Source organism: Miscanthus floridulus, chromosome 13 (genome assembly GCF_019320115.1).
Source record: "Miscanthus floridulus cultivar M001 chromosome 13, ASM1932011v1, whole genome shotgun sequence".
Classification (NCBI taxonomy): domain Eukaryota; kingdom Viridiplantae; phylum Streptophyta; class Magnoliopsida; order Poales; family Poaceae; genus Miscanthus; species Miscanthus floridulus.
In genome coordinates, this window is record NC_089592.1 from 10,983,049 (window position 1) to 11,054,681 (window position 71,633).

Below are 71,633 nucleotides of genomic sequence, written 5' to 3' on the forward strand. Positions count from 1 at the left end.
CGTTGTGACCTCGGCGGAGCGTCGCAACCCTATGGCAATGTCCGCTTGTTGATGAGCAGGAGGCCATGCGGCGCGCGGTGGTTCCCGCGCCGAGGAAGCATGCGGCGAGCGTGGACACCATCAGTGGACGAGAGGCAAAGCGTGCACGGTCACCGTGCCCCTTGGTGGCGTTATTGATCCCGTCCCCGCCTGCTAGTGGATGTGGCCTGAGCAAACCGGGCGGTCCAAGGAGCGGACTGGCACCAGTGCATCGCCAGGGTGTGGTGCCAGTGTGCGACTCATGGCCGGAGGACGCCTCGCCTGCTGTGGACATGGCCAAGCATGTCAGGTAGTCCGAGGAGTGGACTGGCACCAGTGGGTCACTTGACTCATAGCCAGGAGGGTGCTTTGCACCTGCTGCTCCGGTCGGGGAGTCCTGAGCTGAGGGTTCGCGGTGACCGGCAGGCCAGGCAGGAGCCGGTTAGGAGGACTCCACCCCTAGTTGAAGTGAGGGGGCACGAGTTGTAGCCTTGGAGCAGTCCTAGCCCTGCAGGGCCATTAATGCTGGGTCCTGCCTTCAGAGTCATGCCTGCTCACCTCCCGATACGTTTTCCTTTATCCCTTTTCGATCTTTGCTGTTGAGTCTTTTTGGAGCATGACTTATCTACACGCTCTGTCAGTGGCCGGGCGATGATAGGGTTGAGCATTGCCCCAACTCCTATGCAGGAGGCATGGAGGCCCACCCTACAACATGTCACAGGCGAGCGGCTGGGGGAACAGGGTGGCGGTGGTGAGCCCTTTCCTTCCAGGGGTGGTTGCTGCTATAGTGATAGCGGCGGCGTTCGGCATTGGCGGCGATTCTGGTGCCTATGGTGGAGGTCACATCGGAGGTAACCCTTACGGCCCCTCCTCCGTCGGCTATGGCAGAAGAGGAGAGGTAGATCGAGCTCCCTACCTCACCGGGTGGAGGGCTGCATAGCTCACCTTCGTGGTTGGAGTGGATGGCGCTGGGGGGAGACATGGCCAGGGTAGAGTCGGAATGCTCAGCGGTGGCCGACACAACTGAGGTGGTGGACATCTCATCCGATGATGAGGCTGATGACATGGATGAGCCACCGGTGTCATTGTGGGAGCAGGCTACCGGAGGGTGACTTGGAGTGGCCCAGCCCTGAGGACCCGACAAAGGTGTGGTTCATCCTTTGGGATTCACAGGAGCATCAGCTCTGGGATATCATTGGGGAGGAAGGACATGCCGTGGTGTCTGAACTCGCCAACCTATCCGTGAAGCTCAGAGACTGCCCAAGAGCAGGCTAAGTCCACCCAGCAGTTGGTCGAGGTCGACATGTAGCTTGCTACGGAGGTGAGTTTCTCATATTTGTTCTTGACCTCTGCATCTTTGTTTGGTTGCCTTAGCATGCTTGTTTTTCATAGAGTCTGAAGGGGATGTCATCCCATAAGTCCCGCTTCCTCCGAACAGAGCACACCTGGGTGGCTAAGCTTGAGCGTTAGCTAGAGTCCGCTCGCTGTGAGTCTCAGGACCAGGCTGCTAAGGCAACTGTGGCGTAGGCGGAGGGGCAGCACATAGCAAAGCGGGTGACCATCACCGAGTGAGGTCTCGAGGCAGCGAAGGCCCATTAGGCGGAGACTGAGGTGGGGTTGCAAACATCCCTGGTAGACACTAAGGCGGCGCTCCAAGAGTCCTTGGCGGCCCTTGAGTTAGAGCAAAGTGCTTTGGTGTCAGAGTGGAGCGCCCTGGAGTTGATGTGGAAGGCCTTGGAGTAGGAGCGGAAGGCTTGGACGGAGGTAGACCGGAAGGTGCTCGCGCTTCGGGGCCGGGTGATGGGGATGGAGGAGGCGAGCGCTCGACTGTGCGAGCAGGTGGCCCGGTAGGCGGAGGAATTCTTCACCCTTGAGAACTTTCATGTTGGTACGTACCTTTTCTATTTTTCATCATGTTGGTTTTTCCTTCAGCCTGATTCTGTGCTTGTCGTCCTTCTTTCAGAGCTAGGGTGGAAGGGTGAAGATGCTAGAGTGAGACCTGGGGACGATCAAGGTGACCTTTAGCCAGAATGCGGAGGAGTTGGCCAAGTCCCATGACGAGCAACGTGCTCTCGAGGGGGACCTTGACCAGATCTACAATGTTGCCTAGCTCATTCGTCTCAAAAGTCTTCAGGTCGGCGCCAAGCACTAGCACACTCGCCGTCCAGCTGGCAGAGGTCCCAAATGTGGTCTAGGACCTTATTAGGAGCGGGCTGTTCTATGAAGCGTTAGGGGTGCTGACTTCGGTGGTGATGCACCACCCGAACCTGGACTTCGCTACTATCTACAGTGGGTATGCTGAAGGCTTGAGCATGGAGGACATCCAATCGATCGAGGAGGGCTTGCTGCCGTACGCAAGGTCAGTGGCAGAGCAAGTCTCTGCCTAGTGGGTCATGGACATCCACCGTGAAGACATGGCTAGAAGCATGCATGGGGAGGACGTTGCCCAGCCTACGGGTGGCACAGAGCCTAGGTCGGAAGGTGGACATCGCCCAAGTTTCGACCGAGCCAAATGTCGTGCTGCTAGGAAGTGAGCAGCCCGCGCCTTCATCGGTCGCACCGACAGCAGATGCCACCGAGCCAGGTCCAATAGCTTGTAGAATATAAATAGTTTAGTGAACATAAAAAGTTTTAAGTTCATGGGGGAGCCCCCGTGTAAATGTTCCTATGTGCTTAATGACTACGGTTGGTTTCATTTTCTATGATGGAGTCATTCCATTCGGGGAAGTTTGTTCCCCTTTTGTTCCTTTTAATTTTCCTTAGCATAATTTTGTTTTTTATTCTCTCCTTCCCGTACCTACCCATTTGTCCCGTAGGATGTGACCTTGGGAGCCCGAGCTGTGGCCTATGAGGCTCGGCTGCTCATAATCATAAGGAAAGGCGGGGTGCAGTCGGTCGGAATGTTTTAAAGCAAAGTTACGTAAGGCAAATTAAAGGAACAAACTACCCTTTTGGTTGGGTAGAAAGGAATTTCACCATATGATAGTAAACAAAACAGAGAGGCAGTAGTGTACCCTAGTGAAGCCCCCGAGCACCTCGGGCCTGAAAAGTGTTTGGGTCAGGGTGCTTTTATAGGGGCATACATGAAGTAAATAATGGTAAGACTGAAACTTAGGGGAAGAAAAATGACATAGCTATTCCAAGCGTTCGGAGAGAATGTCATCATCGTTGTCCTTCAGCCAGTAGGCGTTCGGTCGGATCACTTCATCCTTCAGTCATCTGATCCTTGCCCGCTACACCCCCTTTCTCGGTTGCTGCTTCTTCACCTTTCTCTTCCTTTGGCCTACCGGCCTACCGCAGAAGGCACTTGAGGAGCTGGCAATCCTTGTAGAGGTGTTTGACGGGGTAGTCATAGTTGGTGCACAGGCTCTCCATGAGTTCATGGAAGTGGCCTAGAGTGTAACACCTTAGGTGTTTGGCTTCTACAAAATTGCATTTCATTTCATAAACATGTGCATCATCTATCACATCATGCCATTGTCACTGAAACATGCATATGCAACATTCACAATTATGTTTGTTTCATACTTGATTGCTTGTGAATGGTAGTAGTGAAACATGTGAATGCAACATGAGTTTCTCATACCTTGAAACATGGCAACATGGTAGGAATGTGGCAAGTTAAAATTGCAACAAAGGCATGAAACATGTGAAACATGGAATTGCAACATTTGAGTAAAATGGAAGTGTTTTGTTGCTTCATCACATGTGATCATTAGAAGTTGGTGTAGCACTTGTGTAGAGTGGTTAATTATGGTCTAATACACCTTAACTACACTTAGGGTAATTGATGGGACATTGTTCATGTGGAACAAATGACTAAAATGCCCTCTAGTGGAGGTTTGACTTAAAATGACCTATAAAGTACCACATGTTTGACTGATTCAGAAGACCAAACTAGAGACCTTGCATGGCTATGCACCCTTTACCAAAGTTATAGGCAATTTATCAAGGAACAAAAGTCTCAATATGACCACCTAATGAAAATGTCTAGAACATGTTCAAACAAGGCCCACAAGTCATATTTCGCTGCTGATTTCATACTTAAGAATTTTTCTAAGTCATAGATGCCATTCAGTTGGATCGAGCCAACTTTGGCTTGATGTAACTTCTGATCCATGGTGAATTAGATGATGATCCTTGAATAGAAGTTGGAGATGGAAGGTAGGCCTACAATTTTCATGTACATGGTTTTTGTGATGGATCAACGGCTTTAGCTGTTTTAACGCGTTGAAGTTGCACTGTCAGGCGGTTCAAGTTATCTGAATGCGAGCTACAGTACCTGACAGCCATCAAACAATGAGCGCTGCATGGGTGACACTCATCGCTGGTCTCCTACTCACGCTGCCACGTGCCGCGGATGCCCTAGCACTAGCCGGCCACGACTTGAGCGACACCCCACTGCGCCTGCCCGACCGGGTCATCAGCTCCATTTGCATCTCCTTCGCCTCCACCGCGCGTAGCGATAGAGCCATAGCAGCTCCTCCATTGCCGATCGAGCTTCGCCATCGCCTTGCATGCTCACCACTACAAAAACGCATTAGCCAGTTCGTCCTTAGCTGCGCTATGTTCCTCTCCACCTCCTCCACCTCTCAGCCGTGTCGATTGGGGCTTGGTAAGGGCGTATTCGCCGTTTCCTCCACCGCCGCCATGACAGGGACCTCACCAGGAGTTGGCGCTCCACTGCGGTCAACTGCCACCGAGGCCTTCCCATCCCCTCTTCTTTGCTTGGTTAGCTTGGTAGCGAACTCCGGAAGCTCGTACCGAGCTTAGCCGTGCCCTACGGGGTCGGACCTCGTCGGAGCCGGCCAACCCGTGGCCGTGCACCGCCATGGCCATCGCCACTTCTTTTATCTATGGAAATAGCTACAATTGAGGGTGTCCCTAGGTGCGCATGGGTGAGGCGAACACGTTGGCACCGATGGCCTCGCCGGAGCTGCCACCGATGATGAGTTACGTCGTCGTCCCTTCTTCCTCCCCTGTCTATCTCACTGACTCGCGGGACCCGCTCGTCAGTCATCGAGCTAAGGCGAGAGCCTGACCTAGGCCACATTGTGTCTGGGCTGCGCTTGCGCATGCGTCGTAGGCCGCCGAGTCTATTCGGGCCGGCCCAGTAGATCATTAGGGTTTCCATTTTTGTTTTGTTTATTCTTTTTCCCAAATTTGTGTATATTTTCAAAAATGTGTATCTCCTAGTTGGTAGATCCAAATGATGTGGTTCCAATTTTGTTGAGTTCATGATAATGTCTAGTTTATATTAAAAATATAATTTGTGCCATGTTCTGTTATGAAAAATGGAGTTGCTAATTATCTCTTTTAATCATGAAGGAAATAGGGGTAATTATATCTTTTTCTATGTAGCTCCAAATGGCATGAAATTTTTATGGTGTACTACTCATATCATGAATAGCATGTAGTTAAATTTTCATACATTTTGGACACTATATGTAGGAGTTAGGAAATTCTCTTGTTTGCATGGATGGATCTTGTGTGAATTTTCATAATTTTTCTATAGATCTAGTAAAGGTAAAATTTGGTGAGTGCTATTCTTATGCTAGAATGATGCTAGGAAAAATGTGAAATCTATTGCTTGACACTTTTCATTAGGGTTTCCTAATTATGCTAGAAATAGCCCTGCCATCTGTTATTTTTGATACAACAAGTTCTGCTTGACCAATTGCTTTGAAATTTTTATGGTAGTCTATGTGAAGCATGAGATAGCTACTGTAATTTTTGTAGTTTTTTCTGAATAGTTTTACTATATGTTGCTTTAATCACCTAATTAACTAAATAAATTAGAAAAAGGACATTAAATAATTAATTTAGAGGTTGGCACTATACTTTCTGATGTTCCTCTGGTATGTGCAACAAGTTGGTAAACTTGGTTTGGTCCAATTATGCTTTTGCATCATCACTAAATAATTAATTTAGTAAACCTAGTCATTTCTAGACAGATTTTAGGTTTACTTGAATTCAATTTGGTTAACGTAAGAATCATGCTTTGATGTTTACAAATGACTTGTAAAGAATTTCATAAGCTTTCTAGAATGTCCTCTTGCAAGTCATTTGAATGTATAGAACTCTGGTTGTGATTGAATTAAGGAACTACTCGTTTGCATGTAAAACCTTAACTTTGATTTAAGTATGCCTTTACTATTTCCTAAGCCTATGGTAATGTTCCTAGGTGTTAGGCCTTTAACTGAAGATGAGCATCTTTATCTTAGGTTATGCAAGTTAGGTAAGTAGATCTCGTTCTTCAAGTTAAGTTAGATACATGTTTTAAAGTGATTTGAATAGAGCTATTCTTAATCGGTAAACGAGTGTCCAGTGATGTTACATTAAACACTTACTGTGATCCATTCATCATGAGCATCATGTCATTCCTTATGCATCCATGATATTTATCTTGTGCATCGGCATGCAATAGGTGTACCAGAAGGTGTGACACTGCTGGAATTCGAGGAACCGAAGCGAGCAGCAGCAGCCAACACCGGAGGTTCGAGAGGTGTAGCCCTCGGGAGAGGTGCCAGACGAGGTCGCTGTTGAGTGCCCAGATCACCGTCCATGCTACTTTGTAAAAGGCAAGCCCCGGGGCATATTAAGTGTAACACCTCGGGTGTTTAAATATTAAAATCTGACATGTCATCATATGCATTGCAAAGCATTTGGACATTTGGTGAAAACTTTGATGTGCATTTACTAAAACAAGTTTACATTTGTGTAATGAGTGTTGAATTGTATTGTTTGACTCAAGTTCAAAGTTTGTCTGGGTTTTGAATTTTTCGAGAAAACCCCGCTTTTCAACATTTAAATCCTACCCTGAAAATCCATTTCAAAATCTAAGCATATTTTGGGGTTGGGCCCAAAAGCAAAAGTGTAGAGCTTGGCAAGTTAAGCAAAGTTTATCTTTGGAGTTTTTCAAGTTGTTTTAGAAAAATTTCAGAGTAATTCAAAAAGGCGTAATTCGTTAAATTTCCCGATTCAAATTCAAAAGTTCATTTCAAAATCTAGACCGAATTAGGAGATGGTTATAAAAGCAAAGTTGTAGAACTTTTGATTTTGAACAACTTTTATTTTTGGAGATTTTTGAGTTGTTATGAAAATTTGGGAGTAATTTATGAATTTTGGCGAATGGCAAACTTGTAAATACTGTGAACAGTGTTCACCGCCGTAGCTACACCGCCAGGCGACCTTCGGTTCGCTTCTAGGCACACGCGTGGACGTCCTTGGCTTCGCGCTGGCGCAGAAATGTCTCCTGCGTCGCTTCCTTGAGCTTCCTGGCCATCCTTTATAACCAGAGCCGTCGCCGTTTGCCCCCGCCCCTTTCCTCTGTTTTCCAGTCACCGCCGTCGCAGCTCCGTCGAGCTTTTGCCGTCGAACCAGCGCCCATGCCATCGTAGCAAAGCATGTTCCAACTCCGCTAGTTCCTTGCGCGTCCAGCAAACCAATCCTTGTGGCTTGTCTTCACCGGAAACTCGCGGTGCACGCCCTTCTTCCTCGCGGCCGGCAATTCCTCCGCCGAGCACGATTCGCCGCGGCCAGAGCTCCATGGTGCATCTCTGTCCCTGGTTTTGGCTGATTCTGTTTTGTCTCGATGCTGTAGTACTTAATCCATAGCTGGTTGCTCATTTTGACCACTACAGTCGCCGGTACACCATCACCGACGACGTTTTGCTCCGCCGTGATCACCGTGATCGTCGTCACGCCTCTCCGTTGCTTCTCCGACATCGCTCCTTGCTTCAACGTGTTCGGGGTGAGCCACTGGTGCTTCCTGGATCCCTTGTTTGAGCTCTACCGGCCTGTAGCCGCCGGCGTAACACTGCCGTGCCACCGCGTCCGCCATGGTCGGCGTAGTACTCGGTTCGAGCCGTAATTGGTCGCGTTAGTGCCATAGATCGATGCGCTGTGACGTAGTGATCATGTTAGTACTCTTGTAGTCACAGTTGTACTCACCGTCGGTGAGAAATCGCTGGTCAGCGCCGTCGCTGTCGTGGTCAGCGCGCGAGGTTAGGGATGACAGGTGGGGTCGGGTTGTCAGTGACTCAGCGTTCAAATGGATTTTTCTATTTTCAGATTTGAATGAATAGTGTCTGTTTTTGTTATTTTTGTGTAGATTTATTTAAAGCTCCAAAAATTATGAAAAGTTTTGTGTGACTTCTCTGTGATGTATAGTATTTAAGAAAAATATGAAATAATGTTTTTCAGTACTTTTTGAATGTGATAAAAATTGCTTAATTTATTAATAAATGATTTTCCATAATTTTTCTAGGCTTATTTAATTGTCCAAAAATTATGAAATTTGTTTTGCCACTTACTTATCATGTAATGAACATGTACTAAAATTTTGAGCTCAATTAGAATAAGTTGATTTATTTCATAATTTTGAATTAAATAATTAATTCATAAAAGTGAATAGTAACCTTTAATGATTTAGGTTTTTTTTGAAATTTTGGATTGAGTGATGACCTTGGGTCATTAGTTGATGATGATCCTTGGCAATTGATGTATATGTTATGAAAGAGATTTAGTTGTTTGACTTGCAACTATACCGCGAAGGAAAGTTGTACTCAAATTGTTAATTTTGCATCCATCATCGAGCATCATGTTTCGTATTCCACATCATGTTAAAGAAGGCATTGTTATTACGTGTAGTGAACAAAGGTGAAAATGTGGTAGTTAATCAAGCTATTGAGGAGGTTAATTCGTCTGTTGAGGTCGGATCGAATCCTTGTGTAACGTCGCAGGAATCGGACTTTTCCGTCAACGAAGGCAAGCCCCGGATGCATACAACTCTACCTTGTGTTTTATAAATTAATTTCGCTTTTGCTTTCCATTACTGCATTAAGTGATTAGGAGTTAAGTAAAAGCCTAATTGGTGTATTACCACCCTTGTTATTCCATATTTACTATATTACCAGTTTTAAACTCGTATATGCCTAGTTTTGCTTAGCTATGCGTAGAACGATGAAAGTCGGATGACTACCTATTACCTACAAGTTTTAAATAGAACATTGGTTAACTATGTTAGCATGTGATATGGGAATGTGGAGTAATAAATTTAGACCGGGCAGACTCGGTGTGTGTGAGCCACAAGACATGGAGGTCTTGTGAGCGGGTTCTTTCCGCCTGTGTCGATTAAGGCACGTCCGTTGTTGAATTGCATGAGGTGAGAATTTGTAGTACTAACCATATACTTCAGTAAGCCTGAACTTGGCAATTCTATTACGAGAATGGCTACTCGCGCACTAGGAGTGGAGAGATGGTGGGAATAGCGTGTACCCACGTGGCCATGGGCTGGAATGGTGGAGTACTATGTTCTCGAGTGGCACGGACCCATTCTTGTTTTAGAGGATCCAAGGGTAGGTTGGTATATGTAGGTCGGGGACCTGCATATGTCGTGTGGTCTGGAATCCCTAGCTAGGTTTAATCGGTTTCGAATCAGTCGTTGCTTCCTCGGTTATGGAGACTCAACTCACTGTTCATCATCGTAGTATTAATAACTGGAACTTGAATAAGGCTTGTGAAAGTGTTGGATATGAAGTTTCATGATCTCAGTGCGGATCATGTCAGTTTTGTATATAATTCTTAAAGAAGTCTTCTATATAAAGAATTTTATTAAAAGAGCTTTTACACAAAAGAACTTTGATCATTGTTATATCTATACCTTGAATCCCTGAGCCTACATTACTGAGTTTATCAGTTAATATTTCGGATAAGTCTTGTTGAGTACTTTTGTACTCAGGGTTCGTTGACCCTTGTTGCAGGTGAGCCTCATGAGCAGATCTGTTTTGGATTGTGCTGCATGACTATCGTTCGATCTGACGATGAGAAGTAAATGTGTGATCCTTGGGCAGGATGTTTATTTTACGTGTTAAGTATATGTTAATTATGCCACTCCACTACTACTATGGTTTGTAATAATTATTGAACTTAGTTTGTAAGGTTTGAAACAACTAGTTTGTAAACTATGTTACCGTAAGACTTCCGCTGTTTTTACTCTGGTTTTGATATTTGAATAAATGTTGTAATACTGCAATGACTCTGTAACGTGATCCTGCTCGGAAATCAGTGGATGATTCGGAGTTCCCCGAGGACACCCGATAGTCTTTTTAAGTTCATGGAAACATATGCATAGATGTCAAAGGTCATCGAACAGTGATAGGTGCATGTGGGCCCTATAACTTAGGAGGTTCTGCCACATAATGGTATTAGAGCCATTCGTTACAAGGTTTTTGTTGTATTGTTTTACAAAAACTTCAAAATGATTTGGGATGACTAAATCTAACTTGATAATTTGGTCTAAATTACTTCTGACTTATCTTATTTCTTTCTCACCATTCCATATTTGATTAAAAAGGTTTTGTGTGGTGGAGTAGTAATCTTACTATGCCCTATATAAAAATAAATGTTGTTTATGTGCATTATAAACCTTGATGTTTTTGTTCATAAGAACGATTCATGCATCATGAATAATTCACTCGTTACTTCCTTCACCTCTTAGTCTAGAGTTGAGTAGTGAGTCTAGTTTGAGTAATGTAATCCATCATAGCTGCTCTTTAGACTTTGATCAAATGGTCTTACTTGGATTAAATTGGTTTCCTACAGTATGGCTCGTGCCAAGATGACGCCCCATAAGTCCACCGGACCCAAAGGAGTTCCTCGTCACCAACTTGCCCCTAGAAATGATGGTGCTAGCAGTAGCAGTACTAGGCCTGATCCCCAGGCAGAGATACTGAGGGTTTCTATGGAGTTAGCACAATCTACTAGAGATAGGGCTTTGGATATTGTACAAATAGGAGAATTACAGGGTCAATTGAGGCAGCTCACCACCGCGCATAGGAACTACAAAAGTATGTTAGTTCGTACAGTGGAAGGAAGAAATGAAGCTTGGCATAGGGAAAATGTAGCTAGAGCTAGAGCTCATGAGCTAGAATTCTATGTAGAAGATTTAGAAGAACATAATACGTATCTACATGAGGAAGTTCATAGGCTTAGCAATCTACTAAATCCGAATCATGAGCCTCAAGCTGATGCCATGGACCCCGGTGTCATCCTTACCGATGATGATGAATCGGGAGAGGAAGAAGAAGAAGATCCTGAAGAATTGGTAATGATCGATGAAAGTGATGATGAAGGCGGTAATAATTCCGGAATGGATACCGAGCCTGAAGATTGAAGGAAATTGAGGAAAAGAGTAGAGTTATATAATAATAGCTCTAGTTAAGTTATGTAGTTCTGTTTTCGTACTCGTGGGTTTGTTTGTACATTAGTAAACTCTATGTAATGTGTCTAGAGTAAGCTTTGGTACAATTCAATAAAGACATGTGAATAAAGTTTGGTTTGTTATGAGCAGATGCGTCGTACGCGGGGTTCGTTTATTCCGGGAACTTCACAAGATGAGGACGGTATTCTAGATCCGCCACTAGTTCCAACAAATTTAGCTGATGCTATAACCGCACTTGTCAATGTGACGGCTGAGAATTCTCGTTTGCTTCATGAGATGGCTCAGAGTAATCAGAATCAGATGTACGGAAATTGTGGACGCCACCATAATCGACAGGAGGCTACATATGTTGATTTCACAGACATAAGACCCCCGGTGTTCACCAAGGCAGATGAACCATTGGAGGCTAATGACTGGCTTCGAACCATGGAGCAGAAATTTGACCTTATTCCATGCATAGAGTATCAGAAACCTACGTTTGCCGCCCAGCAACTTAGAGGAGCAGCAAGTGCTTGGTGGGCAAACTTAGTGGCTATGCAACCAGCTGGCATTCCAATAACTTGGGCTGAGTTCCGTACAGCCTTCAGAGCCCATTATATCCCTGAAGGAGTGATGGCTATGAAGCTAGATGAATTCCTTGCTTTGAAACAAGGAGATCAAACCGTGATGCAGTATGTGGGAAGATTTAATCATCTGTCCCAATATGCATCCGAACATGTCAATACTGATGCCAAGAAGAAGAGGTGGTTTATGAGAGGCCTGAATACCAAGTTGCAGACTATGATGACCACTTGCACCAATGTTACTTACCATGAGGCCGTAAATATTGCAATTGCTTCAGAGTCAAAGTATCGGTAGCATAAGGAGCTCAAAAAGAAAAAGAGTGTGCCGTCTAGATCTTTTGGGGGAAATCAGAAGAGGCAGAGGGTGATTTATCATCCTAGTACATCATAATCGTCCTCCTTATCGTCCGCCGCAGGTTCCAAGCTGGGAAACAGTCAAATGTCCATCCTGCTATAACATATCCGAGTTCACAGTCAACCAATGCTCCTGGTGGCAATGCTCCAACATCCTAGGGTCACAACTATCCGTGCTACTAATTGTGGAAGGACTAGGTCATTTCTCTAGGGAATGTCCATATCCTAGGTAGATTAATCAAAATTATCAGAAGGCCCCTGCTAATCAACCACAGGGTCAGGCACCAAACAAGAACCCCAATTAGAATGCTCAGAAGGGCAAAGATGAGAGGAAGACAGGACGGGTGTTCTATATTCAAGCTGGAGAAATTCCGGAAGGGGAGCCAGTGATGATGGGTATGTTTCCTATTGCCAATCACCCTGTAGTTATACTTTTTGATTCTGGCGCATCGCATTCATTCATCAATAGAACATTTATCGTGAAGCATGAAATTTCAATTGGGGCAACAAAGGAAAGTTTCTTTATACAGTCGCCCGGGGGACGTCTGTGTACTAAGGAAATGGTATACCAGGTACCCATAAACCTGGGTGGGCATATTTTTCCCACTACCATGATTATCCTTAAGGATCAGGATATAGATGTAATCTTGGGAATGAATTGGATGTATCAGCATAAGGCTGTTATAGATGCTTTGAATAGGACATTAAGAGTGAGTTTGCCTGATAGTAATTCTCAACTTCTCATCCAACTTCCAATCCTAAGAAGATCAGTGGGCAAGATTTGTGCAACTGCTGTCAAAGAGATTAGAGATATTCCGGTAGTGTGTGAATTTCCGGATGTGTTTCCTGAAGATTTACCCGGTTTACCACCCGATAGGGAGGTACAGTTCAATATAGAGTTACAACCTAGAACAGCTCTGATTTCTCAGAGAGCTTATAGGATGCCACCTAAGGAATTGGCCGAGTTGAAGACTCAGTTACAAGAATTGATTGAGAAAGGGTTTATCCAACCTAGTTCCTCACCTTAGGGATGTCCGTCAATTTTTGTGAAAAAGAAAGATGAGACCCTAAGGTTATGTGTCGACTTCATCCATTGAATGAAGTGACCATCAAGAATAAGTATCCATTACCTCAGATAGATCTGCTTTTTGATCAATTGGCCGGAGCCAAAATTTTCTCCAAGATAGATTTGAGATCAGGATATCATCAAATCAAGATAAAGCCTAAAGATATTCCCAAAACGTCATTTACCACAAGATATGGATTATATGAATACTTGGTAATGTCTTTTGGTTTGACAAATGCTCCAGCTCATTTCATGTATCTAATGAACTCAGTATTCATGCCTGAGCTAGACAAGTTTATAGTGGTGTTTATTGATGACATTTTAGTATATTCCAAGAATAAGAAAGAACATGCGGAACATCTCAGAATTGTTCTGACCCGCTTAAGAGAACATCAACTATATGCCAAGTTCAGCAAGTGTGATTTTTGGCTTAAGGAAGTGCAATTTCTTAGACATGTCTTGTCAGCCGAAGGAGTTGCAGTTGATCCTAGCAAAGTGAAAGATGTGCTTGATTGGAAATCGCCAGCCACAGTTCATCAAGTTCAGAGTTTTCTGGGATTGGCGGGGTATTACCGTCGGTTTATTCCAGATTTCTCAAAAATATCAAAGTCCATAACTGAATTGTGGAAGAACCAAGTTAAGTTTGTCTGGTCATCAGATTATGAGGAGGCTTTTCAGACTTTGAAGAGACTGTTGACTACTGCACCAGTGTTAGCCCAACCTGACATCGAGAAGCCGTTTGATGTTTATTGTGATGCTTCAGGTATTGGTATTGGGTGTGTGTTGATGCAAGAAGGCCGAGTCATTGCCTATGCATCTAGATAACTTAAGCAACATGAAGAACACTATCCGACTCATGATTTGGAGTTAGCAGCTGTAGTTCATGCTCTGAAGATTTGGCGGCATTACCTGCTTGGTAATACGTGTCATATGTATACAGACCACAAAAGCTTAAAGTATATCTTCACTCAGTCAGAGTTAAACATGCGACAAAGAAGATGGTTAGAACTAATTAAGGATTATGATTTGGAAGTACATTATCACCCTGGTAAAGCAAATGTAGTTGCAGATGCCCTCAGTCGCAAAAGTTATTGCAATTGTCTAACAGTGAGAACAATGAGTTTGAATTTATGTCAAGAAATAGAAAAGTTGAATGTAGAAGTAATTCAACAAGGAAGTTTGACCAACATAATTGTTGAAGCCACTATTTGAGATCAAGTTATTGCTGCTCAGAAGGAAAACAAGGGTATAGCCCAGATTAAGGAAAGAGTCAAGAATGGAAAGGCGGAATGCTTTAGCATAGATGATGAAGATGTGTTATGGTTCAAGGATCGCCTGGTGGTACCAAAAGTTCCTGAGTTGCGGCAATCAATTCTAGATGAGGCACATACTACTAGGTTATCAATCCATCCAGGAAGTAACAAGATGTACCATGACTTGAAGCAAAGATTCTGGTGGACTAAAATGAAAATAGAGATTGCTAGATACATAGCAAAGTGTGATACTTGTCAAAAGGTGAAAGCTATACATTTGAGGTCTGCTGGTGAGTTACAACCATTACCTATTCCATCTTGGAAGTGGGAGGACATAAGTATGGACTTTATTGTTGGTCTACCCAAGACATCAAAGGGATTTGACTCAGTATGGGTTATTGTAGATCGACTCACTAAGTCAGCACATTTTCTTCTAGTTAAGACAATATATCCTATGATCCAATATGCCAAGATGTATTTAGCAAGAATCATGAGTCTCCATGGTGTACCCAAGACTATTGTGTCGGATAGGGGTACACAGTTTGTCTCCAACTTTTGGAAACAATTGCATTCTTCATTAGGTACCAAACTTTTGTATAGTACAGCTTATCATCCGCAGACTGATGGACAGACTGAAAGAGTTAATCAAGTACTTGAAGATATGTTAAGGTGTTGTGTCCTTAACTATTCCAATAAGTGGGATGAATGCTTACCTTTGGCTGAGTTCTCATACAACAATAGTTATCAGGAAAGCATTAGAATGGCTCCATTTGAAGCACTCTATGGTCGTAGATGCAGGACATCATTGAGTTGGTCTGAGCCTGGAGAAAGAAGATTCTTTGGAGTTGACCTTGTAAAAGAAACAGAAGACAAGGTTAGGCAAATACAGAGTAATTTGAAGATAGCTCAATCCCGACAAAAGAGTTATGCGGATAGAAGACGGAGACCATTGGTATTTACCAAAGGAGATTTTGTGTATCTGAAAGTGTCACCAATGAAGGGAGTTACCCGTTTTGGTGTTAAAGGAAAGTTAGCACCCCAATATATTGGACCATATCAAATTTTGGAGAGGTATGGAAAAGTGGCATATTGTTTGAAATTACCTGAACATCTTGCAGTTGTGCATGATGTGTTATATGTTTCTCAATTGAAGAAGTGTCTCCGAGTGCCAGAACAAAATGTTGAAGTTGAAGGAGTAGAACTAGAACCGGATTTAACTTATTCTGAATATCCTATCCCAGTGTTGGATCAAAAAGATCGTGTTACTCGAAGACGGACAATCAAGTTCTATAAAATATAATGGAATCAACATTCAGAAGAGGAAGCTACTTGGGAATCAGAAGATTACTTGTTAGAAAAGTTTCCAGAATTTCTAGCGTCAATATAGAATAGAGTAATATTAGTTGAGCTAGGTTGTATTTTGTAAAAGGGACCTCAGCTGTTTTATGGACAGAGTTTGTATGTGTTCTTGTGACACATTTCCTTTTCCATTACTTACCCTATGGCTTTGAATCTCGGGGCGAGATTTCTTTTAGGGGGAAGGATTGTAACACCTTGGGTGTTTAAATATTAAAATCTGACATGTCATCATATGCATTGCAAAGCATTTGGCATTTGGTGAAAACTTTGATGTACATTTACTAAAACAAGTTTACATTTGTGTAATGAGTGTTGAATTGTATTGTTTGACTCAAGTTCAAAGTTTGTCTGGGTTTTGAATTTTTCGAGAAAACCCCGCTTTTCAACATTTAAATCCTACCCTGAAAATCCATTTCAAAATCTAAGCATATTTTGGGGTTGGGCCCAAAAGTAAAAGTGTAGAGCTTGGCAAGTTAAGCAAAGTTTATCTTTGGAGTTTTTCAAGTTGTTTAGAAAAATTTCGAGTAATTCAAAAAGGCGTAATTCGTTAAATTTCTCGATTCAAATTCAAAAGTTCATTTCAAAATCTAGACCGAATTAGGAGATGGTTATAAAAGCAAAGTTGTAGAACTTTTGATTTTGAACAACTTTTATTTTTGGAGATTTTTGAGTTGTTATGAAAATTTGGGAGTAATTTGTGAATTTTGGCAAATGGCAAACTTGTAAATACTCTGAACAGTGTTCACCGCCGTAGCTACACCGCCGGCGACCTTCGGTTCGCTTCCAGGCGCGCGTGTGGACATCCTCGACTTTGCGCTGGCATGGAAACGTCTCCTGCGTCGCTTCCTTGAGCTTCCTGGCCATCCTTTATAACCAGAGCCATCGCCGTTTGCCCCCGCCCCTTTCCTCTGTTTTCCAGTCACAGCCATCGCAGCTCCGTCGAGCTTTTGCCGTCGAACCAGCGCCCACGCCATCGCAGCAAAGCGTGTTCCAGCTCCGCTAGTTCCTTGCGCGTCCAGCAAACCTAGTCCTTGTGGCTTGTCTTCACCGAAAACTCACGGTGCACGCCCTTCTTCCTCGCGGCCGGCAATTCCTCCGCCGAGCACGATTCGCCGCGGCCAGAGCTCCATGGTGCATCTCTGTCCCTGGTTTTGGCTGATTCTATTTCGTCTTGATGCTGTAGTACTTAATCCATAGCTGGTTGCTCATTTTGACCACTGCAGTCGCCGGTACACCATCGCCGACGACGTTCACTCTTCCGTAATTTCCTCACCCTGGCAATGAAATTCAGGGACAGCCCCAAAACGTACTTGTCTTCTTTGGGATTGTAACCGTGAACAGGGTGAAGTCGAAATTATAGCTCGTTGGAACTTGCAACTGTAATTTAACTAATTCTCCAAGTATTTCTTGTGCGAGATTGCATCTTTTGTTTCTTGCGAGTATTGAGGTGCATATGAACCTGATTTGAACTTTACTTTGTCAAACTGTAAACTATGTTTTCAATATTGTGACCCTGGACTTGATTGAATCTACTCCTGCTGTTCTTAGTTGCACTTAACATTGTTACAGAGTATATCATGACTGGGATAGAGTCAGTTGGGATTGGAATCCTTGTGTACTGTCTTGGCCCACACTGTTCGTTCGCTAAAAAGTACTGCTGAAGTAGTTCAAGTGAACAGGGCCATATATGTACTGTCCGAGAGGCTCAATGTAAATAATCCAATTCCACCTAATCCTGTTCCTCCTATAAACATAGTTCTTAGTTGCACCTGAATCTACTTTTTATTTAGTCCAATTTCAGTCTCTTCATTATCTCAAGCGAGTTAACTAATAAATTGATGAACTAGAAAATTCTAGCAGTTAAACAGTATACAATGATTAAAATTATTAAACTGAGAAATTCATGATTCTGACACGGCAGCATCCAACTTGCCTGCCGGTGACCAGGTTTTCAATCCGGTAAAAAAATTTGGGCACACCGAATACCACTTGGAGAACCCTAAGCCACTTGGAGAAGTCTCTTTCATTTTCCTATGCTCCACACTTTTGTTCAAATTTTGTCTCACCTATTGCGCTACTATTGTCGGCGTACACATTATTTTGATGGGAAGTATGTATGTGTATCCAGTAACTATATGAAACTAAGACTGAGTTTTTGCAGAGCTAGACAGGCTATTAGAGAATGCACCCTCAATGGTAATAATGCAACATTCAGCAAGGATTTCCAGTATCCGCAAGAGGATTTCAGCAATGAACATGCTACTCAAGTCCATACAGCGACGCATAGATAACATTGATAGAATTATTTCTACTGGTAGTGGTACGTCAAGTGGTTCTGTCTATCATTATAATGTTTTCGTCTTACTCTGTCTGTGGATCAGCAGAGTGAATCATTATGGACACATGGCTTTGTGTTTGCAGATCATTCATCTCCTGTACAGAAAGTCAGCAATGAAGTTGGATCAAGGTGCACCACTTAGTTCTCCTTTTTTTTTTTACCACTTCTCATTGTTTATCTTCGGGGTAGTCATGATAAATCTGAACAAGCAACGTGAAGTACACTTATGGCTTTCATCTTTCAATATCACGAAGTTAGTGCTGAAGATCAAGTGTTAGTAAATTTCTAAACAATAGATGCAATTCTGTATAGCTGGAGAGGTGAGCTTTTCCTGCTTTTGCTTTGGTGTTATGGTATGAAATAGTTAAAAATAAACAACAGAATAAATAAATCTATGGTTCCCCCCAGCTCAATTTGCTACTTCATTTATCTAGTCCTTAGTTGCATCCTTACACAGTTGCTCTTAATTACAGGTTCTAGAAGAATTCTGGTGGTGCCCCATCAATTACGCACAATTTCTGTTTGGTAGAGTTACCATCAAGCAGTTACACGGGGCTGTGCATAGAAGTGAGACGTCATAATATCGATTTTTCCCAGAAATGTTCCAATCCTTTTTGTCCCATATTGGAGTGGGGGAAAGTCTTTTGTACTGGATGGTCAATCTCTTTTCCCTGTGTTCTTTTTGTTGCATGCAATGAAGCGTGCTTTCTGCTTTGGCGTTTACCCTTGTATTCAAATATGAAATTCTATTCAGAAATCATATTGTCATATTGACACTGTTGAGTGGTTTTGATATATACTTGCTTGTTGAAGATGGTAGCATCTGGAATTCGTATTGTTATATTTTATCAGAAATGTTGGTCTAATGTGCCATGGATATAATTCGTTTGAAGGTGCCTTCTGGCCAGGTTTGTCACCAAATTCCAAACCAAATGTCAACGTTCATATGCAGGTATCTGTTTACTCGATGGATCCAATCAGCAGACTTGCATAAACAACTTTGCAACTTTCATTGCTCGTGCCGCAGGAGACTCAGTCATGTTCTGCCGACCGCCGGCAATGTAAATTGCCAAGTATGTGCAGTAAAGCTGGCATGCAGCAAAGCAATAGAAACAAACATATTTCAGAAGAAAAAGCTGGCGTGCATCAATGCAATAGAAACAACAACATATTTCAGAAGAAAAGACATACTGTTGTTCCGACTGTTTTTTTTTTAATCAAACAGGCAGGAATTCACCGCGTAGAACTATGAAACACGTCCACCTGGAACAACAATGACAAAAATGTGCTGAAAACAGGCAGGAATTCGCTGCGTACAACTATATATGAAGACACCTGGAACAACAATGACAAATTGTCGTGGGTGGTCTTCATAGAAGAAATGTCACATTTTGAGAATAAATAAAGGTACAGTGACAGCCATGAATCTACAAGTTACCCCAGGACACCAAGACTACAACAAAATAAACTAAGCAATGAACAAGGTATGAACCTCAAATGGAGGCTCTCCTTCAAACCTGTACATGTGTTGACTATCTAGAATCTTTTTCCGCTAATCTTACAACATCACTGACAGTAGCCTTACAGATGAAACGGACCCCGCAGTTTGTAACTGTATTGTCATAGGCGCATGTAACCTTCTTTGTGACCTTTGAAGAGTTTCAGATGCCTCTTGTTCTGAGAATTGCTCCGGGTCAGTTCACGGCGTGTTCTCCATGCCGTCACATGAGAATATAATGAAGGAAATAAGAAACATAGCAAAAGAAGTAACAAGATCACAACACATATTAGCATGACATTCATGAAGCCATCCCGGTTTTTAGGGTTCTTGTTCTGCTCAGTCCATGGCACGCCACCAACATTCATCCCGAAAACTGAAAAAATTTACGACATTAATCAGGTAAATGAGAGCCCTGAGAAGAACAGAAATTAATTAATTAAGGAAATTACACGAGTGTGCACCAGGACAATGAACTTACCTCCAGTGACAATAGAAAGAGGAAGGAATATTATGGAGAGAAATGAAAGGTAGTACAAGCTTTTGTTTATCTGCTCTGATTGCCAACTGTCCAGACTAGCCTGAAGTGTGGTAACTCTATTTGTAATGAATCCTAGGTTTTCTTTGAGCCTTCTGAGGCGACCTATCAGATCTTCAAGGGCTGCTATATCTCCGGTTGCGAACCAACTCTTGCTCGCACATTTTTCCTTCACACGGGGGAATACTTGTTCACCATGAGAAACAACCTACACAAATAAAATAGTAGCATCGAGTCTATGATGACTTCTGTTCCATAGATTAACTGAACTCAAGTAACTGCAGTTTTAGAACCTTAAAGCCAAATTATAAACAACACAGCTGGATAACCTTGATGTCATATCAGCACTCACTTGATGCACGTTGTGATTTTGGCTAAAGCTGTGCAAATTATAAAATAGCATTCCAGGTTCCCAATATATTTCCCAGAAACTTGAGAGAGAACTCATACCTGAAGCAACCGCTGTAGATCGAGATGCATTTTTGGGAATCTCCTGCCATCCAGCAACAGTTTCCTCAAAAAGTGACCACCTGCAGCAAGCACAATCCACAGATTATAAACAAAAAAGCCAAGCCATCGGAGAGAAGAAGGCGAGAATGCGAAACAGTATTTGTTGAATCATGGAAATCAAAAGGAGAGTACGTTTACCAAATGGTACCCCTATATATTTGCACAATGCTAATAAACCTGAAGCACGCATCATTTAACTAGGCATAGGTCGCATAGCATTGTTGCAAATTTTAGATGGTTTGGAACTTATGATCAGGGTCTACTTTGGAAACTCTACTGCCATTATATAGGATCCTGATTCATGAAATTACATGAATACATGTAACAGAGTCATCATCGAAGAGTCGAAGTTACATTCAGGACCTGCATTCAACCATTCCAGAATGTCTGGAATTTGTCGTTCTGATGCAAAGCATACCAACCCCACCCTCCAAACAAACCTTGCAATTTTTTTTTAAAAGAAAACCTGGTATGCAATCATGAGTCAAATCTAATTCTAATAACACATTGATCTGAATTCATGCAGCAAGAGGTCAGCATTTTCACCATCACCAACCAACCAAAGAAGCGTAGGTTAGCAGCAATCGAATACTTTTATCCAGATGAGGAATGAATATGGGAGCTTTACGCGATGATTGACCAGCAAGAAAGCGACCTCCGACCGCCTACCTTTGTCAAGCTGCAGCTCGATGGTGTCCAGGTCCATCTCGAGGCGCGTGACAATGTCGTGGACGTGGTCTACGTGCGTGCCGAGGACGTGCACGAGGAGGTTGGACACCGTCCGCGGCACCGGGTTGTCCGTGTGCGCGCCGTCGGCGTGGTTCATGGCCAGCAGCGACTCGAGCAGGCGCTCCTCGATGACGACGCCGCCGTCAACGGCGCGTCCGCCGCCGTGTCCCTCGTCGGAGAGCGAGGCGGCGACGACGCCGAGCGGCACCTCGGAGAGGAGCGACGCCTGCCTGGTCCCGAACGCGAGGCGCGGGACCCCGCCGACGGACACGGTGACGACGGAGCTCTCGGTGACGCGCACGGCGAGGCGGAGCGCGTACGCGCTGCCGACGGGGCCCGGCGAGCTGACGTGGAGCAGGAGCGCGCCTACGCCGTCGCCGGAGGAGGAGGAGGAGGCGCAGTGCGGGCCAATGGCGACGAACGCGAGGATCTCCTGCAGCGTGAGCGGCGGGCAGAGGAGCTCGATGAGCGCCTGCGCGTGGTGGAGCGGCTTGGCCGCGGAGCGCGGGAGTTCCACGTGGTGCCACGTGAACTCCCCGGGCCGCATCCGCGCCGACCCGGACGCTGGCGCCAGGCCCAAGCCCCAGGGCGCCTCGGAGAAGCCGCCCTCGCCGTCGAACACGAACGCGTGCCGTGGCACCGCGCCCGACGGGAGCGGCTTCCCGACCGCGGGGGACGGGGACGGGGGCGGCGGCCCCCGCCGCGGCCGCAGGTGGTTGAAGCCAGAGCCAGAGCCGAAGCCGGCCGCCTCCGCGCGCGGGGCGGGCTCGCCGGCGCCGGCACCGGCCGCCATTGGCATTGGAATTAGCGCCCGCGCAGCGCCACGTGAAGGCGTATTTATAGACACGGCTTTGCAGTTTGCACAAGCCGCAGGGACCTCGCGGTGAACTCGCGAAATATCTCTGGACCTTTCTGCAAAACGATCTCGGCCACCCCGCCATCCGTGCCGGCGTGTTGCTAAGCGCTAAGCGTAACCCGGGGAGGTTAGTTGCAAACACCATAATATTATTAGTAATAATAATACCATTTTATATTAGTGTAAAATACTGCTACATGGATGTGTTTTTCAGTAGGATTATTTTTAAATATATGTGTTTAGTTAGGGTTGGTGTCGGTGATTAATAATAAATCTTTTCTGGGAGGTGATTTGATTGATCTAGGGGAAGAGGATGAGGGTGGGTGATCTTTGCATGTGTTTGACTAAATTTGGGAATCTCTCTGGTTTTGTGCTTGGATGCTGGAGGTGGATCACATGTGCAGTGCAGGTGTTATCAATTCATCGGTACCCCTTGGGTTCAGAAAAGAATGTAATTATGGGATCTATACCCGTCAAATTTTAACTCAATTTTGATCAAATTTACAGTAAATATTATTAGTGTTTATGTCTCCAAATAAATTTATTATAAAAATATATTCTATAACTAATCTAATGGTACTTAATTTGTATCACGAGTGTTAGTATTTTTTTATATAAATTTAGTTAAAGTTCACACTATTTGACTTTCCAAATGTAAGAATTGCACTTTTTTGGATGGAGGGAGTATTAGACAAACTGGAGTATTTCTTTTTGGTTTCAAGAAAGATGATAATTACTCCGGTTTGGTCTTGTTTAGATGTATGTGAGCCCAGTCAACTTTTCATGAGATAAAAAATGAAGAAAATCTGAGAATATTGTGAGAGGCTTGGAACCTGACGAAAGAAAGCCACATTAGTTAATCACAATTATAGGACATAGATTTTGCATGAAATGCTAGCTAGGTCACTCTTATTTTTTTAGAGAGGAAAAATACAAAACTAACCTTTGAATTTCCTTGGAATATAACCAACAGTACTAGTGTATTAGTGTTTGTTTTTTTGATAATGTTATGGGTAGGGCGTCAGGACGGACGCCCAATTCCCAGCGCAATGAGTGGGCCCAAGCAGACAATGGACCTGTGCCCCCCAACTCATCTACCTCTGCGAACACCCCTCACTCCCGACCGCAACAACAGCTTTCACAGCGCTGTCCGTTCACAGCAGCCGTGTCCACAGCGCCATCCGCCTGCGCCCCCCCCCCACACCGTCTATCGGCCCAACTCTATCGCGACCATCCCCATCGCGCCCCATCCCGCACCGCGGCTCCATCCCGTGTCCCCTGCCGCGTCCCCGTTCACCTGGCTGTTCTAGCTATGGCGCGAACCGTGCCACCAGGAGGAGGTCAGCCGTTGCTCTTGACATCCCTATGACCCAAACTTGCTGGCTACCATAGTGTAACACCTCTGGTGTTACGGACTTAGTTAGCACTGAGGTTAAGACCTAAATAAACCCTAGCGTATGCATTTTCTAGGATTTTAAAATAAATTATCACATGAAATGGTAAGGTGAACCTAGTGTGACGTACTTTTGTGAATAAAAGAATCAAATAAGTGTTGCTAATCATTTTTTCTTTGGTACTTAAAAGCTTTTAAATAATCTTGGGAACAAAAGTTGTTTAGGGTTTATTTTAGAAAAGTATGAAGAAAGTGCTTAAAATGCCTAATAGCAATTCTAGCAAATAAATTGTAAGTGGCTTGTCCTATTTGATTAATCATGAAAAATAATTTTTATAAACAAAAATAAAATATAACTTGTATTTAGTACTTAAATAAAATTTGAAGTACAAGTTTAGTAGATGAAAATGCAACTTTTGTTTTGGTGAATAGATGTTGTTCAATAGTATTTTTGATAGCTCGAGAATTGAATGTGGAATTCAATTTCAGATTCTATAACAAAAATGACCTATCTGGAAACCTAATGACGATGCCGTTTTGACATTTAAGTGTTGATTAAATTTCTTAAACACTAGATCCATGCTTTTGTATTGTTGGTTGCACCATAACGAGTATCTTGACATGGTGTATTTTATGGACTAGTTTGGTTTGGCGTTGGCGTTGCAAAAATTGCCCGAACTTCGTTGAAATGAGCTGTAGACCATTGTAGGGTCGAGATGGCGACTAGAGGGAGGGGTGTGAATAGTCATTATTAAATTTAATCACGTCGGCTAACCGAAACAAGTGCGGAATTAAAACTATCGGTCTAGCCAAGACTATACCCCTCTATCTATGTTCTCTAACACCTCGCTAAGATCCTAATTAAGCAACAAAGATACCGGGCTAGCTAGAGCTCACCTAACCAATTCTAGGAGCAAGGTCACACAAACTTATGTCACTAGTACTTCAAGCAATGAGAGAGCTCCTACACACGCTAGTAAGCAAAAGCACAAAGCCAACTAAGCTCACTAGCAATGCTCAATAACAAGGCAACCAATGCCAAATTAGAGAGCGCAAATACTTAGCTACACAAACTAAGCAATGTGACTAACAAGGTTACACAAACTAAATTAGCCACGCAAGTGAGCTACTTCTATGTTACACAAGCAAGAAGGTAACTAGTGAGCTACACAAGCTAACTAATTACAAGAGCAACTACACAAGCACAATGTATATAAAAATAATCATAAGCTTATGTAAAGGGATTGCAAACCAACGGGAAGAACAAGGTTGACATGGTGATTTTCTCCCGAGATTCACGTGCTTGCCAACACGCTATATCCCCGTTGTGTCGACCGCTCACTTGGTGGTTTGATGGCTAATTGGCATCACCCGCCAAGCCCGCACATCGGGCACTACAAGAACCTACCCCAAAAGTGAGGGTAGCTCAATGACACACTCAACTAGAGTTGCTCTTCGCGGCTCCTGCGGGGCGAGACAATGCCCCTCACAAAGCTTTTCTATGGAGCACCGCACAAGCTTCTTGTGGGCTTCGACGGAGACCACCACCAAGCCGTCTAGGAGGTGGCAACCTCCAAGTATAACAAGCACCACTGGCTTGCAACTTGATCACCTAGTATCACACGATGCAACTTCATGAGGCAATCGCACTAGAATCGCTCTCTCACACCATTAGATGATCACTATCAAGCATATGTGAGATGGAGGGCTCCCAAGCACTCTCAAGCATGGACATAAAGTCCCCCAAGGTGCTTAGCTACAGCCATGGCCTAGGCCCACTTCTATTTATAGTCCCACGGGCTAAACTAGCCGTTACTCCTTCACTGGGCAAAACTTGGGACGACCGGTTGCTCCAGTCAGATCGACCAAACGCAAGACCCCAACATCTGGTCGCTCTACGCCGTCCATGTGTCACTCTGCGTTCAACCAAAGCTGCCTGATCTCAATGGTTAAGTTGCAACCAGACTCTACACTGTGAATGACCGAATGCTGCTGCGCCTGAGTATGCTCATTTCCAGAGAGCTCCTTGAGCTTCTGTTTTTGCGACCGGACGCGTCCGGTCCACCATGACCGGACGTAGACCAGCGTCCGATCAGTTCTGTGCCCACACGCCTAACTCCAGCACCGCCTATGTCACCATATGTCAGCACTGACCGGATGCAGACCCTGAGCGTCTGGTCACTCTTTGCGCCAGCGTCCGGTCATGAGACCGAGACTGCGCGCTCACTGCTGCCACTAACCGGACGAGCCGGTCCTGCCGAGGCCAGCGTCTGATCATTTATGTGAAACCCTGTCTTTTCTGTATAGGGCGCTGGTGGCACCATTGGACTATTCACACTCTATGGGTGGACACTTCGCCGGTGGAGTTTCGAACCTTTCTCGCCTCTGTTCCATCGCCGAGTTGATCCGCACCAACTCCAACTTCATCTCCTTTATAAATGCGCCAACACCACTAAGTGTACACCACCATATGTATGTGTGTTAACATTTTCACAATCATTTTCCAAAGGATTAGCCACTCAACTTGCCACGCCACTCAATCCTAGCGATGATGCAAAGTTAGATCACTCGAGTGGCACTAGATGACCGATATGCAAACAAGTTTGCCCCTCTTAATAGTACGACCATCTATCCTAAACCTGCTCATCAACTTCTCTACACACCTATGACCAGTGAAATGAAATGCCCTAGGTTATACCTTTGCCTTGCGCATTCCATTCCATCTCCTCCAATGTCGATGCAACACATGCACCAACATGATCAACAATGATATAATCCACTTCATATCATCACGTGATCATATTGGTTCATTGATCTTGACTTCACTTGCTTTTCACTATTGCCTTCGTCCATCGATGCCAAGTCTTGCTTAAGCTTCACCGCCACGCGGTCTATCGCTCCAAAGCCTCCGACTTGCCCTTCACGCTTGCAACCGATCCATCAAGCCAAGTTATGTCTTGATCTTCCCCACCTTGATCACATGACTCAATGTCATGTCTCATTTGCAATGAGCTCCTTCATCATCACATGTGTGAGCTTTGCAACATCTCCAAGCCATTTTCACCTTTATGGCATATGTTGCTCACACACATGTACCTGTAGACTAATCACCTATGTATCTCACATAAATACAATTAGTCCACCTAGGTTGTCACTCAATTACCAAAACCATACAAGGACCTTTCAACCATGTTGTTAGCGCTCTGTTTGTGAACCAACGTTCAGTGTGATGAACTCATGTTGGCATCCTTTTATCTCCCTCTCTAGTTGCTCTCTGGTCGTGAAAATTGCTTTTACTAGGTCGCTGTTAGTATCGGCTTAGGGTTAGTGGAATTGGTTGAACCTCGGTCGTGTTGATCAGCAGCCTTTGCTACGCTTTAAAATTCATGCACAACATGTTTGTGGTTGCTTGGCCTATAGTGCACGGTCACCGCATTTCGGTGCTCGCCGTGGCCACGCGTGTGTGTGGCCGCACGTTGGTGGGCCAGGGCCGCCTGCATGGCTAGCCACTGGCCCCATGCCCCTCGGCCGCTGCCGCCCTGCCATGTGGCTACCCATTCTGTCGCCGCACTACTACTGCCACTGTCCTCCCTGCCTCGTGCTATGACGTTGCTGCTGTCCTACTCGCCACCACGCGTGTGGCCTTGCCCCCGCTGCCAATGCCGTCGCCTCGCCATTTGTGGCACTGTGACCGCTCATGTCGTGCCCGGCCATGGATGCGCACGTTTTGTCCATAGCTGCTGCATGCGTGCCACACTGATGGCTCCGCTCGTGTTCCACCAAGGCAAGGACTAGCCGAGCTCTGACCTACCCCCCTCCTTTCTCTGCCATCCCGACCGGTGGACCCCGTTCACCAATTCAGCTTGGAGTGGTCACCTCAACTCGACTCGTCACATTGCATGCTCCGCCATTAAGTCGTCTATTCGCCTACACCCACCCCTCCTTGAATCATGCCTAGCCAAGCTCCAATTTGGGAGTTTCCTCGCCGTCAGGCCGATAAAGCCATGATCGATAGGTGCCCATGGCAGCCCTCCAGCCAACCATCTAGAGCCAATTGGCTACACTACTAGCTAAGCCTAGAACTCCTCTTCCTTCTGTGCCCTTAGCCTTACCGCTACCGCCATCTCGGTGTTGCTAACACGGTCGTGTCTGTCATGGTACGCCGCTGCACCATTCGGAAACACACGACCAACCCTGCTCAGGTAGTCTTTGATCGAACCATCACCTCAGCCAGGTCTATGGTAAGCCCTGATGCTTCTCCGCTACCTCTACTGCTCTGTTAGCACTGTAGCTCTCTAAAACAGCTGCGCCTCCATCATAGACGACCACACACCATGGCCGACCGCTTTGGTGCGTCCTGCTGCATCCCACCGCTGCTTAGTATAGGCGCTAGGGCCATAGGTGGAGGTTGGCCCGCTAGCTAGGCCCATGCGAGCCTCTAGTGGCCGGCGTAACCACCCTGTGCCACCGCCTGCCATGCCACCGTGCACAGAGTCATCGGGGCGTGCGCGAGGAAATTCGAGTAAAGTCAGGGGGTTAAATGAATTCGTTAGAGACATAGGAATAGTGTTATGGGTTTAGGTGTAATTCAGGATAAGCTCGAGGTCTCTTTTGCAAAAACACCATTGCGCGCGGGCTTCCCCATCGTGGGCCGTCTCGTGCGTGGGCCACGTCCACATGGGCCGCGCGTAAATGGGCCACGCGGTTGAAATCGTTTTTCTTTTGCTTAGGAATTGGTTAATGCTTTTCTAATTTAATTTCTGAGCTCAACTTGTAGACTTAATATAAAATCGTATCGGTGTCCAAAAATTATGAAACTAATTTTGTTAGGTTTCTAAAATCATGATCTACCTGTTAATATATCTTGTTCATATAGTTTCATAGTATTTTCAGGAGTTATCTGATTGAATTGAGATGCTTAATATTGTTAAGATATAAACTTATAGGAATTTTTGTAATAAATTGGTAATAGTGTTGGCTCTAAAAATTTCACAGTAAATTCTTAATATTATTAGGTGCTCATTGTAATTTTTGTAGCTCCATAATAAGTGGCTTACTAAGATAGCTAAGGAGCCCTAGTTTGAATATATATATATATATATATATATATTAAATCAATGAAATAAAGAAACAACTTGATAGTCTAAAGCTAAAACACTTGTTGAGAAATAACGTCTTATTCAATAACATGGAAACGTGGCCTAGTACGTTAGTCATTAGAGCTAGCTCATTAGCGTGAGAGGCGTAAACATATTTTAAGAGTTGTGGTTGCCGTTGATTAATTACGTCTATGTGTTGCATCCACATATATCATAATAGGAATAATGATGGGTCGTGGAGTCGACCGGAGAAGCAGAAAAGATGGTGCCTTGATGATCGTGCCACTATGATGGAGTGCTAACTTTTAGTTATATCTTACCCAGGCAAGCCCTGGTGCATAACCCTTATTATTCTGTACTTTATTTTATGCTTGTGCATTAAGTTTTAAGGAGTTGAATGAAACCCACTTGCACACATATATCCTTATCCTATGAGTCTTACTAGTATGGTAGGATCATGTAGTTGCTATGCTATAGGACCCCGGTAGAAGTCGAGTGATTACCTGTCACGCGTGAGAGATAGGAAATATATTATTATTGTTATTATCATATTACTATCACATGGAATATATATGGATGATAATTGGAGACCGGGTGGGATTGTACATTGGATTTGGACTTGGTTAGGCATCTGAGCGAGGCTCTGGTTGTATTTGTCCTGCCTGAGTCGATTGAGGACCATCTGTTGCTATGGATGATAGTCGTCATAGACTTATTATCCTAAGTACATACTTACTTATAGGAGTGAGAAGACTTGTTACTCTCTTGTCATGGGTTCCGGCCCTTTCTAGACTGGCTTCTAGGGGTGGGTACTAGGTGGAGGTCTAAGCACCATACTGAGATGGGGTCTCAGGTGTTGGGGGCATAGAGTCCAAGTTTGGATAGGGACCTAGACCCCATGATAGGAGTGGAACGGGTTGGTGAAAGCTCTAGTTTGGTTTTGGTGAATTGATGAAACCCTAAGTGCTAACCTAGTTTATCAAGTGATCATGAGATAGGTAGCACATTCCAAGTGGTGAAGTAAAAGAAGATCATAACATGATGATGATGCCATGATGATGATCAAGTGCTTGGAGTTGGAAAGAAGAAAGAGAAAAACAAAAAGCTCAAGACAAAGGTATAAACCATAGGAGCTATTTTGTTTTGGTGATCAAGACACTTAGAGAGTGTGATCACATTTAGGTTTAATAGCCGTACTATTAAGAGGGGTGAAACTCGTATCGGAATGTGGTTATCAAAGTGCCACTAGATACTCTAACTCATTGCATATGCATTTAGGATCTAGTGGAATGCTAACACCCTTGAAAATGTTTGTGAAAATATGCTAACACATGTGCACAAGGTGATACACTTGGTGGTTGGCACATTTGAGCAAGGGTGGAGAAGTTAGAAGTGAAAATGAGTAAGTGTTGCTGGTTATACAGTGATCAGATGCTGGACCTCTCAGGGACCGGCGCGTTCGGTCATGTGTAACAGTGAGATGCTGGCGTCGGTCAACTGACCGGACGCTGAGGAATAGTGTCTAGTCAAGTTGTCGGATGGCACAGTGATTAGGGTTAAGCACCAAACGTTGAGCTATGTCTGGTCCTGCATGACCGGATGCGTTCGGTCGGCAAAAACTTGTTTTGGACCCTTATTGTAAATGACTGGACACTGAGGGTCCAGTGTCCGGTCAGCTCTATCGGAGCGTCCGGTCAATATGTCGACTGTTGAGATCAAACATTCACTATTGAATGTAGGAGACATGTGGCCACCATCGGGCGATCGGACGCTGAGGAGCAGCATCCGATCAGTAGGACCGGAGCGTCCGGTCACCCCAATCAGTACCCAGTGAAGGAGTACAACAGCTCTATTTCATGGGGGCTTCTATTTAAGCCCCATGGTAGGCTGTAGCTCATGATTTTTGGCCATTTTCATTGACATAGCAACCTTGTGAGCTTAACCAAAGCCCTCCCACTCATCTCCATCATTGATTCATCATGTTTGTGAGATTGGGAGAGAATCCAAGTGCATTGGTTGAGTGTTTGTATCTAGAGGCACTTGGTGTTCGTGTTTCGTAGAGGGATTCGCTTGTTACTCTTGGTGGTTGCCGCCACCTAGATGACTTGGAGTAGCGAGGATCATTGAGCGGAGGGTGGTGATTGTCTCCGGCTCCGATCGTGGTGATTGTGAGGGGTTCTTGACCTTTCCCTAGCGAAGCACCAAAAGGTACTCTAGTGGATTGCTCGTGGCTTGTGTGATCCTCATCTTATGTTGGTTGTGCGGCACCCTATTGAGGGTTTGGTGTGTGAAGCCAATTAGTGCGTGAACCTCCAAGTGAGTGAATCGCCACAACGAGGACTAGCTTGCCGGCAAGCAAGTGAACCTCGGTAAAAAATCATTGTGTTCATCATTGATTCCGAGGTGATTGGTCTTCATTGTTATTCATCCTTGTGATTGATTGGTACCTTCATCTACATGGCGGTATAACCTTCTTGATCACTCTCTTTACTTTACCGCAAACTAGTTGACAAGCTCTTTAGTGTAGCTAGTTGTGAGAGCTTGCTTGCTTGGTTGGTGTGGCTCTTTAGTTAGCCTTTGAGAGCACACTAATATAGGGTAGTGTCATAACTTTTGTGTGAATATACACTATCTAAACTAGAATTATGGTAGGTGTCTTGTATTTTGAGTAGGCTAGCGCAACACTTGCTTCGCCTCATAATTGTCTAACCATTTTGTTAAGTGTTGTTGTAGAAATTTTTATTTAGCTATTCACCCTCCTCTAGGCATTAGGACCTTTCAAGTGGTATTAGAGCCGAGGTCACCATTTTTTGAGGCTTAACAACCTTCGATGTTAAAATGGCTCAAATCAACAACACCAAGAAGCCACCCCAATTTGATGGCTCCAACCATCCCTATTGGAAGGCCAAGATGACAACTTATATCAAGTCAATCAATAGGAAGGTTTGGAAGGTGGTAGAAACAAAAATTGAGATTGAAGATCCAAAGAATCCCACCACGGCCAAAGAAGTACTTCTCCAAAACAATGACATTGCTCTAAGTGCTATTCATGATGCAATTGATGAAAGAACATTTGAGCAAGTCAAAAATATTGAGATGGCTCATGAGGCATAGAAGAAGTTGGAAGAATCATTTGAAGGCACTCAAGCCTTAAAGGGTGCTAAGGCATATATCCTTAAAGAGAAGTTTGCAAGCTTCAAGATGAAGGATGATGAGAGTGTGCTGAAGATGTTTCATAGGCTTCAAGTGCTTATCAATGATCTCAAAGCACTTGGAGAAGAAGTGAAGGATAAGGACTTCTCCCACAAGTTCTTGATATGCTTACCTTCAAGATTTGGTACATTGGTCACCATTCTAGTAAGAAGCAGTTTGGACACCATGACACCAAACCAAGTATTGGGAGATATAATGACCGATGATACTTATAGAGATGATGATGAGAAGGAAGAAAAGAAGGAGAAGAAAGATGAGAAGAAGGATGAGAAGAAGAAGAGCGTGGCATTCAAAGCCACATCATCCAAGGGCAAAACAAAGCAAGAAACATCAAGTGAAGAAGATGAATCATAGGATGATGATGATGATGATGAAAAGATGGCTCTATTTGTCAAGAGATTTGGCAAGTTCACGGTGAAGAACTACCATGCTAGAAGAAAGAAGTCTTCATCTAAGAACAAAGAAGAGTCAAGAAGGTGCTTCAAGTGTGGAAGCAAAGATCATCTTGTTGCTCAATGCCCATACAATAGTGACAATGATGATGACAACAAGAAGAACAAGAAGAAGGACAAGAAGGAAAAGAAAGAGAAGAAGGACAAGATGTCCTTCAAGAAGAAGAAGGGTGGTTCATATGTAGTCACTTGGGATAGTGATGCTTCCTCAAGTGATGATGATGATGATAGTGATGATCACAAGACCACCAAGAAGAAGGTTCTTGCAAGCATTGCCATCAATGAGAAGCCTTCTCTCTTCGAATCTTCATCATGCTTTATGGCTAAGGCCACTAAGGTACAATCTTGTGATGATGAAAGTGATGAAGAACATGATGATGAAAATGAAAATGATAGTAATAGTGATAATGATGAACCTACTAAAGATGAATTATTTGACATGCTAGAATATGCTAAGGAACATTTTGACATTAAGAGAAGAGAATGCAAGAGCTTGAATAAGGAGGTAAAAGCCCTTAAGCAAGCCCTTGATGAGCTCAAAGCAACTCATGAGAAGCTAGAGGAAGCCCATGAGAAGCTTGGCAAGGCTCACAAAAAGCTTGAAAAGGCTCATTCCACTTTGCTTAATGAACAAGATAAAAAGAAGCATGTTGAAACTTGTGATATAGGTGTAACTTGTGATTTAATTGATACATCACTATCTATGCCTATCATTGTTGCTCCTACTAACCCTTCTTGTAGCACTTCTACTTCTACCTCATCTAGTAGTGATGGTCTCACTTGTGATACCCCACTAGTGGTTGAGAATGAGAACATCAAGAAGGAGGTCACTAAACTCACTCACACCTTGGCTACGGCTTATGGTGGTGAGGACTGCTTGCTTATGTGTTTGGGTAGCCAAAGAGCTTCTCTCTACAAAGAGGGATTGGGCTATACCCCCAAGAAAGGCAAGGCGACCTTTGCTCCTCATAAGACTAGTTTTGTGAAGAACAATGGTCGGTTTTGCAATAGTTGCAAGCAAGTGGGTCACAAAGAGCAAGAATGCAAAAACAAGAGCAAAAATGCTAATGTATCCTCCATTAAGCTTGATTCATGCTATATGCTTACTAAGGGTACAAATGGTGTGAAGGCTAAGTTCGTTGGTAAACCATGGATGGGCTCAAAGAAGAAAGCCATTTGGGTACCAAAGAGCCTAGTGACTAACCTTCAAGGACCCAAGCAAGTTTGGGTACCTAAAAAGAATTGATCTTCTTTTGTACGTCAATTACAAAGCCAGAGGAAGGCATTGTGTTCTTGATAGTGGGTGCACTCAACACATGACCGGTGATGCAAGAATGTTCAACTCAATCAACACCAATGGCAATGATGGTTATGATAGTATCACATTTGGTGACAATAGCAAAGGCAAGGTCAAAGGGCTTGGTAAGATTGCAATATCCAATGACATGAGCATATCCAATGTGTTGCTAGTAGAAAGCTTGAACTTTAATTTGCTATCCGTGGCACAATTGTGTGATATTGGATTCAAGTGCATATTTGGGGTAGATGATGTAGAGATTATAAGTGTAGATGGCTCTAATTTGATCTTCAAAGGTTTTAGATATGAGAATCTATACTTGGTTGATTTCAATGCTAGTGAAGCTAAATTATCTACATGCGTGTTCACTAAGTTTAGCATGGGTTGGTTATGGCATAGAAGGCTTGGTCATGTTGGAATGAAACAATTGAATAGATTGATTAAGCATGACTTAGTTAAAGGCTTGAAAGATGTTGTGTTTGAAAAGGATAAGCTTTGTAGCTCTTGTCAAGCTAACAAACAAGTTGGAAACACCCATCCTAAGAAAAGCATGATGGGCACTAGTAAAGCATTTGAGTTATTGCATATGGATTTGTTTGGGCCAACACAATACACTAGTATCGGTGGAAACAAATATGGCTTTGTGATAGTGGATGACTACACTAGATACACATGGGTATTCTTTCTAGTGGACAAAAGTGATGTATTTGCAATATTCAAATCATTTGTCAAGGGCATTCACAATGAGTTTGAAACAACCATCAAGAGAGTTAGAAGTGACAATGGTAGTGAGTTCAAGAACACTAGAATTGATGAGTTGTGTGATGAATTTGAAATTAGACATCAATTCTTGGCCAAGTACACTCCTCAATCAAATGGCCTTGTTGAGAGGAAGAATAGAACACTCATTGATATGGCAAGGTCTATACTTAGTGAGTACAATGTGAGTCAATCTTTTTGGGCCAAAGCTATCAACATGGCTTGCTATTGTAGCAACCGCCTCTATTGTCACCCATTGAAAGAGAAGACACCATATGAGCTCTTGAATGGTAGAAAGCCCAATATTGCATATTTTTGAGTCTTTGGTTGCAAATGCTATATCTTGAAGAAAGGCACAAGATTGGGCAAGTTTGACAAGAAATGTGATGAAGGATTCCTACTTGGTTACTCCACTACAAGCAAAGCATATAGAGTTTGGAATTTGGATAGTGGTACTCTTGAGGAAGTTTATGATGTTGAATTTGACAAAACTAAGGGTTCACAAGTAGAGAATGAGAACTTGGAAGATGTTAGAGGCATTCAACTTTCAAATGCCATGAAGAACATGGATATTGGTGAATTGAGGCCTAGGCAAGTGGATGATGATGAAGATGATCAAGTGCAAGTGCTCTCTAACTCAAATGTGCAAGATGATACAAATCAAGTTAGTGCAAGTGGCTCTCATGACAATGAACACGATCAAGTGGCTAGTACATTATCTCAACCCAATGATCAAACAAGTGCAAGCAATCAAGTTCTAATCCTCCAACCAACCAATGTTGCAAGGGATCATCCATTGGACACTATCATTAGTGATATTTCAAGAGGTGTACAAACAAGATCAAGATTGGCATCATTTTGTGAGCATTTCTCATTTGTGTCATCCATTGAACCAAAGAAGATAGATGAAGCATTAAAGGATGTTGATTGGGTGAATGCTATGCATGAAGAATTGAATAACTTCACAAGAAATCAAGTATGGGAATTAGTAGAGAGACCAAAGGGACACAATATGATTGGAACCAAATGGGTATTTAGAAAGAAGCAAGATCAAGATGGGATAGTAGTAAGGAACAAAGCAAGATTGGTAGCACAAGGCTATACACAAGTTGAAGGTCTTGACTTTAGAGAAACATATGCCCCGGTTGCTAGATTGGAAGCAATTAGAATCTTGATAGCCTATGCTTGTGCCCACAACATCAAGCTATATCAAATGGATGTTAAGAGTGCATTTCTTAATGGCTACATCAATGAAGAAGTATATGTTGAGCAACCTCCCAGTTTTAAGATGACAAGAAGCCCAACCATGTGTACAAGTTGAAGAAGGCATTGTATGGCTTGAAGCAAGCACCTAGAGCATGGTATGAGAGATCGAGGGATTTCCTACTCTCTAAAGGGTTCACAATAGGCAAGGTTGACACCACTCTTTTCATCAAGAGGTTTGGAAAAGATCTATTTGTATTGCAAATCTATGTTGATGATATCATATTTGGATCAACCAATCAAAACTTTTGTGATGAATTTGGAAAGATGATGGCTAATGAGTTTGAAATGTCCATGATCGGAGAGTTGAGTTACTTCCTTGGTCTTCAAATCAAGCAATTGAAGAATGGTACTTTTGTAAGTCAAGGCAAGTATATCAAGGACATGATCAAGAAATTTGGCATGTGTGATAGCAAAGTCATTAGCACACCAATGGGAACCAATGGCAACTTGGATAGTGATGCAAGTGGAAATATGGTGGATCAAAAGTTGTATCGGTCTATGATTAGATGCCTACTCTATGTAACCGCATCAAGGCCGGATGTTATGTTTAGTGTATGCATGTGTGCAAGATTTCAAGCCTCACCAAGAGAATGTTATTTGAAGGCTACAAAGAGAATATTGAGGTACTTGAAGTATACACCAAATGTTGGTTTGTGGTATCCCAAAGGAGCAAAGTTTGAGCTAGTTGGTTACTCTGACTCGGATTATGTGGGATGCAAGGTTGAAAGAAAGAGCACCTCGGGCACATGTCAATTGTTGGGAAGATCACTTATTTCATGGTCATCAAAGAAGCAAAATAGTGTTGCATTATCAACTGCCAAAGCCGAATACATATCCGCCGGTAGTTGTTGTGCACAAGTACTTTTGATGAAGGCCACTTTGAGTGACTTTGGAATCAAGTTCAAGAAAGTGCCATTGCTATGTGACAATGAGAGTGCAATCAAGTTAACCAACAATCCGGTTCAACATGCAAGAACAAAGCACATTGATGTCCGCCACCATTTCATAAGAGATCACCAACAAAAAGGGGACATTTGCATTGAGAGTGTAGGCATCGAAGATCAACTTGCCGATATATTCACCAAGCCATTGGATGAGAAAAGGTTTTGCAAGCTAAGGAATGAGTTGAACATATTAGATTTCTCAAATATGTGTTGATGCACCCCCACTCATATGACATGCCTCTCCTTCGAGCAATCCAAGGTAAAAGTTGATTGGCATGACATACATCTTTGCTAAGGACATGATTAGTGTATCTAGTCATATTTTCAATTTTATTAGGACCTTTCAAGTGGTTCTATTTTATTAGGCTCATTCATGAAAATCAAATGATCTTGATGTCTATATGGTATCACTATTGCTTCTATGCTTGACTTGATCTAGTGATGGCATATGACATGTTTATGGGCTTGTAAACCTAGTGTTTAATCTAGAAAATGAGCTCTAAGTATTTAACTCAACATGGTACAAGATAACCCTTATTTGGAGGTGTGAAGAAGCTTGTCCTTGGAACAAACCGAGTTAAATATCTTTGATAAATGATCTAGACTAGACCAAATTTGGAAAAATGATCCTCACCCCATTGATTGACATTGATAGCTTCGACCCTACAAATAATACTATCTATATTTTGAACCTTTGTGGTCATTGATGACAAAGGGGGAGATAAACAAAGATAGTAGTAAAATTAGTGAAAAGGGGGAGAAGTATCATAAAGGGAGAGAAACATAAAGATATCTTGATATATGACATAGGGGGAGAGATATGACAAAGGAAATGGATCAATTAAAATTTTGAGCACACAAGTAGGGGGAGCAAGCTCATGAACTTGGATGATGCATTTGAATGTGCATTTCATATGTTTGCTTGCATGGCACAAGTATTAAATTTAAACAATCCATACTTGTGTGATGTATGTTAGTTGTAAGATTGAATGATGAAATGAAATCACTAGATAACTTTCATTTTCAAGTGTTGTTTCCAAGTGGTATTGAGCTAACCATGGTGCTAAGGATGGTATATTAGTGCACTCCAATTGGTATCACACTTCAAAGGTCCATCTTTTATACCTTGGCATCATTTGGTAGACATTGACTCCTATATTTCCTATCTAAGCATATGTGCAAGCTACTATCCAAACTCTTAGCACATATGTAGGGGGAGCAATTGCTACCATTTGGGGTTCATGAAACTTGTCCATATCCTTTTACACATGGTAAATATGCTTTGGCAAGCAACATTGATTCAATTGAATTTCAATTCATATCTTTGTGTAAGGGTTGTCATCAATTACCAAAAAGGGGGAGATTGAAAGCTCTAGTTTGGTTTTGGTGAATTGATGAAACCCTAAGTGCTAACCTAGTTTATCAAGTGATCATGAGATAGGTAGCACATTCCAAGTGGTGAAGCAAATGAAGATCATAACATGATGATGATGCCATGATGATGATCAAGTGCTTGGACTTGGAAAGAAGAAAGAGAAAAACAAAAAGCTCAAGACAAAGGTATAAACCATAGGAGTTATTTTGTTTTGGTGATCAAGACACTTAGAGAGTGTGATCACATTTAGGTTTGATAGCCATACTATTAAGAGGGGTGAAACTCGTATCAGAATGTGGTTATCAAAGTGCAACTAGATGCTCTAACTCATTGTATATGCATTTAGGATCTAGTGGAATGCTAACACCCTTGAAAATGTTTGTGAAAATATGCTAACACATATGCACAAGGTGATACACTTGGTGGTTGGCACATTTGAGCAAGGGTGGAGAAGTTAGAAGTGAAAATGAGTAAGTGTCGCTGGTTATACAGTGACCAGACGCTGGACCTCTAAGGGACCGGCGCGTCCGATCATGTGTAACAGTGAGATTCTGGCATCGGTCAACTGACCGAACGCTGGGTCACTAAGTGACTGGACATTGAGGAACAGTGTCTGGTCAAGTTGTCGAATGGCATAGTGATTAGGGTTAAGCACCGGACACTAGGCTATGTCCGGTCCTGCATGACCGGATGCGTCCGGTCAGCAAAAACTTGTTTTGGACCCTTACTATAAACAACCGGACGCTGAGGGTCCAGTGTCCGATCAGCTCTGTCGGAGCGTCCAGTCAACATGTCGACCATTGAGATCAAACATTCACTGTTGAACACAGGAGACACGTGGCCGCCATCGAGCAACTAGACGCTGAGGAGCAGCGTCTGGTCAGTAGGACCAGAGCGTCCGTTCACCCCAATCAGTACCTAGTGAAGGGGTACAACGGCTCTATTTTGTGGGGGCTTCTATTTAAGCCCTATGGCTGGCTATAGCTCATGATCTTTGGCCATTTTCATTGACATAGCAACCTTGTGAGCTTAGCCAAAGCCCTCCCACTCATCTCCATCATTGATTCATCACCTTTGTGAGATTAGGAGAGAATCCAAGTGCATTGCTTGAGTGTTTGCATCTAGAGGCACTTGGTGTTCGTGTTTCGCTATGGGATTCACTTGTTACTCTTGGTGGTTGCTACCACCTAGATGACTTGGAGCAGCGAGGATCGTTGAACGGAGGGTGGTGATTGTCTCCGGCTCTGATCGTGGTGATTATGAGGGGTTCTTGACCTTTCCCTAGCGGAGCACCAAAAGGTACTCTAGTGGATTTCTCGTGGCTTGTGTGATCCTCATCTTGTGTTGGTTGTGCGGCACCCTATTGAGGGTTTGGCGTGTGAAGCCAATTAGCGCGTGAACCTCCAAGTGAGTGAATCGCCACAACGAGGACTAGCTTGCCGGCAAGCAAGTGAACCTCGGTAAAAAATCATTGTGTTCATCATTGATTCTGAGGTGATTGGTCTTCATTGTTTTTCATCCTTGTGATTGATTGGTACCTTCATCTACATGGCGGTGTAACCTTCTTGATCACTCTCTTTACTTTACCGCAAACTAGTTGACAAGCTCTTTAGTGTAGCTAGTTGTGAGAGCTTGCTTGCTTGGTTGGTGTGGCTCTTTAGTTAGCCTTTGAGAGCACACTAACATAGGGTAGTGTCATAACTTTTGTGTGAATATACACTATCTAAACTAGAATTGTGGTAGGTGGCTTGCATTTTGAGTAGGCTAGCGCAACACTTACTTCGCCTCATAATTGTCTAACCATTTTGTTAAGTGTTGTTGTAGAAATTTTTATTAGGCTATTCACCCCCTCTAGCCATTAGGACCTTTCAGTTGGTCTTGTTTGTGCCTAGGGCACAAGCGAGACGTATGTTTTGGTGTACCCAGCTATGATACATTGATTCATGAATCGCCGTTTCTTTTGAGATGGTACCGACTTAGCTATGGTCTAGCACCATAGTAAGAATTAGAATATGAAAGATGGTAAAATGGTTCTGATTGCTTACCATATGCTTGAAAGTAGCTTAGGTGCTTACTTAGAATGATTAGCTAATTAACTAAAAATAACTGCTAAAAACTTTGAACATAAGGATGCACCATTTGTAATGCTTCCTGCAAATGCAATAAACCAGCAAGCCAAATAAGCCTTGCATATCCTTGGGGTCTTTCATTTTCCTCCTGTCGGGTAAGTCTTGCTGAGTACAATCGAGTACTTAGGATTTTATTCCCCTTGTTGCAGGTGACAGGTGGATACTAGAGCTGACTCTTATGTGTGGAAACCTTCTGATGGGCTCAGAGAGGATTTTGTTCATGCTACGATCGTAGTGTTTATAACCCTCACTAAAGGTTTTCATAAGAAAAGATATAAAATCTGCTAGCATATCCTGTATAGAAATGTCCACTACGTTAATGCTTCACCTTGTCATTAGATAACTCTTTGTTTTTGCTGTAACTCTGATCATATGCTTAATTTCCACTGTTGCATTCAACTTGTTTAAGTACTATAATGTTGTAATAAAGTGATGTAAGAAATGACTAAGAATGTTGTAAGATTTATCCTCTCGTTTATGATCCTGATGAAAGATGTGGATTTTGGAGTTCTCCCATTGGGTGTGCTCAATGGAACAATCTAAATTAGTGCGCTCTCCTAGGTAGTTGTTGTCTAACGGTAGATATGTACGCGTAGGAGGGCATTAGCTTAGGCGGTTCTGCCACACATAGTTCCACGCCAGGTAGGTCATGGCCGCCGGCGACCATCTGTGTTTCAAGTGTTTCATTAGGATGTTGCAATGACAATATATGCATGTTGCAAGTGTTTTATGTGTTTCAAACGTATGTTTCAAGTGTTTTATCTGGATGTTGCATATGTTTGCTATGGCTTGTTTCAAGTGTTTCAGATGTTTCAGACTTATTGTCGGTACAGAAAGTGACCAACTAGTGAATATTTGTAGTTTTGTCGTATGTTGTGATCGGAGGTGGCCTAGCACTCAATGACATAGGGTTTATACTGGTTTAGGCAATGTGCCCTACGTCTAGTTTGAGTCGGTTGGTGACTTTATTCCTAAGCCCAGATGCTCAAAGTCTGTAGTGGGGTTATAAACGAGAAGGAGAAAGATGGGGTGTATGAGAGGTCTGGTCGGAAGGACCGAGAGCGACAGGAGCTCTGCTATGAGCTAAGTGTTCAAGCGTGTGCTTGAGATCCAAACCTGGCAGTTCTGTGGTTGTGAGCTAGTGAACTTGATCGATCTAATGAATCTAAAGGGACTGAGCTTGAATCAACTTGGGTTAACTTGGTCTATTGGGAGAGAGCACATCCCTTTTATAGATGAAGGGGATGACCTTACAAGTGAGAGGGAGAGAGTACGAATGCTTCTAAGCCTTGTTGCTCACACCGACGGGTGTAGGATAATGGTAGGCGGCCACAATACTGTTGATGTCACTATAGAATGTTAGATGCATGTGAGAGGTTATGTCGTCTTGTTCGAGTATGGCAGATATCGATATCTGCTATACTGTTGAAGCCTAGAGGCATGTGAGGGGTTTTCAACATGTTTACTCGGTATGGTAATTCCGGCGCCCACAACACTGTCGATGCCCAGGGGCATATGGGGGGCCTTACCGTATGGGAGTCAATAGTGCCCACAACACTGTAGAGGGAAATGTAGGCGCCAATAATACTATTCATGTTAGGGCGGTTACGAAGTATTGTTCCATGCAAGTTATGGTCCCTGGTACAGTGGTTTTGACTTGTGAGCCTTGCCTTGCTTTTCTCTGCACGTCTCCTGGTCCCTACCGAGCGGGCGTCCTTGGTTGATGGCTCTAGTTGGCTCTGAGTACGCCGGTCAGAGAAGAGTGGTGAGCAGGGTTTTTGTGAACCCTCGGTCGGATACATGGGGTCAGAGTCAGAAGTAGTGCTTGGGCCAGGCCTTCCAATTGGAGAGGCCATCCGGAGGTGGCTGGAGTCCAAAGTGAGTGCTCTAGTCGGAGAGGTGGGCCGAAGTAGTCAATGAGCGGGCGCTGTTCCTCTTTGGCCAGACCTCCCGGTCGGTGACTGGACCGCCCTTTTGGCCTTTTGTTTTAGACTCTTGGGCCAACCCATGAGTTATGTGCTGTCAGCTCGGGCCAAGCTTTGGCATGGAAGCCGGTCCCTGAGGGACCCTGGGTTTATGAACCCAATAGGAGCCCCCGAGGCCCCGAGCGATTCAGGCAGAATTGTTCAGGGGATTTTTATCTTGATAGCGTTTGCACGTGAGTGCATCCGTGGTTGTAGCCTCTGAGTCCCTGGGCGGTTCGGGTAGAACCATCTGGGGGTTTTCCGTGTCGTCAACGGGGGAGGTTTTTTTATTTTGTCGATGGGTGCGCACAAGCGCACCCATGGGTGTAGCACCCGAGCCCCCAGGCAGTTCGGGTAGAACCATCTGGGGGTTTTTCGTGTCATCAGCAGGGGAGGGTTTTTTATTTCGTCGGTGGGTGCGCGTGAGCGCACCCATGGGTGTAGCCCCCGAGCCCTTGGGTGGTTCGGGTAGAACCGTCTTGGGGGTGTTTGGTAGCGGGCGTGTGTGCGTGTTTTTAGTTGAGACGGTGTTTGTCAACCAGGGTGTTGTTGCACAGCCATGATTTTTAGTCATTTTAGAGATTTTGGTGAGATGGAGTATGCAGATCCTGGCGTCGATGCGTGCCTATGGGATCGGGTGAGACAGTTAGTTTAGTTAGTTTGGGATCGGGCGAGCTGGAGCTCGTAGATCCTGATGGGGCGAGATTGGGGTCGCAGACCCTAGGTTTGTTTTTGGAGCACAGTTGGAGTGTAGCCAGATGGGGCGAGATCAGGGTCGCAGACCTGGGCATTTAGAGCGTAGTCGGAAGTGTAGCCGGATGGGGTGAGATCAGGGTCACAGACCCGGGCGTTTGGAGCATAGTCAAAGGGGGAGAGTTTGGGGTCATAGACCCGGGCTTTTTGTACCTTGAGCCCTCGAGCCTTGCTAGGCCTTAGTAGGGGTCGGTGTGAGTTGTGTGCATTACCCCATCCTCGGTTCCTCACAACTGGAGGGGCTGAGTTTTGTCATTTGTCCCGATCGCTTGGGCTCTAGTGACACGCTCGGTGAGTTCGCTAATGGGTATGATCGAGCAGAATCTAGGTCTATCGTTCATGACGGGGTTGGCATAGCCCTCTTGTGATATTCCACTGCTCCTTTACCTACAACCAGCCAGATGCCTGGGTCGTTCTAGAGACCGACCCAGGTGGCTAAACAGCCTCCCCTCGATGGAGATTCTATGGGCTTGGCGAGAGGTTTAGGATCGAATGAGAAGGTTGAGATGACCCTATCTGCCAAACTGGGCGAGGTCCACATGGGACTCATCTGCATTTTTCTCCCCTGGCTTTGTTGGTTGCTCATGTCGAATGAGGCAACCATCGCTTCGTGATGCAACACGGAGCATTGTGATGCATTTCGCTGCACATGCGATGCTTAGTTCCCGAGCCCCCGGGCGATTCAGGGCCCAAATCGTCCGGGAGGCACAGGTGTGGGGGGTATGACCCTGGATACCCATGGCAGACCACATGGGCTATGCCTCTAGGGGCAGCCCAGCCCACGAGAAGAAGCCTTGCGGGGCACGATTTTGCTCGGCGCCTCCCGCAAGACATGGGGAGGATATCTTGAAGATGTTACAAGATCTGTTAGGATGCGTACGATCCCATGATTCTTGTAATCTGTTATTACTTTCTGGTTATGTCTCAGATCTAACTGACTTGTAACCCTGCCCCCCGGACTATATAAGGCGGGCAGGGACCCCCTACAAAATCATGGAAAATCATATGATAGCTAATACAAACCAATAGACCACAGGAGTAAGGTATTATGTCATACTGACGGCCTGAACCTATATAACTCATGTGTTTCTATTGCCTTCTTGTTCTTGATTACATGCTTCTCTACCAATCAATCTACCTTCGTGGGGTACCCCTTGGAGGACTGCCGATGATATTATATCGACAGTTGGCGCGCTAGGTAGGGGTGTGCGTGCTGTTTCCTTGTCGAACAAGATGTCTTTTTCTATAGGCTCTTCGTCCCTCCCACAGCCTAACCAGATCTTCATGGTTGGATCCATCACATGGGTCATCAACACCGATGGAGTCGGAGAGCTCCTCGAGCTGGTGCAGATCCGTTCTACGCCGACCACCCTCGCACCTACGACTACAGATCCAATCTTGGAACCACTTCTGGGGTCATCTTCATCAGCTGCTCGCCACTCGCTTCCTCGCTACTAGAGGAGGCATGTCAACAATGACGATCTGATTGAGTCCATCGATCGGGTCAGCCTGAAACTCACCAATTGCCTCTCCATTGCTGAGTCGGCTCTAGACACCCTCGTTTAGCACCGACCACCTTCCGATCCTAATCTATCAGTGCTCAGTGCTTGGCAAGCTTCAGGGCTCGCCACCCTACCTTTCGGGCTCGCCAACGCCGTCGCTACATATCAGGATGCCCTTAGGGGCAAATTCGCTGACTAGATCGCTGACCAGCTCCCACCGACCGTCAACATGCTGCACACCAGCCGAGGTCCTAGAACATCCCTCCAAACCATCCTAGAGGAAAATCCAGACTCCAAGTCCCAAGGCTCCACGAAGACCCTCGCTGAGACATTCACCGAGCAACCCCCTCTCCTGCCTTTCTCGGGTGGCGTAATCTTCAACGTCAGCATCGACAGCCCCCCTCGGAACGGTGAAACTGATGAGGAACGCACCGCCCGTGAAAATAGGAACATCAACCGCACACAACGCCATGATAACGAGCACGCCCTTGTGATGGTTGAGGCCGCTCGTGATAACCAGATCGACTCGCAAGGAAGGCCCCTCCATCACAACCTTGATGAAGAATTCCTCCGCATTGATGGCCACGACGTCTTCAAGACTTCAAGCGCCAATCTGGTGGTAGCCGCCAACAAGCTTGCATGACTCCCACAGACGCCCGAGCTCACCAAGGTCGCCGCTATGCTTAAAGCGGCACACTGTCAAGTTAATGATATCCAAGAGGATCAGAGACCTTTGTGCTCCACAAGCGTGATTCGTCGATCAGCCGCTCCTAGATCCAATTGCCGCCTCGGTCAAAGCAAATTCACCGACCAATCACTACCTCCCCACGGGGGAACTAGAGGCCACCACGCCGAGCATCATCACCAGCACGACCAAGAGGTCGTACAGGACGCCCAAGTGCACCTCAGTAACCTCCAGGATGCATGATGGCGTATTGATCAACATCGCTTTGGGCACCATGAAGATGAAGTACGGCTCCGCCAGGAGTACGAGCGAGAGTATGGTAATCCGGACTGAGCCGATCATCGTCGGCAATACTGCTGATATCGGCGCCGATAACCCGGAAGGGCCCCCAGCGTTCACCAGGGTGCTCCGAACACTCTAGTGGCCCCATGGTTTCAAAATCACGGGGGTCGAGCCCTATGAAGGAAGGATGAACCTAACTCAGTGGCTGTAGGCTTATGCCCCCGCCGTCCGCACCACCGGAGGAGACACCAACATCATGGCAAAATATCTCCCCGTCATGCTCACGCCAGCCGCCATGAGCTAGTTCACAAGCCTTGCCCTGGACTCCATCAGATCTTGGGAAGAGCTGAAGAAAGTCTTCACCGACAATTACATGGCTACATGCAGGCGGCCGGGCACCAAGCATGATCTCAACCGCATCACCCAAAAGCTATCCAAACTACTCCGCAGCTACATCACGCGCTTCTCTGAGATGAGTAATTCTATTCCCAACATCACGGAAGCCAAAGTCATCACTGCCTTCATCCGAGGACTTCATCACCGTGAACTCCATTCTAAGTTCAACAGAAAGCCACCTACCGGCATCAGCGAGATGATCACGACCGCCAACCAGTACGCCGATGCCGAGGAAGCAAAGGTGCATTTTAACGAAGACATAGGCACTAATCGCCTGCCTCGCCGCCATGACGACCACACCGACGACCGACAGCGCAACGACCGCCGCTACGACGACCGCAGTTTCCACCGGGACAGCGGACATGATCGGCCAGATGGATTCAAACCTGGTCAGAATCACCACCGCTGGCCAGACCACATTGTTGCCAACATCAATGAACCACACGCCAAGCGTAACTATTATGAGCAGTACAAGAAGATCCTTGATGGCCCATGCCCCCTGCATAAGAACACCAAACACAAGATGAAAGACTGCCTTGGTTTGGCTAAGGAGTTCTAGGACAAAAAGTACGACAATGATAATGGTGGGAACGGAGAACGTCGACCACCTAGGGGTAATAACAATGCCTTCTAGGACCATGATAAGGTGGTCGCCACCATCTTCGGGGGCCTCGCCTCCAATGAGAGCAGAAGGGAACGGAAGCTCACCGCCCGATGAGTGCTCACCGTCGCTTCAGAGGAAACCGCCGCCAACCCTAGCTATCGCCCATGGTCTGAATTCCCCATCACTTTCAGCAGGGCCGACTAATGGGCGGACATACCCTACATAGGGCGTTTTCCCCTTGTCCTCGATGCAACTATCCAGAAGGTGCTTTTTAGAAATGTCCTTGTCGATGGTGGGAGAGCTTTGAATCTACTCTTCGCCAGGGCCCTAAGGGAGCTCGACCTCGGGACAACAGATCTCACACCCTCAGACTCCTTCTAGGGCATGGTACCTGGTAGGGCATCTAGACCACTTGAGGAGATTTCCCTACCAGTACAGTTCGGCACGGCAACCAACTATCGAGTGGAGCATGTCAACTTTTACGTCGCCGACTTCGACACCGCCTACCATGCCATACTGGGGCGTTTGGCTTTGGCCAAGTTCATGGCCATTCAGCACTATGCGTACCTGGTGTTGAAGATGCCTTCACCTGCAGGAGTCCTGTCTTTGCGGGCCAACCTCTCTGTCGCCTACGCTTGCGAGACAGAGAGTCTCGCCCTCACCGAAGCCACCGACCTCTCCATCCAGATGGGCAGCATGGTCGCCAAAGCCAAGATGGCATCCGCTAATGACATGGAGATCCTAGAGCCTCCTCGTGCCTCCGCCAAGTCCAAGGAAGTCAAGGAGATCGGCCTCGGCCTCGACGATCCTTCCAAGACGGTGAAAATTGGGGCTCACCTTGACCCCAAATAGGAAAGCGCGCTCATCTCCTTCCTACGTGCCAACACCGATGTGTTCGCTTGGAAACCTATAGACATACTGGGGGTACCGCGGGAGAAGATCGAGCACTCCTTAAATGTCTCGCCGACCGCTAAGCCGATCAAGCAAAAACTTCGCCGATTCGCGCCGGACAAAAAGGAGGCCATTAGGGTAGAAATAAAATGGCTCTTAGCTGCTAGATTTATAAAAGAAGTGTATCATCCAGATTGGTTAGCTAATCCTATTCTTGTTAGGAAAAAGAATAAAGAATGGAGAATGTGTGTTGATTATACTGATCTTAACAAACACTGCCCTAAAGACCCCTTTGGCCTGCCTCAGATAGATGAGGTTGTAGACTCCATCGCCGGCTATGAGTTGCTCTCCTTTCTTGACTGTTACTTTGGCTATCATCAGATCTCCCTCAAGAAAGAAGACTAGGTCAAAACGTCATTCATCACGCCTTTCGGTGCGTACTGCTACACCACTATGTCCTTCGGACTAAAGAACATTGGAGCGACCTACCAAAGGGCTATCTAGACGTGCCTCGATCAACAGATTGGCCACAATGTTGAAGCCTACATCGACGACGTGGTCGTCAAGACTAAAAACACCGACAACCTTATCGCCGACCTTGAAGAAACTTTCTCCAACCTAAACAAATACCGATGGAAGCTGAACCCTTCAAAGTGCATCTTTGGAGTTCCATTCGATATCCTGCTGGGCTACATTGTCAGCGCTCGAGGCATCGAACCAAACCCTGATAAGGTCTCTGCCATCACCAACATGAAATGGCTGACATGTGTCAAGGATATACAGAAGCTTATAGGCTGCATGGCTGCGTTAAGCCGTTTTATCTCATGCCTCGGTGAAAAAGGGCTACCTTTCTTCAAGCTCCTCAAGGCCTCCGAGCTTTTTTCTTGGTCAGAGGAGGCAGATACAGCTTTCGAGCAGCTTAAGTTGTTTTTAACAAAACCTCCAATCATGACAGCGCCACGACCAGATGAAACTCTACTGATCTACATCGCCGCTACTTCTCATGTTGTTAGTATGGCTATTGTCGTTGAACGTGAGGAAACTGGACATGCCTACAAGGTGCAACGTCTGGTCTATTTTATCAGCGAGGTACTTAATGAGCCCAAAACTCGTTATCCTCAAGTGCAAAAGCTGTTATATGCAATTTTGATTACCTCACACAAGCTCTGACATTACTTCGAATACTACAAGATCACCGTGGTCACCAAGTTCCCTCTGGGCGATATTCTCTGCAACAAAGAGGCCAATGGTCGTATCATCAAGTGGGCTGTTGAGCTCGACACTTACTCCATTGACTTCAGAAGCAGACCCACCATTAAGTCATAGGCGCTTGTTGATTTCATCACTGAGTGGACTAAGATCTAAGAACCCATTGCCGCCACTTGCCCCAAGCACTAGTTGATGTACTTCGACGGTGCCCTTAACATCAACGGTGCTGGTTTAGGCATTCTGTTCATCACACCGACCAAGGATAAACTCCGATATGTTCTTCGCATACATTTTTTGGTCTCCAACAACGCTGCGGAGTATGGAGCATGTCTCTATGGTCTCTGTATAGCTATCAAGCTCGGCGTCAAATGCCTCATGGTGTATGGGGATTCCGCGCTGGTTGTCAACTAGCTCAATAAAGATTGGTCCTGCTCCAGTGAGAAAATGGACGCATACTGCACCGAAATCAGGAAGCTCGAAGGGAAGTTCTACGGTATTGAGTACCACCATGTGGTACGAGATCAAAACCAACCAGCCAACCAGCTCTCAAAGATAGGATCTTCTCGCACCGTGCTTCCGCTAGGGGTTTTCGTTCAAGACCTCCTGACACCATCCATTAAAGAAGAGAAGGAAGTTGAAGAAGTACCCCCTACCGAGCAGTTGGTACTTGCGGTACCTTCGCCAGTCGCCGATTGGAGGGAGCAGTTCATCAAATACCTCACCAGCAACGAAGTACTCGCTGACAAGATCGAAACCGAACGTCTAATTCGCCAAAGTAAGCATTATGTGCTGGTGGATGGTAACCTGATGAGGAAAAGTGCTAAGGAAGGGATACTGTAGAAGTGCATCATCCAAGATGACGGGTTGAAGGTACTTTCTGAAATTCACTCTGGTTCCTATGGCAATCACGTGGCTTCAAGAACTTTGGTCGGCAAAGCTTTTCAAGCAGGTTTTTATTGGCCCACGGCCATCTCCGATGCAAAAGATCTTGTTCGACGATGTGAGGGTTGCTAGTTTTTTGCCAAGCAAATACATGTACCGACACAAGAACTGTAGACCATTCTAGCTTCCTAGCCATTCGCATGCTGGGGACTGGATATGGTCGGGCCTTTCAAGCTAGCACTAGGAGGTTTTTGGTATGTGTACATCGCCATTGATAAGTTCTCCAAGTGGATTGAGTACAAACCACTCATCTCAGCTACTGCAAAGAAAGCAGTCGAGCTCTTTGAAGACATCATACACAGATTCAGTATCCCGAATAGCATCATCACCGACCTCGGGACCACTTTTACCAGCCATCATTTTTGGGACTTCTACGAAGACTGGTGCATCTCCATTAAATACATTTCCGTTGCTCATCCTAGAGCTAATGGCTAGGTCAAGCGGGCTAATGATATGATCCTTGACGCCCTCAAAAAAAGACTCTATCAGAAAGAAGAAAAGCATCCGGGCAGATGGCTTAAAGAACTACCAGCTGTGGTCTAGGGACTGTGCACTCAAGCTAGTCACAGTATCGGCGTATCTCCATATTTTTTGGTCTATGGCTCAAAGGCCATACTTCTAGCGGATATTGCCTTCCGAGCACCAAGAGTACAAAGTTATGATGAAGAGCAAGCCTCAGCTGTTCGGACAGACGACATCGATCGGGCTAAGGAAGAATGTCTGATCACTTGCGTTCGCACAGCCAAGTACCTCGAAGGTTTGTGGAGGTATTACAACCGCAATGTCAAAGGTCGTTCGTTCGCGATCGGCGACCTCGTCTTACATCGGAAACAAAAAACCGAAGGGCTTCACAAGCTGTCTTCCCCCTGGGAAGGCCCTTACGTCGTCAAAGGTGTTACTCGACCAGGGTCTTATTGCTTATGTGACTTAGATGGAATCAATGTTCCTAACTCCTGGCACATCGAGCACCTTATACGTTTCTATCCCTAAAACAACATAGATATGTATTCTTTACTTTCTGATTAATAAAGTTCTGGTCTCCATAATTTGTCTCCATTTTTTCCTCCATTATAATTTTCACTTACGGTTGATGGGCTATACGCCACTCCATGATGATTTCTCCAAATCACCGAACACGATTTCTCCAAAAATTGACGAACACGATTTCTCCAAAAATCGCCGAACACGATTTCTCCAAAAATCACCGAACACGATTTCCCCAAATCGCCGAACACGATTTCTCCAAAAATCGCCGAACATGATTTCTCCAAAAATCGCCGAACACGATTTCTCCAAATCACCGAACACGATTTCTCCAAAAATCGTCGAACACGATTTCTCCAAATCACTGAACACGATTTCACCAAAAATCGCCGATTATGTTTTCTCCGGATCACATAAACTTTCCTCCTAAAAACGACAACGATTTCGCGCTCCAAATCTCCTAAACATAGCTCGCCGATTGTCGAGCAGCACATGTTTTCTTTTCTGTTTTCTATGGAGAAGACCCAGTCTTCGATCCCTTCCTACACGTGCCTCAGGCTCCGCGCTCTATGTTATGGTTGGTCGGCTGTGGTTCCTTGGTCATGCCTGTTCATCCTACACGTGTCAAGGTCTCTGCGCTCGACGTTATGGACTATGGGCTAGTCAAGGCCTAGATTTCAGGCATGAACTAACTGCTCGGACACCACTTTAACTACTTTTTATCGCCAAGTTACTCAAATTGGCCGCTGGGCAGCATGTGTTTTGCTGTGATCTTTATGGTGAACACCAAGGCTCCAATACACCCCTACACATGCTATGGGCTCCGTGCTCTGTGTATTGGGCGGTAGGCTACGATTCCTTGGTAATGCTTGTTTTTCCAACACGTGCATGGGCTCTGCGCTCTATGTTACAGATTATGGTCTAGCTAAGGCATAGAGTTCAGTGAAAACTAACTGCTCAGACACTGCTTATATTATGCATAATTGCACCGAGTTGTTAATACAACGATTTTTTCATCGCCAAATAAAGCAAGCAATATAGGTGATAATATCAGTGCAGTTTGTTAAGCTCCGCCAACACCTTCGGTTTCGCCAAACAGGTCTATATCGCCGATAAGCATTTTTGCTGCATCTTCAACATCATCCTCCAGCTGCTGGGTTTCCGCGTCGCTCAGTTCATCAACAAACCCACCCCCTATCGACTGGATATCGACAGTTGGGTAGTGAGACCGAACCACCGCAAGGGCATGAGTAGCGGCGGTCATAACGGCGTCACGGTTGAAGTTTTTGAAATTCTCCCATGCTGCCTTGCTTCTCTAGATGATGATGTCTGACCCTTGCTGCCTGCCATCAGGACGAGGCACCGGTTCAATATCGACGTAGTCGAGTACTGGTTTTATTGCGGCGGTTACAGTGTTGAAGTTGTCTTTTTGGACCTTGGCTTCCTGCACCAGCACATCGAACTGTGCCCTGGCTTTATGGCAGTAATCTACAAGCATTACAATGGTTAGTCATGCTAGAAAAGTACTACAACATTATTTCCGATCAGGGGGTATCTACCTTTTAGTTCTTTGGTCAGTTTATTTGCTTGCTCCGACTCTTTCGCTTTGTCTTGTCAGATTTGCTCGACGGTCTGGCGAAGCTGGCTAAGTTCTGCATCTTGCTCTGCAAAGCAAAACAGTTATCGAAAAAATGGATGACCAACTATTGCAAAATACATTCGCTAATAAAGCGTACCAGATTTCCGCTTGGATACATTCTCGAACTGCTTGCACTTCTGATCGAGCTGCGCGGATTTACTTTTGAGCTCTCCGGTTTTCTTGCCCAATTGCTCGGACATATTTTTTAGCTCCTCGGATACAATCGCCAGTTGCTCAGATTTCTTCTTTAGCTGCTCGGATGTAGCCGTTAGTTGCTCAGACAGGACCCCATTCTGATGTTCTAGGTCCCGCGAGTTAGACTCCGCAAGGCCCCGCTCGCGCTGGGCCCTCTTAATACTCTTTTCCGAAAGATTTAATGCCTCCTGGAGTTTCTTGTTCTCCTCGGTGAGGGGCTCCATCCTCTTCATTAGTTGGTGCCATTGCTCAGCCGTTTGAGCTATCCCCTGCGGATGAACATTGCTAATGATAAACTTTGGTCTCCAACAACATATATCAGTATTTCAGGCGTGGTACTCACCTCGATTTATGTCATAACTCTAGCAATGGTGGATTTCAATCTCTTTATCTCCCTGGTGGTGTTTTCTTCCTCGACAATTACTACCTCTTCCCTGTGTTTTTGGAGAATCCAGACGGACTGGGGTTTAGGTACGGCATGCTTGATCTCCACAACCTCATCCTCCTCCGTCGCCGCTCGAGGCACCATTGGGGGACTCTATGGTCGGATAGCTGCTTCGACCACACCTGACGTCGCTGCGGGCGGTGCAAGTTGCTCCTCGGCCATTGTCGGAGTTGCTTCCTTAGCATCCGGCGCATCAAAAATAGCTACAGTTTTCGCTTCCAAAGTGCTAGCATTTTCAGTCGCTGTCATCGAGGCGCCTAATGTGTGCGCTAATGATTCACCACCGCCAGGACCACTGGTAGCAGCGGCTGCCTCGTCCTCTGTTTGTCGAGCACTCGAGGACTCCCAGACGGGAGTAGTCGGCATTGTTCCTACTGAGGGTCGGGCCTCGGTGTTGCCCTACATAATGTCGGCCTGTCAGTACCCAAAAGAAATCAAAAAACAATATTATTACTCCAAGACAAATATACTCACGGTTTGGTCTTCTGATTCAATTTCTTGAACTGATGATGCCTGCCTTATCCCCTAGGCACTGCTGCTTGGTCTGCCTGATGGGAGAGTTCCTATTTTTCTACAGTAGGCTGCTGCTCTGATTGGTGCCCCGAAGCCTCCTCTACGTGCTGTTCTACAGTTATTCCCCCTTGTTGCTCAGGGACTCCAGTCATCTGCACCGCCAGGACTTTCGTCGTTGCCTGCGCATGACTCTCCCTTGCTTGCTGCTCAGGGACTTCAGCAACCTTCGATGGCTCCTTCGTGCTCGGTGGATGTGCTGTCTGGTTTTCAATGTTGTCAGACCACTCCAGCACTACGATCCTTCATGGACGAGCGGTTCGGTCATCACCAAGCGAGATGCTGCCTGATTTGTGTGTAGTGGAGCTTGCGGTCTTTCTCCTTTTTTGGATCGGCTCATCTATCGCTGGTCTTTTCCCACGGATCTTCTCTAATACCAGGGATGGACTATCCGATGAGGTGCTTGGCTCCTCCTCTTCGGGCTGTAGCGGCCACCGGATGTCTACTCCTTTTGGCCAATCGGCTCTCGACATGCTTGAAAAGTATATTGCCCTATCCTGCGAATGGATCTTTACATAAGTAAGTCAGTCCATTGCTCGGCAATCGATGCCTGATCAATGCGAAGTGAAATGGTTACCTGAGGAGGCGGATTGGTGTAGTTGAAGGCCTTCGTTCCTTGTGGCCAGCTGAATGAGATGTTGGCAGTGAATAGGTCCATGGCCTGGTCTATTACTTCTTTCTTCGATAGCCGGTCTATTCTTTCCCGGCTACCATCGTTGTCACCTTTGTAGTCGAACGCCGGATGGGCCCTCTCTTTGCAGGGCTGGATGCGATGCACTATGAAGCTAGCTGCAACCAGTTCACCCCTAAGCCCCACACCCTTAATCAAGTCAAGAAGCTCCATTACTTACTCCATGTCAGCACTGTTGGGTCTCTTCGACTAGCTACTATGGTTCACCAGGATATGGTGGACGTTGCAATGAATTATTGGGTGACTTTGTTTGATGTAGAACCATCTGGTGTTCCAACCTTTCAGGGAGGTGTTTAGCGGTACATTGATGTATTTGTTGGCCATCCCATCCCTAAGCTATAGGTACACGCCACCGACCACCTTAGAACCGCTGCCTCCTTTCTTCTTTAGACAGAACAGGTGCCTAAAGAGGTTGAAGTGTGGAAGAACACCAAGAAACGCCTTATAGAAATGGATAAAGATCGACATGTGTAGTATGGTGTTGGGGTGCAGATTGTAGAGGCTAATCGCCCAAAATTCCATAAGATCCCTCAGAAAGGGGTGGACAGGAAACCCAAATCCTCGCCAGAAATAATCTTCAAATACTACAGCCTCATCAGTATGAGGTGTTGGAAAGGGCTTACCACTAGCTGGCCACCATCCGGTAGTGAGGTGGTCTAGGAGAACGCCCGCTGCCACCATCCTATTGAGATCCGCTGCCCCTGTTTTCGATGGCACCCACTCCTCATCGTGGCTGGCTCCGGTGGCCGCCTTCTTCGGCTTTGCGGCTCCCTTTTTCGGCACCATTCTCTCCGGTTTGGTCCTAGATTAGAGGCGAGTGCTCACGTTGGTATGGAATGTGGAGCACAGGGATTGCGAAGGAAGGAAACATGGCAGAGTGGTAGAGGTAGGCGGCGAGGTATGTGGCAGTGCGGTTATAAAGCACTTTCCCCACCCTTCTTTGCATCTAAGGGTTTTTGGGAAAACATTCCCATGATCGGCGCTGCTTCGACTTCTCCAACGTGGTTTAATGGGCCGCAACTTGGGCTATCACGCAATAGCCGCCAAATAATCACCGATTTCTCTGTAATTTATTGAGGCTCAGTAACCATTACTGTACATCCATTACTCCAATTTTTTCTCCACGGTTTGATTTATCTGATATCTTCGCCCGAAACACGGGGACTGGCTGTCTGCTTGGTTGGTTTTTGTTATTTCTTTATTTCTAACCTTGGCACCACATGACTATGTCACCTACTGTCAGGCTTGGGGACTAAGTGGGCACACTTCACCTTGCAGTGAATGTGTTTGTTTCCATCTTGAGGCTACACTCGGGGACTGGCTACTTGCTCGGCTGGTTTACTACTTTCTGACCCTGGCACCACGTGACTACGTCACCTACTGTCAGGCTCAGGGACTAAGTGGGCACACTTCACCTGGCGGTGAATGTGTTTGTTTTTTCTAAAAGACTCCGTCCCTCTAAAAGCTAAAGAAGGTTATCTTTTCCCTCGCGGTCGGACTCTAAGTGGGCACACTTAGTTCTACTGTGTAGAAATTTTCAATTCTGGACTTGAGCTCCTTACACCCTTATGTCAGGCCGTGCTCGGAACACACTGCTCAGTGATGTTGCACGCTGCTCGGCAGCTGCTCACAACTGCTCGACAATTCATTATGGTGGTCGGACCATGATCTAGATAGTTTGGTTTTGGTTCGCACCTGCTCGGAAAAGCTCAAGACGGCGTTGCACAATGGGTACAAGGCACTCGGGGACTAGTTGTGGGGGGTATGACCCCAGATACCCACGGTAGACCACATGGGCTACGCCTCTAGGGGTGGCCCAGCCCGTGAGAAGAAGCCTTGCGGAGCATGATTCTGCTCGGCGCCTCCCGCAAGACATGGGGATGATATCCTGAAGATGTTACGAGATCTGTTAGGATGCGTACGATCCCATGATTCTTGTAATCTGTTATTACTTTCTGGTTATCTCTTAGATATAACCAACTTGTAACCCTGCCCCCCGGACTATATAAGGCGGGCAGGGACCCTCTACAAAATCACGGAAAATCATACGATAGCTAATACAAACCAATAGACCACAGGAGTAAGGTATTACGTCATACTGATGGCTTGAACCTGTATAACTCATGTGTTTCTGTTGCCTTCTTGTTCTTGATTACACGCTTCTCTACTGATCAATCTACCTTCGTGGGGTACCCCTCGGAGGACTGCCGATGATATTCTATCGACAATGGGCGTATGGAATGAATGCGCATATGGATGTATGAGATGATTTATAAAGAAATAGAGGGGGTTGGTAGTTTTTACCTTGATGACTCGAGTGACGGGGTTTGGAGAGCTCCAGTTGGAAATGTCCAACTGGGACCCATGCTCGTCGTTCGTGACAGAGTCGGCATGGCCTATATGGGGCGTTCCTTTGCTTCTTACCTATCTCTCAGTGTTTATCCTGAGTGATTCGATCAACTCAGGGGGACCCGATGGTCTCTCCTGGCAGAGATCTCGTTTTGGGCTTTTCTAGGCCTGGCCTAGGGAAGTGGGGAGCCACCCGCATGCGGTGGCGCTTTGGTTCTTATGCCTGGCGCACGGTAGTGATTGGTCATGCGGTAGTAGTGGGCCATGCCTAGGCCATGTCCTGTCTGATCAGGAGCCGTTCTATTGAACAGGGCATGTCTCATCGGTCAGGGCGCGTCTTATCTGCATTAAATGGGAAAAAGAGAGAGTTTCTTGCTCCACCATGTTGCCTTCCTGATCGACGCGCCCTTCCCTAATTGCTATTCCCTTTTCCTTAAGTAGGAGAAGGGGGAGGGTTTTTGCCCCATTCTTTTGCCTGTTCCTCATCTGCCACCTCCTTTGCTCTTCCTTCTTGCCATGAGTGTTCCTAAGAGCCGCGGTGGTTTCTAGGAAAGAAAGGGGAGAGAGCGAGGGAGGAAGGAAGAACTCACTAATCCTTTTGTGATCCTAGAGCAAAATGTCAGAATGGAGGTTGTCCACTGTGAGGGAGTCGGTGTTGAAGGCCTTTGTTGGGAAGGGGTTCCTACCACCGAAGGAGGTGGCGCACTAGAGGGTTCCCGAGAGGAAGGAGTTCCCGCAACCTTGACCCAGTGAGGTGGTGTCCTTTCTTACCTTCCATGAGCACGGGTTAGGGTACCCCGCTCACTGGTTCCTGCATGGGCTCTTCAATGAGTGGGGTCTGGAGCTGTAGCACCTTAATCCAATGGGGGTGCTACACATTGCTGGCTTCATCACCGTCTATGAGGCTTTCCTCAGGATGGAGCCACATGTGGATTTATTCCATCGGCTGTTCTTTGGGAGAGCCATGCCGATGGGGAATCTGGCTGAGATCGTGCCGGTGGGGGGTTTCACCCTGTAGAGGAAATCGAGCGCTGGTGGCTCATATCCTGCGTATGTCCCCTGTGACTCCTACCGGGGGTGGCATGAGGAGTAGTTTTACATTAGGAATCTGGTGGAGGCGCTGTTCCCAGCGTTCACCGGCGAGCGGCCAGAGAAGCAGGAAAGTTGGTCATGGGGTTGCGCCTGCAAGGAGAGGAAGAAGGTGGAAGTCATCGAGGAGGAGCTCCAGAAGCTTGTGTGGCGTGGTCTTGATGGGGTACGGGTGTTCCACACCCTCTACCACTGCTGGGTTATGCTGTTGGCAGAGAGGACGTAGCCGATGTGGTTGTACAGCAGCCCGTCAGACCTAGACCGTGCGTCGCTAGAGGATCTACCGGACAACGAGGTCTAGAGTCACCTTGGCTAGGTGCTACAGCTGAAGCCTAATGAGAGGGTCGAGGGGAAGCCCGTGCCCTTCAACTCCATGATCATGTCCAGACTGGTATACTCCCTTCTCCTTAGCCCATACTTCTTCCTCTGTGTTTCCAATTTTTTGATTTGGAGCCACACATTTTGCAGGGGCTTAGAGTTTATAGGTCCTGGCCGCACCTTTCCAAGGGTCCAGAGGGCATGGCCTGGCAGGCCACTCAGAAGGAGGTGGCAGACGCCAGGAAGAGGAAGAAGGCCGAGATACTTCATCAGAAGTACAAGAAGGAGAAGAAGGTTGCCCGGTGCGAGAATGCCGGGGAGAGGAAGAGCAACATCGAGTCTGAGCTCGATTCGGAGGATCCCACGGATGTGGACGACATGGTTTTCTCTGAGGGGGAGGAAAGCTGGGAGGTCGTTGTGACCTCGGCGGAGCGTCGCAACCCTGTGGCGATGTCCGCTATTGATGAGCAGGAGGCCATGCGGCGCGCGGTGGTTCCCGCGCCGAGGAAGCATGCGGCGAGCGTGGACACCATCAGTGGACGAGAGGCAAAGCGTGCACAGTCACCGTGCCCCTTGGTGGCGTTATTGATCCCGTCCCCGCCTGCTATGGATGTGGCTGAGCAAACCGGGTGGTCCGAGGAGCGGACTGGCACCAGTGCATCGCCGGGTGTGGTGCCAGTGTGCGACTCATGGCCGGAGGACGCCTCGCCTGCTGTGGACATGGCCAAGCATGTCAGGCAGTCTGAGGAGTGGACTGGCACTAGTGTGTCGCTTGACTCGTAGCCGGAGGGTGCTTTGCCCGCTGCTCCGGTCGGGGAGTCCTGAGCTGAGGGTCGCGGTGACCGGCAGGCCAGGCAGGAGCCGGTTAGGAGGACTCCACCCCTGGTTGAAGTGAGGGGGCACGAGTTGTAGCCTTGGAGCAGTCCTAGCCCTGCAGGGCCATTGACGCTGGGTCCTGCCTTCAGAGTCATGCTGCTCACCTCCCGATACGTTTTCCTTTATCCCTTTTCGATCTTTGCTGTTGAGTCTTTTTGGAGCATGACTTATCTACACGCTCTGTCTGTGGCCGGGCGATGATAGGGTTGAGCATCGCCCCAACTCCTATGCAGGAGGCATGGAGGCCCACCCTACAGCGTGTCACAGTGAGCGGCTGGGGGAACAGGGTGGCGGCGGTGAGCCCTTTCCTTCCAGGGGTGGTTGCTGCTATAGTGATAGCGGTGGCGTCGGCATTGGCGGCGATTCTGGTGCCAATGGTGGAGGTCATGTCGGAGGTAACCCTTGCGGCCCCTCCTCCGTGGGCTATGGTAGAAGAGGAGAGGTAGATCGAGCTCCCTACCTCACCGGGTGGAGGGCTGCACAGCTCACCTTCGTGGTTGGAGTGGATGGCGCTGGGGGGAGACATGGCCAGGGTAGAGTCGGAATGCTCAGCGGTGGCCGACACAACTGAGGTGGTGGACATCTCATCCGATGATGAGGCTGATGACATGGATGAGCCACCGGTGTCATTGTGGGAGCAGGCTACCGGAGGGTGACTTGGAGTGGCCCAGCCCTGAGGACCCGACAAAGGTGTGGTTCATCCTTTGGGATTCACAGGAGCATCAGCTCTGGGATATCATTGGGGAGGAAGGACATGCCGTGGTGTCTGAACTCGCCAACCTATCCGTGAAGCTCAGAGACGCCCAAGAGCAGGCTAAGTCCACCCAGCAGTTGGTCGAGGTCGACATGTAGCTTGCTACGGAGGTGAGTTTCTCATATTTGTTCTTGACCTCTGCATCTTTGTTTGGTTGCCTTAGCATGCTTGTTTTTCATAGAGTCTGAAGGGGATGTCATCCCATAAGTCCCGCTTCCTCCGAACAGAGCACACCTGGGTGGCTAAGCTTGAGCGTTAGCTAGAGTCCGCTCGCTGTGAGTCTCAGGACCAGGCTGCTAAGGCAACTGTGGCGTAGGCGGAGGGGCAGCACATAGCAAAGCGGGTGACCATCACCGAGTGAGGTCTCGAGGCAGCGAAGGCCCATTAGGCGGAGACTGAGGTGGGGTTGCAAACATCCCTGGTAGACACTAAGGCGGCGCTCCAAGAGTCCTTGGCGGCCCTTGAGTTAGAGCAAAGTGCTTTGGTGTCAGAGTGGAGCGCCCTGGAGTTGATGTGGAAGGCCTTGGAGTAGGAGCGGAAGGCTTGGACGGAGGTAGACCGGAAGGTGCTCGCGCTTCGGGGCCGGGTGATGGGGATGGAGGAGGCGAGCGCTCGACTGTGCGAGCAGGTGGCCCGGTAGGCGGAGGAATTCTTCACCCTTGAGAACTTTCATGTTGGTACGTACCTTTTCTATTTTTCATCATGTTGGTTTTTCCTTCAGCCTGATTCTGTGCTTGTCGTCCTTCTTTCAGAGCTAGGTGGAAGGGTGAAGATGCTAGAGTGAGACCTGGGGACGATCAAGGTGACCTTTAGCCAGAATGCGGAGGAGTTGGCCAAGTCCCATGACGAGCAACGTGCTCTCGAGGGGGACCTTGACCAGATCTACAATGTTGCCTAGCTCATTGTCTCAAAAGTCTTCAGGTCGGCGCCAAGCACTAGCACACTCGCCGTCCAGCTGGCAGAGGTCCCAAATGTGGTCTAGGACCTTATTAGGAGCGGGCTGTTCTATGAAGCGTTAGGGGTGCTGACTTCGGTGGTGATGCACCACCCGAACCTGGACTTCGCTACTATCTACAGTGGGTATGCTGAAGGCTTGAGCATGGAGGACATCCAATCGATCGAGGAGGGCTTGCTGCCGTACGCAAGGTCAGTGGCAGAGCAAGTCTCTGCCTAGTGGGTCATGGACATCCACCGTGAAGACATGGCTAGAAGCATGCATGGGGAGGACGTTGCCCAGCCTACGGGTGGCACAGAGCCTAGGTCGGAGGTGGACATCGCCCAAGTTTCGACCGAGCCAAATGTCGTGCTGCTGGGAAGTGAGCAGCCCGCGCCTTCATCGGTCGCACCGACAGCAGATGCCACCGAGCCGGTCCAATAGCTTGTAGAATATAAATAGTTTAGTGAACATAAAAAGTTTTAAGTTCATGGGGGAGCCCCCGTGTAAATGTTCCTATGTGCTTAATGACTACGGTTGGTTTCATTTTCTATGATGGAGTCATTCCATTCGGGGAAGTTTGTTCCCCTTTTGTTCCTTTTAATTTTCCTTAGCATAATTTTGTTTTTTATTCTCTCCTTCCCGTACCTACCCATTTGTCCCGTAGGATGTGACCTTGGGAGCCCGAGCTGTGGCCTATGAGGCTCGGCTGCTCATAATCATAAGGAAAGGCGGGGTGCAGTCGGTCGGAATGTTTTAAAGCAAAGTTACGTAAGGCAAATTAAAGGAACAAACTACCCTTTTGGTTGGGTAGAAAGGAATTTCACCATATGATAGTAAACAAAACAGAGAGGCAGTAGTGTACCCTAGTGAAGCCCCCGAGCACCTCGGGCCGAAAAGTGTTTGGGTCAGGGTGCTTTTATAGGGGCATACATGAAGTAAATAATGGTAAGACTGAAACTTAGGGGAAGAAAAATGACATAGCTATTCCAAGCGTTCGGAGAGAATGTCATCATCGTTGTCCTTCAGCCAGTAGGCGTTCGGTCGGATCACTTCATCCTTTAGTCGTCTGATCCTTGCCCGCTACACCCCCTTTCTCAGTTGCTGCTTCTTCACCTTTCTCTTGCTTTGGCCTACCAGCCTACCGCAGAAGGCACTTGAGGAGCTGGCAATCCTTGTAGAGGTGTTTGACGGGGTAGTCATAGTTGGTGCACAGGCTCTCCATGAGTTCATGGAAGTGGCCTAGAGTGTAACACCTTAGGTGTTTGGCTTCTACAAAATTGCATTTCATTTCATAAACATGTGCATCATCTATCACATCATGCCATTGTCACTGAAACATGCATATGCAACATTCACAATTATGTTTGTTTCATACTTGATTGCTTGTGAATGGTAGTAGTGAAACATGTGAATGCAACATGAGTTTCTCATACCTTGAAACATGGCAACATGGTAGGAATGTGGCAAGTTAAAATTGCAACAAAGGCATGAAACATGTGAAACATGGAATTGCAACATTTGAGTAAAATGGAAGTGTTTTGTTGCTTCATCACATGTGATCATTAGAAGTTGGTGTAGCACTTGTGTAGAGTGGTTAATTATGGTCTAATACACCTTAACTACACTTAGGGTAATTGATGGGACATTGTTCATGTGGAACAAATGACTAAAATGCCCTCTAGTGGAGGTTTGACTTAAAATGACCTATAAAGTACCACAGTTTGACTGATTCAGAAGACCAAACTAGAGACCTTGCATGGCTATGCACCCTTTACCAAAGTTGTAGGCAATTTATCAAGGAACAAAAGTCTCAATATGACCACCTAATGAAAATGTCTAGAACATGTTCAAACAAGGCCCACAAGTCATATTTCGCTGCTGATTTCATACTTAAGAATTTTTCTAAGTCATAGATGCCATTCAGTTGGATCGAGCCAACTTTGGCTTGATGTAACTTCTGATCCATGGTGAATTAGATGATGATCCTTGAATAGAAGTTGGAGATGGAAGGTAGGCCTACAATTTTCATGTACACGGTTTTTGTGATGGATCAACGGTTTAGCCGTTTTAACGCGTTGAAGTTGCACTGTCAGGCGGTTCAAGTTATCTGAATGCGAGCTACAGTACCTGACAGCCATCAAACAATGAGCGCCGCATGGGTGACACTCATCGCTGGTCTCCTACTCACGCTGCCACGTGCCGCGGATGCCCTAGCATAGCCGGCCACGACTTGAGCAACACCCCACGCGCCTGCCCGACCGGGTCATCAGCTCCATTTGCATCTCCTTCGCCTCCACCGCGCGTAGCGATAGAGCCATAGCAGCTCCTCCATTGCCGACCGAGCTTCGCCATCGCCTTGCATGCTCACCACTACAAAAACGCATTAGCCAGTTCGTCCTTAGCTGCGCTATGTTCCTCTCCACCTCCTCCACCTCTCAGCCGTGTCGATTGGGGCTTGGTAAGGGCGTATTCGCCGTTTCCTCCACCGCCGCCATGACAGGACCTCACCGGAGTTGGCGCTCCACGCGGTCAACTGCCACCGAGGCCTTCCCATCCCCTCTTCTTTGCTTGGTTAGCTTGGTAGCGAACTCCGGAAGCTCGTACCGAGCTTAGCCGTGCCCTACGGGGTCGGACCTCGTCGGAGCCGGCCAACCCGTGGCCGTGCACCGCCATGGCCATCGCCACTTCTTTTATCTATGGAAATAGCTACAATTGAGGGTGTCCCTAGGTGCGCATGGGTGAGGCGAACACGTTGGCACCGATGGCCTCGCCGGAGCTGCCACCGATGATGAGTTACGTCGTCGTCCCTTCTTCCTCCCCTGTCTATCTCACTGACTCGCGGGACCCGCTCGTCAGTCATCGAGCTAAGGCGAGAGCCTGACCTAGGCCACATTGTGTCTGGGCTGCGCTTGCGCATGCGTCGTAGGCCGCCGAGTCTATTCGGGCCGGCCCAGTAGATCATTAGGGTTTCCATTTTTGTTTTGTTTATTCTTTTTCCCAAATTTGTGTATATTTTCAAAAATGTGTATCTCCTAGTTGGTAGATCCAAATGATGTGGTTCCAATTTTGTTGAGTTCATGATAATGTCTAGTTTATATTAAAAATATAATTTGTGCCATGTTCTGTTATGAAAAATGGAGTTGCTAATTATCTCTTTTAATCATGAAGGAAATAGGGGTAATTATATCTTTTTCTATGTAGCTCCAAATGGCATGAAATTTTTATGGTGTACTGCTCATATCATGAATAGCATGTAGTTAAATTTTCATACATTTTGGACACTATATGTAGGAGTTAGGAAATTCTCTTGTTTGCATGGATGGATCTTGTGTGAATTTTCATAATTTTTCTATAGATCTAGTAAAGGTAAAATTTGGTGAGTGCTATTCTTATGCTAGAATGATGCTAGGAAAAATGTGAAATCTATTGCTTGACACTTTTCATTAGGGTTTCCTAATTATGCTAGAAATAGCCCTGCCATCTGTTATTTTTGATACAACAAGTTCTGCTTGACCAATTGCTTTGAAATTTTTATGGTAGTCTATGTGAAGCATGAGATAGCTACTGTAATTTTTGTAGTTTTTTCTGAATAGTTTTACTATATGTTGCTTTAATCACCTAATTAACTAAATAAATTAGAAAAAGGACATTAAATAATTAATTTAGAGGTTGGCACTATACTTTCTGATGTTCCTCTGGTATGTGCAACAAGTTGGTAAACTTGGTTTGGTCCAATTATGCTTTTGCATCATCACTAAATAATTAATTTAGTAAACCTATCATTTCTGGACAGATTTTAGGTTTACTTGAATTCAATTTGGTTAACGTAAGAATCATGCTTTGATGTTTGCAAATGACTTGTAAAGAATTTCATAAGCTTTCTAGAATGTCCTCTTGCAAGTCATTTGAATGTATAGAACTCTGGTTGTGATTGAATTAAGGAACTACTTGTTTGCATGTAAAACCTTAACTTTGATTTAAGTATGCCTTTACTATTTCCTAAGCCTATGGTAATGTTCCTAGGTGTTAGGCCTTTAACTGAAGATGAGCATCTTTATCTTAGGTTATGCAAGTTAGGTAAGTAGATCTCGTTCTTCAAGTTAAGTTAGATACATGTTTTAAAGTGATTTGAATAGAGCTATTCTTAATCGGTAAACGAGTGTCCAGTGATGTTACATTAAACACTTACTGTGATCCATTCATCATGAGCATCATGTCATTCCTTATGCATCCATGATATTTATCTTGTGCATCGGCATGCAATAGGTGTACCAGAAGGTGTGACACTGCTGGAATTCGAGGAACCAAGCGAGCAGCAGCAGCCAACACCGGAGGTTCGAGAGGTGTAGCCCTCGGGAGAGGTGCCAGACGAGGTTGCTGTTGAGTGCCCAGATCACCGTCCATGCTACTTTGTAAAAGGCAAGCCCCGGGGCATATTAAGTGTAACACCTCGGGTGTTTAAATATTAAAATCTGACATGTCATCATATGCATTGCAAAGCATTTGGCATTTGGTGAAAACTTTGATGTGCATTTACTAAAACAAGTTTACATTTGTGTAATGAGTGTTGAATTGTATTGTTTGACTCAAGTTCAAAGTTTGTCTGGGTTTTGAATTTTTCGAGAAAACCCCGCTTTTCAACATTTAAATCCTACCCTGAAAATCCATTTCAAAATCTAAGCATATTTTGGGGTTGGGCCCAAAAGCAAAAGTGTAGAGCTTGGCAAGTTAAGCAAAGTTTATCTTTGGAGTTTTTCAAGTTGTTTAGAAAAATTTCAAGTAATTCAAAAAGGCGTAATTCGTTAAATTTCCCGATTCAAATTCAAAAGTTCATTTCAAAATCTAGACCGAATTAGGAGATGGTTATAAAAGCAAAGTTGTAGAACTTTTGATTTTGAACAACTTTTATTTTTGGAGATTTTTGAGTTGTTATGAAAATTTGGGAGTAATTTGTGAATTTTGGCGAATGGCAAACTTGTAAATAGCTGTGAACAGTGTTCACCGCCGTAGCTACACCGCCAGGCGACCTTCGGTTCGCTTCCAGGCACACGCGTGGACGTCCTTGGCTTCGCGCTGGCGCAGGAAATGTCTCCTGCGTCGCTTCCTTGAGCTTCCTGGCCATCCTTTATAACCAGAGCCGTCGCCGTTTGCCCCCGCCCCTTTCCTCTGTTTTCCAGTCACCGCCGTCGCAGCTCCGTCGAGCTTTTGCCGTCGAACCAGCACCCATGCCATCGTAGCAAAGCATGTTCCAACTCCGCTAGTTCCTTGCGCGTCCAGCAAACCAATCCTTGTGGCTTGTCTTCACCGGAAACTCGCGGTGCACGCCCTTCTTCCTCGCGGCCGGCAATTCCTCCGCCGAGCACGATTCGCCGCGGCCAGAGCTCCATGGTGCATCTCTGTCCCTGGTTTTGGCTGATTCTGTTTTGTCTCGATGCTGTAGTACTTAATCCATAGCTGGTTGCTCATTTTGACCACTACAGTCGCCGGTACACCATCACCGACGACGTTTTGCTCCGCCGTGATCACCGTGATCGTCGTCACGCCTCTCCGTTGCTTCTCCGACATCGCTCCTTGCTTCAACGTGTTCGGGGTGAGCCACTGGTGCTTCCTGGATCCCTTGTTTGAGCTCTACCGGCCTGTAGCCGCCGGCGTAACACTGCCGTGCCACCGCGTCCGCCATGGTCGGCGTAGTACTCGGTTCGAGCCGTAATTGGTCGCGTTAGTGCCATAGATCGATGCGCTGTGACGTAGTGATCATGTTAGTACTCTTGTAGTCACAGTTGTACTCACCGTCGGTGAGAAATCGCTGGTCAGCGCCGTCGCCTGTCGTGGTCAGCGCGCGAGGTTAGGGATGACAGGTGGGGTCGGGTTGTCAGTGACTCAGCGTTCAAATGGATTTTTCTATTTTCAGATTTGAATGAATAGTGTCTGTTTTTGTTATTTTTGTGTAGATTTATTTAAAGCTCCAAAAATTATGAAAAGTTTTGTGTGACTTCTCTGTGATGTATAGTATTTAAGAAAAATATGAAATAATGTTTTTCAGTACTTTTTGAATGTGATAAAAATTGCTTAATTTATTAATAAATGATTTCCATAATTTTTCTAGGCTTATTTAATTGTCCAAAAATTATGAAATTTGTTTTGCCACTTACTTATCATGTAATGAACATGTACTAAAATTTTGAGCTCAATTAGAATAAGTTGATTTATTTCATAATTTTGAATTAAATAATTAATTCATAAAAGCGAATAGTAACCTTTAATGATTTAGGTTTTGTTTGAAATTTTGGATTGAGTGATGACCTTGGGTCATTAGTTGATGATGATCCTTGGCAATTGATGTATGTGTTATGAAAAAGATTTAGTTGTTTGACTTGCAACTGTACCGCGAAGGAAAGTTGTACTCAAATTGTTAATTTTGCATCCATCATCGAGCATCATGTTTCGTATTCCGCATCATGTTAAACAGGCATTGTTATTACGTGTAGTGAACGAAGGTGAAAATGTGGTAGTTAATCAAGCTATTGAGGAGGTTAATTCCGTCTGTTGAGGTCGGATCGAATCCTTGTGTAACGTCGCAGGAATCGGACTTTTCCGTCAACGAAGGCAAGCCCCGGATGCATACAACTCTACCTTGTGTTTTATAAATTAATTTCGCTTTTGCTTTCCGTTACTGCATTAAGTGATTAGGAGTTAAGTAAAAGCCTAATTGGTGCATTACCACCCTTGTTATTCCATATTTACCATATTACCAGTTTTAAACTCGTATATGCCTAGTTTTGCTTAGCTATGCGTAGAACGATGAAAGTCGGATGACTACCTATTACCTACAAGTTTTAAATAGAACATTGGTTAACTATGTTAGCATGTGATATGGGAATGTGGAGTAATAAATCTAGACCGGGCAGGACTCGGTGTGTGTGAGCCACAAGACATGGAGGTCTTGTGAGCGGGTTCTTTCCGCCTGTGTCGATTAAGGCACGTCCGTTGTTGAATTGCATGAGGTGAGAATTTGTAGTACTAACCACATACTCCGGTAAGCCTGAACTTGGCAATTCTATTACGAGAATGGCTACTCGCGCACTGGGAGTGGAGAGATGGCTGGGAATAGCGTGTACCCACGTGGCCATGGGCTGGAATGGTGGAGTACTATGTTCTCGGGTGGCACGGACCCGTTCTTGTTTTAGAGGATCCAAGGGTAGGTTGGTATATGTAGGTCGGGGACCTGCATATGTCGTGTGGTCTGGAATCCCTAGCTGGGTTTAATCGGTTTGAATCGTCGTTGCTCCTCGGTTATGGAGACTCAACTCACTGTTCATCATCGTAGTATTAATAACTGGAACTTGAATAAGGCTTGTGAAAGTGTTGGATATGAAGTTTCATGATCTCAGTGCGGATCATGTCAGTTTTGTATATAATTCTTAAAGAAGTCTTCTATATAAAGAATTTTATTAAAAGAGCTTTTACGCAAAAGAACTTTGATCATTGTTATAGCTATACCTTGAATCCCTGAGCCTACATTACTGAGTTTATCAGTTAATATTTCGGATAAGTCTTGTTGAGTACTTTTGTACTCAGGGTTCGTTGACCCTTGTTGCAGGTGAGCCTCATGAGCAGATCTGTTTTGGATTGTGCTGCATGACTATCGTTCGATTCTGACGATGAGAAGTAAATGTGTGATCCTTGGGCAGGATGTTTATTTTGTGTGTTAAGTATATGTTAATTATGCCACTCCACTACTACTATGGTTTGTAATAATTATTGAACTTAGTTTGTAAGGTTTGAAACAACTAGTTTGTAAACTATGTTACCGTAAGACTTCCGCTGTTTTTACTCTGGTTTTGATATTTGAATAAATGTTGTAATACTGCAATGACTCTGTAACGTGATCCTGCTCGGAAATCGTGGATGATTCGGGTTCCCCGAGGACACCCGATAGTCTTTTTAAGTTCATGGAAACATATGCATAGATGTCAAAGGTCGTCGGACAGTGACAGGTGCATGTGGGCCCTATAACTTAGGAGGTTCTGCCACAGAATGGTATCAGAGCCATCGTTACAAGGTTTTTGTTGTATTGTTTTACAAAAACTTCAAAATGATTTGGGATGACTAAATCTAACTTGATAATTTGGTCCTAAATTGCTTCTGACTTATCTTATTTCTTTCTCACCATTCCATATTTGATTAAAAAGGTTTTGTGTGGTGGAGTAGTAATCTTACTATGCCCTATATAAAAATAAATGTTGTTTATGTGCATTATAAACCTTGATGTTTTTGTTCATAAGAACGATTCATGCATCATGAATAATTCACTCGTTACTTCCTTCACCTCTTAGTCTAGAGTTGAGTAGTGAGTCTAGTTTGAGTAATGTAATCCATCATAGCTGCTCTTTAGACTTTGATCAAATGGTCTTACTTGGATTAAATTGGTTTCCTACAGTATGGCTCGTGCCAAGATGACGCCCCATAAGTCCACCGGACCCAAAGGAGTTCCTCGTCACCAACTTGCCCCTAGAAATGATGGTGCTAGCAGTAGCAGTACTAGGCCTGATCCCCAGGCAGAGATACTGAGGGTTTCTATGGAGTTAGCACAATCTACTAGAGATAGGGCTTTGGATATTATACAAATAGGAGAATTACAGGGTCAATTGAGGCAGCTCACCACCGCGCATAGGAACTGCGAAAGTATGTTAGTTCGTACGGTGGAAGGAAGAAATGAAGCTTGGCACAGGGAAAATGTAGCTAGAGCTAGAGCTCATGAGCTAGAATTCTATGTAGAAGATTTAGAAGAACATAATACGTATCTACATGAGGAAGTTCATAGGCTTAGCAATCTACTAAATCCGAATCATGAGCCTCAAGCTGATGCCATGGACCCCGGTGTCATCCTTGCCGATGATGATGAATCGGGAGAGGAAGAAGAAGAAGATCCTGAAGAATTGGTAATGATCGATGAAAGTGATGATGAAGGCGGTAATAATTCCGGAATGGATACCGAGCCTGAAGATTGAAGGAAATTGAGGAAAAGAGTAGAGTTGTATAATAATAGCTCTAGTTAAGTTATGTAGTTCTGTTTTCGTACTCGTGGGTTTGTTTGTACATTAGTAAACTCTATGTAATGTGTCTAGAGTAAGCTTTGGTACAATTCAATAAAGACATGTGAATAAAGTTTGGTTTGTTATGAGCAGATGCGTCGTACGCGGGGTTCGTTTATTCCGGGAACTTCACAAGATGAGGACGGTATTCTAGATCCGCCACCAGTTCCAACAAATTTAGCTGATGCTATAACCGCACTTGTCAATGTGACGGCTGAGAATTCTCGTTTGCTTCATGAGATGGCTCAGAGTAATCAGAATCAGATGTACGGAAATCGTGGACGCCACCATAACCGACAGGAGGCTACATATGTTGATTTCACAGACACAAGACCCCCGGTGTTCACCAAGGCAGATGAACCATTGGAGGCTGATGACTGGCTTCGAACCATGGAGCAGAAATTTGACCTTATTCCATGCATAGGAGTATCAGAAACCTACGTTTGCCGCCCAGCAACTTAGAGGAGCAGCAAGTGCTTGGTGGGCAAACTTAGTGGCTATGCAACCAGCTGGCATTCCAATAACTTGGGCTGAGTTCCGTACAGCCTTCAGAGCCCATTATATCCCTGAAGGAGTGATGGCTATGAAGCTAGATGAATTCCTTGCTTTGAAACAAGGAGATCAAACCGTGATGCAGTATGTGGGAAGATTTAATCATCTGTCCCAATATGCATCCGAACATGTCAATACTGATGCCAAGAAGAAGAGGTGGTTTATGAGAGGCCTGAATACCAAGTTGCAGACTATGATGACCACTTGCACCAATGTTACTTACCATGAGGCCGTAAATATTGCAATTGCTTCAGAGTCAAAGTATCGGCAGCATAAGGAGCTCAAAAAGAAAAAGAGTGTGCCGTCTAGATCTTTTGGGGGAAATCAGAAGAGGCAGAGGGTGATTTATCATCCAGTACATCATAATCGTCCTCCTTATCGTCCGCCGCAGTTCCAAGCTGGGAAACAGTCAAATGTCCATCCTGCTATAACATATCCGAGTTCACAGTCAACCAATGCTCCTGGTGGCAATGCTCCAACATCCCAGGGTCACAACTATCCAGTGCTACAATTGTGGAAGGACTGGTCATTTCTCTAGGGAATGTCCATATCCTAGGCAGATTAATCAAAATTATCAGAAGGCCCCTGCTAATCAACCACAGGGTCAGGCACCAAACAAGAACCCCAATCAGAATGCTCAGAAGGGCAAAGATGAGAGGAAGACAGGACGGGTGTTCTATATTCAAGCTGGAGAAATTCCGGAAGGGGAGCCAGTGATGATGGGTATGTTTCCTATTGCCAATCACCCTGCAGTTATACTTTTTGATTCTGGCGCATCGCATTCATTCATCAATAGAACATTTGTCGTGAAGCATGAAATTTCAATTGGGGCAACAAAGGAAAGTTTCTTTATACAGTCGCCCGGGGGACGTCTGTGTACTAAGGAAATGGTATACCAGGTACCCGTAAACCTGGGTGGGCATATTTTTCCCACTACCATGATTATCCTTAAGGATCAGGATATAGATGTAATCTTGGGAATGAATTGGATGTATCAGCATAAGGCTGTTATAGATGCTTTGAATAGGACATTAAGAGTGAGTTTGCCTGATAGTAATTCTCAACTTCTCATCCAACTTCCAATCCTAAGAAGATCAGTGGGCAAGATTTGTGCAACTGCTGTCAAAGAGATTAGAGATATTCCGGTAGTGTGTGAATTTCCGGATGTGTTTCCTGAAGATTTACCCGGTTTACCACCCGATAGGGAGGTACAGTTCAATATAGAGTTACAACCTGGAACAGCTCCGATTTCTCAGAGAGCTTATAGGATGCCACCTAAGGAATTGGCCGAGTTGAAGACTCAGTTACAAGAATTGATTGAGAAAGGGTTTATCCAACCTAGTTCCTCACCTTAGGGATGTCCGTCAATTTTTGTGAAAAAGAAAGATGAGACCCTAAGGTTATGTGTCGACTATCATCCATTGAATGAAGTGACCATCAAGAATAAGTATCCATTACCTCAGATAGATCTGCTTTTTGATCAATTGGCCGGAGCCAAAGTTTTCTCCAAGATAGATTTGAGATCAGGATATCACCAAATCAAGATAAAGCCTGAAGATATTCCCAAAACGTCATTTACCACAAGATATGGATTATATGAATACTTGGTAATGTCTTTTGGTTTGACAAATGCTCCAGCTCATTTCATGTATCTAATGAACTCAGTATTCATGCCTGA

At 45.5% G+C, this 71,633-nt stretch overlaps 3 protein-coding genes and 1 long non-coding RNA gene across 4 annotated transcripts; 2 read left to right on the forward strand and 2 right to left on the reverse strand.

The window, feature by feature from the left end:
- Positions 1–17,746: 17,746 nt before the first annotated feature.
- Positions 17,747–18,943, forward strand: LOC136502202 (uncharacterized). The gene is made up of 3 exons (XR_010770445.1): positions 17,747–18,151; positions 18,259–18,304; positions 18,649–18,943. It is a non-coding gene; the product is annotated as an uncharacterized lncRNA (long non-coding RNA).
- A 547-nt stretch (positions 18,944–19,490) lies between these two features.
- On the reverse strand, positions 19,491–22,282 carry LOC136502135 (uncharacterized). Its single transcript, XM_066497606.1, has 4 exons — positions 21,391–22,282; positions 20,662–20,741; positions 20,155–20,419; positions 19,491–20,049 (listed from the first exon to the last, which is right to left on the reverse strand). The coding sequence occupies exons 1-4, from the start codon at positions 22,247–22,249 to the stop codon at positions 19,796–19,798; spliced, it is 1,458 nt and encodes a 485-aa protein (XP_066353703.1). The 5' UTR covers positions 22,250–22,282; the 3' UTR covers positions 19,491–19,795.
- Positions 22,283–46,803: 24,521 nt separating this feature from the next.
- LOC136499443 (uncharacterized) lies at positions 46,804–47,715 on the forward strand. Its single transcript, XM_066495096.1, has 2 exons — positions 46,804–47,196; positions 47,617–47,715. The coding sequence occupies exons 1-2, from the start codon at positions 46,804–46,806 to the stop codon at positions 47,713–47,715; spliced, it is 492 nt and encodes a 163-aa protein (XP_066351193.1).
- A 4,045-nt stretch (positions 47,716–51,760) lies between these two features.
- Positions 51,761–52,503, reverse strand: LOC136499444 (uncharacterized). The gene is made up of 2 exons (XM_066495097.1): positions 52,182–52,503; positions 51,761–51,933 (listed from the first exon to the last, which is right to left on the reverse strand). The coding sequence occupies exons 1-2, from the start codon at positions 52,501–52,503 to the stop codon at positions 51,761–51,763; spliced, it is 495 nt and encodes a 164-aa protein (XP_066351194.1).
- Positions 52,504–71,633: the final 19,130 nt, after the last annotated feature.

What these genes read in the sequence shown, in the direction of transcription:
- LOC136502135 (XM_066497606.1), bottom strand. Translation starts at nt 22,249, where the DNA reads ATGCCAATGGCGGCCGGTGCCGGCGCCGGCGAGCCCGCCCCGCGCGCG. An exon ending in CGAGCTGCAGCTTGACAAAG is followed by an intron (nt 20,742 to 21,390) that starts GTAGGCGGTCGG and finishes TGCTTGCTGCAG; the next exon opens with GTGGTCACTTTTTGAGGAAA. An exon ending in ATCTACAGCGGTTGCTTCAG is followed by an intron (nt 20,420 to 20,661) that starts GTATGAGTTCTC and finishes TTATTTGTGTAG; the next exon opens with GTTGTTTCTCATGGTGAACA.
- LOC136499443 (XM_066495096.1), top strand. Translation starts at nt 46,804, where the DNA reads ATGGTACCTGGTAGGGCATCTAGACCACTTGAGGAGATTTCCCTACCA. An exon ending in CCTCCGCCAAGTCCAAGGAA is followed by an intron (nt 47,197 to 47,616) that starts GTCAAGGAGATC and finishes GGCCTGCCTCAG; the next exon opens with ATAGATGAGGTTGTAGACTC.
- LOC136499444 (XM_066495097.1), bottom strand. Translation starts at nt 52,503, where the DNA reads ATGGAGCCCCTCACCGAGGAGAACAAGAAACTCCAGGAGGCATTAAAT. An exon ending in TGTATCCAAGCGGAAATCTG is followed by an intron (nt 51,934 to 52,181) that starts GTACGCTTTATT and finishes TAATGCTTGTAG; the next exon opens with ATTACTGCCATAAAGCCAGG.